A 71,365-nucleotide genomic window follows, 5' to 3' on the forward strand; every position below is an offset into this window, starting at 1 on the left:
AGCCCTGCCTTTCTCATGATGTGCTCTGCATATAAGTTAAATAGGCAAGGCGACAGTATGGACAGTACCACAACAGCTACCTGCCTCCAATATGACACCGCAATCTAGAGGTTTCTTAAAACTTGACAGCTTCAACTAGGGTCGACTTCAACTGCCAGAATTCCCCAGCCAGCATGGATTCGTGGCTGGCTGGTGGATTCTGGGAGTTGAAGTCCACCCCAGATGAAGTTGTCAACAGCTTTGAGAAACACAGATCTAGACCCAACAATTGGTACCCTTCATTCACTGTTTGGGGGGGGTGGGTGGGTGTAGAAAAAAGCAAAGCACAAGTCCCACGTTGCCAATTAAATAAGTTTATTGGGATTGGAATTACATTTTCACTTGTTCCTTATACAGTACTGATACTGGTAAAGTGCAGTGTTTGCTTCCCTTCCCTGTGCACATATTCAAAGAATCAAGAATGCCCTTGGGTTATGGTCTTCAGTCCTTCAAGTTTGAAGGTGGCCCACGGAGTGCCACGTGTGTCTTGGACCTTCAGTCCACCTCCTCAATGGTTGGTCCAGAGGATGCTCCTCCGGAGGGGGGTGCCCCACCCCCAGGGAAGCTGCCAGGCATGCCACCGGGCATCCCTCCAGCACTCTGGTATAGCTTGGTTATGATAGGATTGCAAACCTTCTCCAGTTCCTTCTGCTGGTGCTCAAATTCTTCCTTCTCGGCAGTCTAAAAATACAGGGGAGGGAAAGAAAAATGTGGTAAATTTATTGAAAAAGGTCAGTAAGGACTAGAATAACTGAATTTGCAACTTTTTCTGAAAGGCTTAAAAAAACATCTAGGAAAATACCAGCAACCAGCACACTAATTGACCACTTGATTAGTGATGCCCACATTGCTCAGAAAATGTTACAACTTTTTAAACTTTTCTTGAGGGAAGAGACGGGGTGTGTGTGTGTGTGTGTGTCCAGAAGTCAACCATTTTCAACAAGTGGAAATAATGGGATGTTAACTAGGAAAGGGTCGCTCAGACATCCAAGGAAGGTGATTTGGCCAACACAGGTCTTTCAACCTTCTGGTGGAAACTACGAATGGTTTTAGAACCTTCATCCTCGCGACCACAAATTGTTCCTCATTAAGAGATTCATTGACCAACAATTGCATCGTTGTGAGGCTGATGAACCTTTGCAAAGAAATGTCCCTGGTGGCTACAAACCTGATTTTTATCCAGCCAGTTGATGATTTCATTGCATTTGTCCAAGATCTTCTGCTTGTCATCATCATTGATCTTCCCTTGGAGCTTCTCATCTTCCACGGTTGCCTTCATGTTGAACGCATAGGACTCTAGCGAGTTCTTGGACGACACCTTGTCTCTCTGCTTCTCGTCTTCAGCCTTGTACTTCTCCGCTTCTTGGACCATACGCTCAATGTCTTCCTTGCTGAGACGACCTATCAAAAAGACAAGGATGCTTGTTCGTTAATTCCCTTCCACACCAAATGAGTCCAAATTGCGGTACTATTTTAAGCAAAAAAAAAAAAAAAAAAAAAGGTTCCTGAGTATTTGAATAGGAATGGGGGACAGGCCAAAAACCAACTTGTCAATCAAATAGCTTTATTCACACTGTCCAGTGTTGCTGGGTAAAGTTAAAGGATAATATCTTTTAAGGTCCACTGAATACATCAAGGTAACGATTTAGAAGCTAACCAGCTTGTATAATGTGAGATGAATGATGCAATGTTAGGAATGACTCGGCAGGGGCCTGTATCCCTTTAAGAGCTTGAGTATAAAAGGGAAGGCCTTGCTGGAATCTTTCCTGCTTTAACTGCTGTGTCTTTGCTGTTTTACCACATGCATGTATTTTATTTCTAGTGCATGTTTGTAGATAGTGTAATATAAATCACCACTTAAATACAAACTACTGTGTACTGTATTTACTCCTGGGTTACCTCAGCGCAGTAAGACTGTGCATGCTGTGACAGAGTATGTCAAGGCAAATAAAGTACAGGTAGCCCTTGACTTACAACAGTTCATTTAATGACACAGAAAAGTTGACTTACGATGACCAACTCTTCAATGGTGATTGGCCTTCCAAGCAACGCCTGGTTTCTCTATGGAGCTCACCTTTGTCATTGGTGATGGTGATCTTGTTCTCCTTGCCCGTGCTCTTATCAACAGCAGAAACGTTGAGGATGCCATTGGCATCAATATCAAAGGTGACTTCAATTTGTGGCACACCTCTTGGAGCTGGAGGAATGCCAGTCAGTTCAAACTTGCCCAGCAAGTTGTTGTCCTTGGTCATTGCTCTCTCCCCTTCGTATACCTGAGAAGGTAAGCAGAAAAATATGAGCTTTAGGCAGGCCATAGCTAAGTTAAGCTGAATTCCAGTTGTGGGTTATAACGGGAAATTTCCCCACTGGTGAGAAAGCCTTTCTCCCCATGTCTTTTTGAGGTCTAACCTGACCAGTGGAGGAGGATAGAAGTTGTAGTCCAGCTATTAGAAATATCTATTAATCAACTGACTCCAACTTCCTAGTCCCTACTGCTTAAAAGATGCAGCCCAGAAGGAAAAAAATTCAGGACCTTTTGACCCAGGTAGTTGGTCGCTCAGACATCCAAGGAAGGTAATTTAAGCCAACACTGGTTTTTCAACCTCTGGTGGAAACTACGAATGGTTTTGGAACCTTCATCATTGCAACCAAACCCTGGTCTGTGCACCCTGCTTTGTGATGCTCCCAAGAGGGAATGAATTACACTGCCTCTTAGCACATTTCAGCAATTGTTACAACAAATTCTCCCCTATGCAGACCCGTGTGCGTTTTGCATACCTGAATCAGCACCCCTGGCTGGTTATCGGAATATGTAGTGAAGGTCTGAGTCTGCTTGGTAGGGATTGTGGTGTTGCGTTTGATCAGGACTGTCATGACCCCACCAGCTGTCTCAATACCCAGGGAGAGAGGAGTTACATCCAGCAACAACAGATCTTGCACGTTTTCAGATTTGTCCCCGGAGAGAATTGCAGCTTGAACAGCTAAAGAAATAAAAAAAATATGACAAATGAGTCATCATATACCCAAAACTGTCCCTAATTATCCCGACACACAAAACTTTGCTTGCTCACATGGTTTTGGTCATTATTAAATTCTGATTGAAGTTATGGAGGATTTTAAGAATTCCTTTAGACAAGCTATCAGAAATTAAAACCCATAAATTTATCTACTGTTAAGGGAACAGTTTTAACGCAGCAGCAAAAGTCTAATAAAACTTTTTGATCATTCCCAGCTGGCAAGATGGAATTGAATTCCCAATTTACCTGCTCCGTAGGCTACGGCTTCATCGGGGTTGATGCTCTTGTTGAGTTCTTTGCCGTTGAAGAAATCCTGAAGGAGTTTCTGAATCTTGGGGATTCGGGTGGACCCACCAACCAGCACAATATCGTGCACCTGAGATTTATCCAGCTTGGCATCCCGCAGCGCTTTCTCCACGGGGTCCAGCGTGCCGCGGAACAAGTCAGCGTTCAGCTCTTCGAAGCGAGCTCGGGTGATTGAAGTGTAGAAATCGATGCCCTCATACAGGGAGTCAATTTCAATACTGGCTTGAGTGCTAGAGGATAGGGTGCGTTTCGCCCGCTCGCAGGCGGTGCGCAGGCGCCGGACGGCACGCTTGTTTTCGCTGATGTCCTTCTTGTGCTTCCGCTTGAACTCGGTGATGAAATGGTTGACCATCCGGTTGTCGAAGTCTTCGCCCCCCAAGTGGGTGTCTCCCGCAGTCGATTTCACTTCAAAGATGCCGTCTTCGATGGTGAGGATGGAGACATCAAAGGTTCCCCCTCCCAGATCGAAGATCAGCACGTTCCTCTCAGCACCAACCTGGGGATAAGAAAATGGAACACGTCAATGGGAAAACCCAAGCCAGATCTCAGGGGTTTAGGATTCCCCCCAAAAAAATATCATTATGTATTTAAGATGTTCCAAATCTTTTCAGGGTTCACCACTCACTTTTTTGTCTAAGCCGTAAGCAATCGCAGCTGCAGTTGGCTCGTTAATAATTCGAAGCACATTGAGACCAGCAATGGTTCCGGCATCTTTTGTAGCCTGACGCTGGGAGTCATTGAAATAAGCTGGGACTGTGACCACAGCATTTGTAACAGTCTGGACAGGGGAGAAAAAAGGTAAGAACAGGGAAAGTGCCTGGAATAGTGTATTCTCAACCTCAGCAGCTTTTTAAGAGGTGTAGACACCAACCTTCCTGGCTGAGGAATCCTGGGAGTTAGAAGTCCATACACCTTAAAATTGCCTGCCACAAGAGCTGACTTTGCATTTCTATCAATGCTTTCCCATCCCGTTTGAAAAGCTCACCTTTCCTAGATAGGCCTCTGCAATCTCCTTCATTTTAGTTAGCACCATAGAAGAAATTTCTTCAGGATAAAAGCTTTTGCATTCTGCTTTGTATTCCACTTGGACTTTGGGTCTGCCGGCATCGTTCACAACTGTGAAGGGCCAATGCTTCATGTCCGACTGAACTACAGAATCATCAAATCTTCGGCCGATCAGACGCTTGGCATCTATTCAAGATAGTGTAGATGTTATATACTCTGATAATTAAAACTGCTCCTTACTTAATACATACGTGTTTCACAAAAACTGCCTCCTCTTGAAATCAAGTCAAGGTTGCAGTTTTGCGATTTTACTTAAAGATTAAAAACAACCAAATTGTGAAAACAAATCCATTTTCAAAACCTAGGCCTTGAAGAATTATAAATTAAGTTCCCACTGCTTCAGTAAAGAGGAATCTGACTACCACTTTTGACAATAGCACCCAAATGTTAGAATGGTGTCATGGCCGTGAACGTTGGCTACTGCAATTGTTTATAGGTACGAAGGTACCCCTCTTAAATGCTATGCTTTCCCCACACATCAACCTTTTTGAGACATGTCCCCTTACCAAAGACTGTGTTTGTGGGATTCATTGCCACTTGGTTCTTTGCAGCATCACCAATCAGTCTCTCAGTATCTGTGAATGCCACATAGCTTGGCGTAGTCCTGTTACCCTGGTCATTGGCAATGATTTCCACCTTGCCATGTTGGAAGACACCAACGCAGGAATAGGTGGTGCCCAGATCAATCCCAACGGATGGTCCCTTAGACATGGTGAACTGCAAAGGTAGAAACAAAAATTAGTCATTGAGAACCATGCCTCTCGTTCATCACCTAAAGCAGCCATTGTTCATCCAGAGCATCTATAAGCGGTTGGGACTTCAACTCCCAGAATTCCCAGCCAGCAATTCAACCTGTGCACTTTTAAGTAGTCTGGACTTCCAATTCCTAGTATCCCCCCAAGTCCTCATGGTTGATCTGGATCCTCTAAAAGGTACACAAATCACTTTTAAGTAGTCTGGACCCCGCCCCCAAGTCCTCATGGTTGATCCGGATGCTCTAAAAGGTGCACAAATCACTTTTAAGTAGTCTGGACTTCAATTCCTAGTATCCCCCCCCCAAGTCCTCATGGTTGATCCGGATCCTCTAAAAGGTGCACAAATCACTTTTAAGTAGTCTGGACTTCAATTCCTAGTATCCCCCCCCAAGTCCTCATGGTTGATCCGGATCCTCTAAAAGGTGCACAAATCACTTTTAAGTAGTCTGGACTTCAATTCCTAGTATCCCCCCCCCCAAGTCCTCATGGTTGATCCGGATCCTCTAAAAGGTGCACAAATCACTTTTAAGTAGTCTGGACTTCAATTCCTAGTATCCCCCCCCAAGTCCTCATGGTTGATCCGGATCCTCTAAAAGGTGCACAAATCCTTTGGTTTTAAACCTTCTCGACTTGAGCTTTTAAAGTCACCAGGAGCCACTTCACGAACCAAATCGAAAAGACTGCTCCAACACACACACACAAAAGCTGAAAATTTAATTTATCCGAGTATCTTGGGCTCAAAAATTCATTCACATTCCTCTCCTTTCTCTCTTCCTCCCCCCCCCCCGCGGGGTTTCATTCATTCGGAAGGGACCACGTGGCGGGGCCCCTGGGGGAAGCCCCGTGGACCGGCAGGGGCGGGGCTTCGACAGAAACCACGTGCTTGCGCGGCCCGGAGACCGGAAGCTGGCAGAGCGCGCTGCTGAGCACGTGGCAGGCCAGCAGCGGCAGCAGCTGGCAGAGCGAGCGCTCTTTCGCCCCCGCGCTGGGCGGCAGAGGGAGGGGGGAAGAAGAAGGCCGGGCAGCGCCTCTCCCGGGCTTGGAAAGGCCGACGAGGACCCGGGGCTCAGCGGCCGGGAGCCAAGCCGGCCCAATTTCCTTTCTGGCTTTGTGTTAAAACATCTCCCGCTTTTCCCTAGAGCCGCATTGCCTGCCTAGTGAAGCATTGGAAGGGAGAAGAAAATGGAAGGCTCCTTCCCGCGTTTAGCGCTCGCCTAAGCTTCCCAATTGGCGGGTGACCAGCAGCTTTTACCCGTCAGGAGGATTTGGAGCCCGGGATTTAACGGGGGGGGGGGGGGGAGAAGAGAAGCAGCTTGGTGACTTTTCTTGCAGACGTTTCATTGCCCAACTTACCAGTGACATCATCAGTGCAAGAAGGGGGGGGGTGGAGTTTGCGGAGAGAAAAGGGGGGAGGGAATAAGGACTGGGAGGGGGGTTGTTGGTGCTCTCTGAAGTGAGGGGGGGGTTACTTACGCAACTAGGTAGCCTAAAGAGCAGGGGTCTTCAAACTTGGCCCTTTTATGACTTGTGGACTTCAACTCCCAGAATTCCTCAGCCAGCTTTGCTGGCTGAGGAATTCTGGGAGTTGAAGTCCACAAGTCATAAAAGGGCCAAGTTTGAAGACCCCTGCTACAGAGTGTATTATAGAGTGGATGTTTAATAGGGGGCAACCCCGCCGCCCCCTTCTAGCGCTCACGTTACCTAATTGGGTGCCGAAACGCCTGCGAGAAACCCCGCCACGTTCAGAGCGCACCAAGGACCCCCCCCCTCCCCGCAAAAGAAGCCTTCAGGCAGGCGGGGGAAGCTCGCCTCTTCCGCCCTTCCAAGCTTGAAACCCTCCCTCCCTCCCACCACCAATTCCAGGAGATTGATTGACGTTAATCGCCTTAAGCGCCAGAAGCTTCGATCCCTCCCGAGGTCGGTGGGCGGCCGGTTTGGGAGGGAGGGGGCGGAGGAAGGAAGCGGTGATTGCAACGCCTCGGAAAAACGCTTACGCGGAGGTAAGGCAGCCTTTTAAAAGAGGGGGGAGGGTGGCGGCGGCGCGGAAAAGCAGCCTTGCCCGTCCCTGCTGCAATGCAACGCAATCCCGGCTGCCTTTTGCAGGCGTCGCCCTCCCAGTAACCTCCTTTTTCTGCTTCCGCGGAGAGGTTTCAGACAAAGGCTTGGCGAAGGAAGGAGGGAAGGAAGGAAGAGGATCAAGGCCGGAAAAATGCAGGTCACCTTGAGAGGCAGCGCAGGAGAATTTGGAATTCGCCTTCCAAATTTTAACGCGTCTCTCCCTCTCTCTTTCTCTCTACATTGCCTCCCGTAGACACCCAACAGCCCAGGGCATTTCTTAGCAAAAGGAGGGAGAAAAATAACCGGGAAAAATTAAAAAGGGATTTTCTCCCCCCCCTTAAAAATCACAAGCAGCTTTCAAGCAATTGGTGCTTCCCTCCAAGTAACGGAAGAAGAAAAAGAGAAGAAAGGAAGAACAAAAAATTACCTGTTTCAACCGCGCAGACCAATAAATATAAACGACACCACGAGACCGGCCGGAGAGAAGCGGCTTTCCCGGGCTGGCCCCGGTCCTTATATACCTCTGGAGAACTTTCCAGAAGAGTCACGCCTCTTTCCGGCTAGGGAGCCAATCCCGTAGCCCCGCAGGCCGGCCTTCCACCAATGGCCGCCGCCGAAGGTCGTGACGCAACAAAGCCGGGGGAAGAGGGCGGATCAGGAGGCGCGTTACTCGAGGGGGAGCCGGCCGGCTTTTTCCTTCTTTCTTCCTCTTTCCTTTTTTCTAGAACGTTCATCCCTCCCAGAGCGAGAGGAGGGAGGCAGGATCGAACTCGATGACGTCTCCGGGAGCCAATGGCCTTCCCTCATGGCGCGCCTTATTTGCATGAACAAGGCGAGACAAAGGGATTGAGAGGGAGAGATAGGACGTTCGGCGCTTGGGGTTGCGACAGGCAGCCAATCGCTTCTCAGAGTGCCCTTCCATGATTTACATACTTTGCCCGAAGGGAGGGAGGGAGGGGGGTGGGTGGGTGAGTGGACAGTTAGCCTCGTTTAGAAGGGAAGGCGCGCGGGTGGGAGGCAAGAGAACGTGTTAAGACAAAAGGAGCCAATTGGATTGCAGCGTAGGTTGACCGAGGGGCCCGCTGGCCAATCAGGTGTCGATTTAACCCGCGCGCGCAGGCGGTGGGCGTGCCTGGTAAAGTCGACCGTTTGAAAGAGAGCTGAGGAAAAGCCGCTGACAAAATGGCGGCCGGGCGAGCTGGGTTGCGGCATGGCGTTGGCGAAGAGCCAGGGCTGTGGGTTAGCGGAGGACGCCAGCGGAGCGGCTCGATGAAAGAAACCCTCGGGGAGTGAAGCCACCAACGCTTCTCCCGCCCCAGCTTCCCAGTTCACGCCAGGCCCCCGTTTGAACCGCCCCCACCCCCATCCCGCCTTATATTGGACTACAACCCCCACTAGCAAAGTGTGTGTGTGTGTGTGGGGGGGGGAAGATGTGGGGAGCTGCTGCCGTGGGGCAGCGATCTTAAGCTCGCTGGGTTGTCGAAGCCCGGGTAGCTGTGAAGCAAGGAGAGCAGCACTCTGCGTGTGCTCAAGAACACTCTTGTCCTAAGGGGCGCTTCACGCAGGCCGCGAGCGCTGATGGCGGGGGAGAGTTGCTGCGCAGTCGATCTCGTTCAGTCAAATCTCCTGCCAAGATGACAGGCGCCACGTGGCCTTTCTTGGCCCTGAAAGGATTCTCCTCCGTAATCCCAATAGGAGGCGATTGGCCGTACTATTCCAAGAAGCAAAGGCAGATTATCTTTTAAAAAAGAGCCAAGGGTTTGCAGAGACAGAAAGATTGGGAAGGGGCCTCGCACCCCCCCCCAAAAAAATAAATAAATAAAGTGGGCAATGAAGCCTGGCTTTCAACCCAAAAAGTAGAGCAGATCGTAGTTCATGAAGAAATATTGTTTTGCCAGCCCGTCTGGATTTACCTAAGATGCTGATTCTTGCATCTTAATATTGTTACATTAAATATTGTTGAATGCATTCACCTCACCCTGAAATAAAAAAAACTGGTCGGAGGAGTTTATCTTTGGGTTTAGCTGAATTGCAATTTGGCAGCCTTTATTTAAAAACAATGAAGCCTTAAAATGGTGGAGTCAGGACAGTTTAAAATAAATATTTACTTCCTTTTGTTTGCTTATTCTGAGCAAAAAAAATCATTGATGAAGGCAGACGAAGGTGTTCTCAATTTTACCAGTTCAAGAGTAAAAACAAGAGTAGGAATTGATACAACAGTACTACATAGTAAATTGCATACAAGGTAACAATGTTTAAAGAATATTTTACAAAATAACAATTGGCTGTTCATAGTATAGTGTTTCCCCTGTGAGATACAATTTAAGGTCATGAATTTGAAGCCATTGTGCTTAAATATTCCCTTTTACAGTGAAATCCTAGTGATGTGACATACTGTACTTTCTTGCACCATAATTTCTTCCCTCGATATCTGAGAATTTCCCTTACATTAGATTTATCTTATAATCTCAATTCTCTTCAGTACTAGAATTCAGATTGTTTGCAGAGTTTGGCTGGTAAATATACACTGGAGGCTCAAAACATCTGTGTACATCTATAATAAATAACTTGATTATTATCTCTCTTGCCAAGTAGTGTCTAAGACAGCTCCTCCTTCAAGCCTCCCCTGGATTTCCCTTTTTTGATACAGAACATACAAACATTTTGAAGAGTTGTAAAACAAAATCAACACTTGAGCATTTGGGAGACCTAGCTGCTACTGTTCCCTTTTCTTTCAACATGCTTCTGTATCCCCATGAATAAAATACAGTTTCAGGAAGGAAAGGAAAGATTAGACAGATAGATGGCCATAAATTTATCAGGAAAAAGGAAACAGGTTGCTGCAGGGATAAGCTTTCAAAACTGAATGAGCTAAGAGGGAGCGGGGTAGGAAAGTAAATGAAACATGGAAAATTTAAAGTAGCTATAATAAGGGTAGAGTAGGTGGTTTTAGGAAAAAAGACAAACCAGGGAGTTGAAAAAAATAAATGTAAAGAACACTGAAGGGATGGAATGATGTGCTTAATTGGCAAAGGGTGCATTTTTGCTGATTTAAAGGGCAGAATCTTCAGGAATTTTTTTAAAGTGTTCTTGTGTGTATGTATTTATAGAATAGGATGTATGGGTTTTGTTACATTTTACTACTGTTGAGCACAGGCAGTTTTTGCACTAATGTTTGGGATGGTATTAGGAGTAATTCATTTTTTAATTTGGTATATATTTGCATGTGATTTAGGGAAACTGGTTTTTCACTTCCTATGCCCTGGATGTTTTGCTAGAGTTGGAAACGAATACCGGTACAGTGTGTATTGTCAATTTGTCTTTCAAAGAGCCTGTTGTTTCCATATAATAAATTTTGTGATTCCCCATTCTTTCCAATGAGGATTTTGTCATGGTGCCAGCCACCTTTTCAGAAATTACAGTATCTATAACCCCCCAACTCCCAAGAGTTAAGACAGGTCTGCTCTATTTTGTAACAAATCCTCATAACTTATTTGATTTCTATACCTCATTCACTAAGCATCAATTTTAAAATAAGACTTAAATAGCTTTTTAATTCAAAAGATGGTGGAAACAGCTTGGGATAACTCACCATGATTTGATAACCTGCATTATACCAAGCTTTGATATAAAGTGATAAAATAGTTCATCTGTCTTGGATTTTACTTTGTTCCTGTTGAGTTCTGCGTTATGGGACTTGATGATAGGTTGTAAGCTGAATTGGTTTTTTAAATATTCAGTTAAGGTCCATGAAGGGATAAACTAGCTTGGTTGAGAGGGGTGAAATAATCCTAACATTCTAAACAAGCAGACAGGAAGCCTGACATGTCTGGTTCTTAACTTCTGAGTGAGCATATATAAGACTCAGCTAAGGAATTCATGCAATGCTGACTTTAATCATAGTTGAATGTGCTTCAAGATACTCCAGAAATTTTGTTACAGAAACTTCTAAATTAAATGTATCTGTTGTATAGATAGAAACCTGGTTTTTATTTCTTGTGAAAATAGCTTTCTGCCACAGCCTTATAAGATCTGTAATACTGACTGCCCTATATTAGCAATGCACATCCTACTTTTGAATCCTAAGTCACCATTTATAAATTACTCTTATAATATATGAGTCTAGTGGTTCTTTTATTTCCTTCTTGCTGGCTGTGTTTAAGAATGTGATGGAAATAATCCCCCTGGAATAATATCAGTTTAAAACTCATCAGCATTGCAATCTAGTTGGCACTTGAAGTCAAACAACTTGCATTTTCTTATCGTTAAAGCTGGGTGATGCTAGTTGTGTCCATAGATGAGACTTTCCACTTTAGAGAGATGGAAGCATTCTTAACACCAATGCTGAAATTTTCAGCTCATTTCCATTCTTTATACCTCCTTTAAATTTTGCATTCAGTTTTACAAGTTTGAGTACGCTATATCCATCCAAATGGTCACATTTTCTAGATTATTGCCTCAATCATGACATTGTGTTCTGACTAAAAATGCTCCCCACCCCCAAAACCCTTTGGTACTACTCATCCTAAAAATAAATGTCACTATGTCCAGCATAGAGAACAGTATGTTAAAATTCTGAAACACTGTTTTTAAAAACTTGTAAATGGAATTCAGGATTTGATGCTGATCTCACATTCTAATGATCCATTAGGATATAATTCCCTTTCGTGGAATTGCTTATTATTTATGAATATATACATACATACAAATACATTAGCTTGGTCACAGTGGGCTAATGTCTATATTCTTTAGCCGTATTCAGTCATACGTACCTTCTTAAATTAATGCACTTCCATGTTCACAGAAAGTCCCTCCAGTAAAGAATTAAAGTCTAATATTGCTTCTTGCTTTTTTTTCAAAGTTACTGTTCTCTGCTTTGTGGGTGATGTGTCCAAATATTGATAATTCAAGAAAAAGACACATGCAAAAATCCTGTCAGTTTGCTTTTGAAGCTGAGCAGACTTAACATTAGCAGTGAAAAACCGAGGTCACAACTGAGAAGACAACTGTATATGTATGCATTTCATTTTCCCTTAAGTATTCTGCTGGAATATCTGCATTCCACCGTATACTTTGAAAAAGCAAATTGGTTCAAAACTGCAAAATGCTATTCTCGTCATGTCAGCATTCCCTTTTCTCCCTGCGAGTCTTAATCACAAAAATAAAAACAAAATCTTAAAAAAAATAGAAATAACTGTTTTTACAAGGTCAACATGAGTTCTGTTTTCCAAGTCTGCTTGTACCTCAAAACAGAAAGATAAAAAAATACCAAGGGTTTTTGTTCTTTGTGTGTATGTGCGTGAATATAGAAAACAAATGTTGCATTGGAAAATAAAATAATTGCATAATGCTGGTGGTGTACGTAATTCATGGATATAGCTGGAGCCCAAATAGATGGAACAGTGATCAAATGGTTTGAAAAGCTCAACTTTGGGCAAGCATCAGTGTAGGTGTTGCTTCTGTTTTGATCAAACTGGTGTAGTTACTTCTCTTTGGCTCAATTTTCCTGCCATTCATCTCAAGGTGGCTGTGTTGTGTTGGTGTTAGGTGTGGAGTAGCTTCTGTTGACAATGTTTGCTGGCTGCGAGAGGCACTGTTTTCTGTCGATCTTGTTGAGGAAGAACCAGAATGTGAACTTCTGGAGCCCAAAGAGGAAGAGCCAGGTTTGACCAGTCGGGCCTTGGGTGCCTCTGCATCTTCTCTGGGATTAAAAAAAAGTAAAAATGATTAAAAATCAAAAATAAGAAAGGACCAGTAACAGTCACACAACACAGATTCCCTAGTGTGCTTGAGATTTAACAAATCCTTTGGGTTACCTGCCAGCAGTCTAGCCATATTTATTTGTAGAGAGCTTTTATAAGTCAAGATTGGTGAAAAGTACTATATTTTCTCAACTGCTCCTGTTGACAAAATACATTTCACCAATCATTGTTAAAAGAAGCGTTTTTAAAAATATTTTTTAAAATAATTTTCTCTGCAGTGCTGTTACGTTATTTTTCTTGGTTGCACAAGCCAGATGTTTGGAGTAGAATTGGCGTTGTTATGCTGTTAAACAAAATTATTTGATGTATGATAAAAGCAACTTGTAGAAGTGGTAGTATTATTTTGAAAGCTTCAGGGAGACAAAGCATTTGAAGATCTTTTTCATTTGTGATGGAGGAACAAGAAAGAATACTCTAGAGCAGGAGTGTCAAACTGCCGGCCTGGGGGCCAGATGCGTCATGGTGAAACCGCACCCACCCCATTGCTGGCAATGGAATAAAAGTTGCAATACATCATGACACATCACATGACGTTGTGAGTTTGACACCCCTGCTCTAGAGGCACTGACTGTGAAAGTAAATCATTTTCTAGCAAGTGACCTAATTGTTGTTAATTTTGTGATGTTAATTATGCACACCACCCTTCAAAATCAAACACCAAAATGAACGGAAATGAACAATGAAAACAATACAATGAAACCTTGGAAAGGTGGATTCATTGTATAACAGTGTAACTAAAAGTTTATTCATTCCTCCCCTGGACTTTTTCTGCATCTGCCCAAGGGTGTCTACCTCACAGTTTGGGAAACCCTATTCTAGATAGTTTCTCTTTCTAACCACTCCCTCATGATACAAAAAACACTCCCACAGCTGAATCATAGTATTTTTTTTGTGTGTGTGTAAAACCATGATTAATAAGCTGGTAAAGACACATTAGACTGAGAAGTAGAAAATTTGCAAATAAATTATACTCAGAAATAAGCTTCTGCATTTGAATAGGAATGCTCCTGACTTTTAGTCAGAGCTATAAGCGTCTTAAAAGACATTTATTTTAATTTCCTGATTGTTTCCAGGAATGTTTTACTATCATTTCTTTTTCTGTAGTCATGGTTTTCCCCTCATGATTGATCACTTGATTTTCCTAGACATGCTAGGCTAAAATCATTTGACTAATTTATAGGCTAATGGGTTTTAGGAACCTAGACACTGAAGTTACTTTATGACTTGTTGCTTTGTGTGAATCTGGCAGTTGGGTTAATTCACCAAAACATAGTTTAGTTAATCCTGGGCCAATGTACAAATAGAACCTTTGACTCTCAGACTTTTAAGCCCTGCCTTTAGAAATGGATTCTCCCTCCATAGCTCTGTTTGAATTCTGGGGGTGAATTTCAGATGAACTGCTATATGTGACCTACATAATTGCCCTGTTTCTGACTCAACCGAGATTCACACCTACACAGAACATCATCTACCTTTTGTATAATATACTTCCTTCCAATATAATGGGTTGTTGGGTCAGACTAAAGATCCAAGTATTATTTAGAATTCTGTTTCCATAAAGAGCTGCAAGTTCACCTAAAATTGGCTTAAGCAGAGGTGTTCAGGCTGGCTGCTACTGAAAAATATGTCGATACTTTTATCTTCCATGGATTTGTCTAATTTTTAAAAGCTTGCCCAAGATCCATCTACTGCAGGATGTACTTTGAATCAGTTTTTAATCCAAATTCAGAATTCATTGCTTTCCCCTTGGTTCTTGGACTTTCCTCAAGTATTGTGTTTTCCTGTGTTAAACATGAAAAAATCATTTGTGCTTTTTGTGGCATTGTCTATTTCTTACGCCAATTAATTTATAACCCTTTTATGTGGCTTTCAGGAACTAGCAGTGCAATAAAAAGAAAAAAAAATCCAGATATTGAAGTTGTGCAAAAGATGAGCAAAAAAAGTAGGTGATGGTGGGGGGGGGGGGAAACAGGGAAGAGGAAAGTTCCTTGCAATTAAAAAACCCCCCAAACTTTGGAGATGTTGATTTTAGGAAAATCAGTTTAGGTACGGTAAATCAAGGATTTAGTGAGGATCTTTAATGATTGCTCAAAAGCTGCAGAGGTCAGTGTGATTAGATTGCAACAAGTAAAGGAATATAAAAGAGGGAAATGTTATTCCAACAGAATTAAATTGCAGGATTCCTTTGAGTCATAAGGGTGTTGTCAGTTGAGTCATACTTTTGAAACGCCCCACAAAGAAAGTTCAAGAAACATCTAGTAAGAAGTGATGTGCTATAGATTCAACCCAGAATATTGTCATATTTCAGAAAACAAGTTACGAAAAGTGTGCGCACCCTCCCATGTATGCTGATGACTAAATACCAGTAGTTCAAAATGTTACAGAGAGACCTCATTCCATTCTTTGCAAATGTAAATTTGCTTTATGGATCAAGACCTGTATCAGAGAGAGAAGAAAATAGCCTTATCTTCTCCAGAGGACATTGCAGTTGTAATCCAGGAAAAGAAATGGTATAGTAAGTGCGTTCAATCTTTAAAAATAGAACAAAACACACATTTTTGACAGACTATTAGTTCATAGAGCACACTAATATTCCTCACAACTCAGATTTGCTTCATGTAGTTTCAGAAGGAGATGTTTTGGAACCCTACTGCGGGATCTCCTTTAAGACTGAATGTTGGTGATTGATTTTTGGATTGCACATAAAACATTCCCTTTATCACTGACTTATATTCTCCCCTCCAGTTCTGAGGCTGTTCTGTAATAAAATTAAGAGACTGCAGCTTCTGAATGCTTAAAGAGTGCTTTTTGCAAGCAGTTACCTGATTTCATTTGGAGCCTCCTCTTCATATTTATTTTTTTCTTTCCTTTTGATAGTTAGCCACACAGCCAAGACAACTAGCAAGGATACTCCCATCAGTCCACAGATTGCTCCAGCAATGATGCCAACATTTGGAGGATCTGTTGATTTAGAAACAAATGCTACATTTTATTTGTTCTACCGCCAAATACTGTTCTTGTAATTCTGACATCTGTTGCGTGGACATTTTCAATGAGTCTCTTTTCTTTTGTCTCAAAACGGATAGTATATTCCCATTGTTTTATGCCACAGGAGGTAGCAGCCCTGGGCAACCTTGGCTGACCTTGCCAAAGATAAACCAATTGGAGCTGATTTGTGATTTGAGTCAGAGATCAACAGGAAGTCCCAGGGTTTGTTTCTACACTGCTTTGGAAAGTTGCAACATTCCTCTGAAAGAAGTTGAGAACACGCTACTTCTGTAGAATTAGCAAGAAAAGAAAAAGCATAGACGTATTTGTGTTGTCCCAGGGAGAAGAGCTTGATTCAAGGGAGACTTCATTTTCCATGGCTAAACTGTGAATAAGACTATAACACAGGTTAAATTGAATTAACTCTACCCTGGAGCAATGGGCTGGTTGTTTTCTTAGTATTTCTCAGCCAACGCATCTCAGATGATGCAAATGATAGTAGCTTATCACTTCAGATTTTCAACAGTGGTGTAATCCACCCTGTTGCACACAGACCATTTAATTGCCCTGAATGCAGTAAGTGTTGCTTTAGCTTTCTTTTGCATTGCATATTTCACATACCTGACTCCCAAGCTTAGATTTAAAATGTTAAATGTTTTGGTGTTGGCATATTTTGCACGTTAGACTTTTCGTTTGTTAAAATTAAATTCCAGTGTTGAATACAAGTAGAGGCTGACCCAGGTGAAGGAAGCACACCCTTCCTAGTCCATAGAAATACCTGACAAATATGGTATCCTTCTGGAATGCCTGTTGGGATTTGAAGTCAGAGGCTATTTTTAAGGTTGTGCCACTTTTTTTTTAAAAAAAATGAGCACTTCCAGTTGATAGTGGTGGGAAAAATCTCTCAAGTCCCACAGGGCCAGCTGCCATCTCTGTGTTACTTAACATCTACGTGTAATTTTCTGGAGAGGTTTTGTAAAAGATGGGGTGGTAAACTTCATGTTAATATTCTGATGATGACATATCCCTACTTTGAACACAGCCAGAGTTGCTTCACAGATCTCAGTCTACTCTAGCATTTTAAGTACTGGATGGGATGAAAAAAGCTCAAATTGAATCCTTGCGAGGCGGTATTATTGATTGCCCAGAACTGTTTTGCTGCACTTTAATTGTAATAATTGCTTTCCATGAGGTCACTGTCGCTTCAAAATAACATCTCCCTCATTCAAGAGTTCTATTCAGCTCACAGCTCTGATGAATGCCGTGGCTGGGCGTGTCTTTTCCCAGCTTAAACTGGTGTACCAGTTGCTGCTGCCCTTTCTAGAACAAGGAGCCCTGGTGACAGTGACTTATGTTATATCACTACCCATTTCGATTATTCGGTCATGTTCTGCCAAGAACTGGGATAGACCTACAAGGTAAATAAGGAAACCAATTCCCTTGGAAGACTAGAACTATACTTTACAGGTAGTCCTTGACTTACAACAATTCATCTAGTGACCGTTCAGAGTTACAACAGCATTGAAAAATGTGCCTTATGACCCTTTTTCACAGTTACGACTATGATCACGTGATCAAAATTCAGACGCTTGGCAGCTGGTTCATATTTATGACCATTGCTGTGTCCTGGAGGGTCACAGGATCCCCTTTTGCGACCTTCTGACAAGCAAAGTCAATGGGGAAGCCAGATTCACTTAACAACCGGGTTACTAATTTGTCAACTGCAGTGATTCGCTTAATAACTCTGGGAAGAAAAATGGTAAAACAGGGCAAAACTCACTTAACAAATGTCTCACTTAACAGAAATTTTGGGCTCAGTTGTGGTTGTAAGTCAGGGACTATAGTAACTATAGTAACAGAATCTTACAAGTCTGGTTGTGCCTTTCCCTCCCTTCTTCTTATACCTCGGGGAATCTTTTCTGAATACTTTCCCGGGCCTTAAGGAATGCATCTGTCCTTTTGATTTCTATAATGGTTCCTGAGCATTTGCTTCAAGGCCACTTCCTTGCCTCTCTGCAAGTTGCTGCAGAAGCCAGACATCTACAGGGGGTGGGGAGGCTATCCTTGTAGCCAAATAGATATATTCTTATTCCTGCATTGGTTATCAGTAGTTTTCCAAGCGCAGTTCAAATGCTTCCAGAGATCTTTCCTACTTACGTTGTACTGTCACCTGTATAGCACAGTTGTCCTCTCCTGCTTCATTGGAGGCAGTGCACTGGTAAGATCCCGTGAACATCCATGTGAGATTCTTCATAATAATTTGGGCAGGATTAGACAGATCTAAAATAAATTAAGGGACAAGAATAAATGACATTTAGAGCCTAAGGATATCATTTAACGGTAGAATTAATTTGCTGGCATAATACGCAGTGATATTAGCATTTAAGTAAGAAATAGGATAATTCATGGGGGAGTTGCGGGATGATTTAAACTTACTGAGGTGTGTCAAGGGTGGCAGAGGCTCAGATTTTCCCTTTGCATCTACACGCTGCCATGTGTACATAATAGGGGCTGTGCCAGAGAGGGAGTTACATTGCAAAGTGATTTCTTTTCCTTCAGACGCTTCACCTTCTTTCCAGCATTTGGGTTTCGAAGGTTTTTCTGGAAAGGAAGAAAAAAAACATCAGTGGGATTCTCCCTGTGAATCAGAAAAAAAACAACCCAGAATATTCAACAGAAAAGCTAAGTATTTGTTTTGAAAATGTTGTGACCATCTTACCCAGAACCTTCAGAGTGATGTGTGTCCATTCATACTGTCCGGCATTTTTAACTTTGCACGTATATTGCCCAGAGTCACTTGGCTGCAGAAGAGAAATCTCCAAAGAGGCATCTCCAGTCAGGAAATTAGAGGCGAATGAAACACGACCCTTTTGTTCTTCGATCATATCATGATAGATGTTGCCTCCTGCATAAGTAATTACCTGGGAGGCAAAAGTTGCACATCAGCTTAGCTTTGCAAAGCCTTTTGCAAACTTAGTTATTTAGTGATATTAAACTTATGGGCAGCATTTATCTTTTCGCCAGATAATCTCCCCAGGTAACTCACTTCACACAACCAGTAACAAGGCCTTCCAGTGGCGGGCTTCCCAAGTGACTGATAACAGCCTGCACTGATTCAGTTTCCTAATTACTGTATGCATTAATGGTTCTGTTGGCAACACACTCTACATAGGTTTGACTGTAAATCCAGATTTTTAACATACTTCCAGTTTAAAGAAGGAAAACATGCATTTTGCAAAGGGGATGAAATAGGGAGTTCTCTTCAATCTCTAAGAACCAGACTAATCATCTGTAAATGACTGTTTGTAACTGGCAGAAGGGTTCATTTTGAAAAATCTGCTGCTTTATTTCACTATTTAAATAAAAAAATAACCTGTGAAGGTTTTTGGAGAGTAGGGAATTATATTCTTAGTCCCTGTTTTTAGCATTCAATCACTTGGACAGTTTCCCATAGAAATCGTATATCTCTCTGTGTTTACTGAATAGCACTTTAAGCCTTCAAGTTGAAGTCTGGAATTGATCATAACCTGATAGTGGTTTTTGTTTGTTTGTTTGTTTAAAGGATTATCTCACACTTCATTTTTATCCACATAGCTGAATGTTTGGGGGAAGTTAAGTTGACTGCTTTAGTAATTCAGAATGAGAAACCACTTGGCTGATCTTTTTTTAATTCCTTTGAAAAGCTCAGCAGACAACCATGTGTCTTCTACTATCTTTGCACTGTATGGAAAAAAAGATACCCAATCCACTTAACTGAGATGATTGGAAAAGAGGTGATCCTCAAGATGGCTGTTGCCTACTAGAATTCCTGTTAGAGCCACTAATTTATACATTTGATGGCTTGTCATGACTCAGAATTTTGACTGTCTATCAGCCATTCTTGAGTCCAGTTGAAAAAATTAATATGTTTCCAACCCTCAGATAATTGCTATGAAAACTTTGGTGAGCCTTGTAGGAAAACCAGTGTGTGTTTCACATTTTTATAAGCTGATTATTTGCTTTTGAGTTAAAATCACAATGAAGGCAAATCACAATTATCTAGGGCTGTGCAAAAGGGAGATTTGTAGTAAGTGGGGGCATAACAAGACTTACTTGGTTTAAAGAGTTAAAGAGAGGCAGGCACAACGTTTAAACACCTTTTTGCCTTTTGCTTGGTTCTGTGTTAATTACTTCAGATACCTCAGCGTGTATAAAGATGCTATTTGCAGCCTGCATCAGCAAGAAAGCCTAATTCGCAGTCCTATAAACCCATATGCTTTCTCATGCCTAAATTCATTCTATAAATATTGTCAATCTTAGAAAATAAGTCTTACAGTGATGATCTAGAGGCAATGTATTTTAGCAGTTGGACCAGTGCTCCTCAAACGTGGCCACTTTTAAGATGTGTGGACTTCAACTCCCAGAATGCCTCAGCCAGCATGGCTGGCTGGGGAATCCAGGAGTGTTGAAGTCCACTTGTCTTAAAATTGCCAAGATGGAGGAAAGCTAGATGAGACATACCACTTTGGGTTTAGCTTCAGAATTCTTTAGCAGCCACTCTATATCCAGACTCGCTGGCTCCAGAAGGTGAAGGCGATGATGGCAGGGCAAAGTTACGTTGGCTTCGGCCACTCTTTTAAATTCTGTCTGAGCTTGTGACATCCAAGTAGAACAGGAGGCTGAAAGAGAACAATTAAGACAGTTGGCTGATTTCCAATCTCGTAAATATGTTTTTTTTTCTATTTTCCTTTCTTGTTGCAATATGGGCCAATATATCAAGGACCTTGCTTTGGCAGTGTGTGTGGTGTGGGGGAGGGCAGTCATTTTTTAAACAAGACAACTTTAAGAATTACAGTTGATTCATTGTTGACTTATTTTATTTTATTTTTTATTTGACTTATTTTGATGGTAGCTAGGATTGTGGAGAAGGAGGAAAGAACCAGAAATTAATCAGCCCTCTTTCGTTTTGTTGTGTGGAGTTGGTGTGATTGGGGCCTAATTGTTTGTACTTGTATTTTTTTTTTAATGGATGGTTTCACTCCTGGATTTTTTCTTTTGAAAACATGAAGTGGGAAACAGGGATGTAAATCCTAGCTTAAAAGGCATGTTGAAAATCTCTATTTTGGGAGGATCGTAAACAAAAACAACAATGTATACTTCTTTACCTGATGCTGAATGATTAATGATATACATATGTATTTTGTTTACCCAAATAAATAGTACAACTTCTGAGTGCATTAATGTAATTACGTGTTGGTGGCTTAGTATTCAGATATACAATGGTTAGAGGGTGCAGCTCTGTCTCAAATTTGTTTGCATTTCCAAAGACATAAAAGGATAGCTTTTTTAAGGGGAAAAAAAGCAAATACACATTAGATTACATCAATGGGGAATAATAATAAATAATAAACCTTTATTGTCAAAGTACAACATGTGTACATTGAGATTAGCTGAGCCTCCCCCCCTGCTCTCACCCCCCAACACACAGTGACAACAAACCCTCCATCCTACCACACCATGTGAACCAACTTCTTATCATTTTAGTCTTTAGAGTCAAATATTCTGGAAGAATGAAGGAAAAAAACAACACACACCTGGACTTGGAATTAACTTGAATATTGAGTTACTTTTGAACATTTTTCTCTTGATTTCCACAGCATTTATCTCCCTCTCCTTCCTTTCCTCTACAACAGGGGTTCCCAACACCTGGTCCATGGACTGGCACCAGGCCGCCCTATGCCAGAAACTGGGCCACACAAACAAGCGAAGTGGAGCCCCATCCACGGGATGCAGGCAGCATGCGAAACCCCCTCTGGTCCATGGAAAAATCTCTCTCCAGGGAACTGGTCCCTGGTGCCCAAAAGGTTGGGGGCCTCTGCTCTACAACACTCCCTCCCTGAGAAGGGCTGAATAAACTTCTCAAGTCTTGGATAGATCATCAAAAGAAACTGCTTTAAGGTAACATGGCTGCTTTTAATCCTTATTCACCAAAAGAGAAGCTTCTCCAAAAATGAATGAATATTATCAAAGAAGTAGTCCTTACCCAATGAACACACACACACACACACACACACACACACACACACACACACACACATATTTTTCCCCCCCATTTGCTGTTGGTAGCTTAGCAATGCAGTCCATATTCTCCACTGATTTGAGCCTTACTTTCCCACTGGGATTTCTTGCCTTTGAAAACAAAGCACTGTTTACATAGTTGCCTCCCTCTTATGAAAAATGGACATCAATAACAACGTATTTTTTTAAAGAAATGAACACAATTTGTGAGTTGCACCACAAGAGGGCAGAATTTACTCAAAGAACAACGTGAAGCCAAGCATTTGAACAGATAACTTTTAAAATTATTTTTATTTTGGAGTTAGTGTACTTGGCTGGAAATTCTTAAAACTAAGATGCAGACAAAAGTGCGACTTCTCCCCTTTTTAAGAATTCCCCCCCATGTCTATGGAAACTAAAAGTTTAAAACTCAGAAATGAACAAAAGCTTAACTTTTATTGGGTTTAACTATAGAACTGCATGTCATTATTAAGAAAGAAGAACAGAGAAGAGAACCATTGGAATTAATATTTGGAGCAGGTCTTCCCTCACTGCAGCATTTTACTACGTTCCATAAAAAACTAAGCAAAAACTACTTTACTACAGTAGCTCAGCCGACTATTAGACTATTATTTCCATTTACAAAAGTGCATTAGAGTTAATGGTTTGTTTGTTTTTTTGGTCAAACCTGCGTCCTACTAATTACATCTACTTACTTCATCCTTTTTATGGTATGGCAGATTGAGTTTCAACGTTTGTGCTATGTATGCAAAATCCTTTCATAGCCAGAAATTGGAAGAACATCTCAGAAAGTTTTTGTTGTGAAGAGAACTGCCATCCCATTGGTTTCTGGCTTGCTCAATGCAGGTCAAATGCTTCTCAATAGTCAGATCATAGACTCGGGATAGCTATCAATTAAGGTGGAGAATGTCAACCTCAGGCTGTATGGAGAGATGGAAGTTGGGTCAAAGTCTTTCCTTTCTGACCTAGATTCACATGAAGATGAATTGGTAAAAAGAATCATCTTTATCACCAATAGATAACGCCCTTATACAGTAGGAAAAAATGAGGGAGGTGGGCAGTTAAGAAATATGAAGTATAAATAAAATGCCTCAAAGAATGTGCTTTGCCTGGTTTTGTTTCCTTTCTCCCCTTTTGGGGTTCAAACTTAGAGTAACAGAATAATAAAGTTGGAAGGGACCTTGGAAGTCTTCTAGTCCAACCCCCTGCTCAGGCAGGAAACCCTCTACCATTCCAGACAAATGGCTGTCCAGTCTCTTCTTAAAAACCTCCAGCGTCGGAGCACCCACAACTTCTGGAGGCCAGTCGTTCCACTGATTAATTCTTCCAGCTCTCCTCAGCAGCTTCATAAACAGAAACAATAGAATTTGCACTTTCTATGTTAGCACAGAAAGAATTGGCTAGGCTGTTCTGTCATCTCATCTATCCATCCTGCCCGATTCTGCACATCTGCTTTGTGTATTCTTTGGCTCGGAGTAGAAGTGAGGCTATAGGTCACCTCGTCTCAAGGGTGCGAATGTTTTGAACCAGGCAGGCTCGGTCCCACAAGCGTGATGCCTGCAGCGAGTCGCTCCTAAGCTGCTCTTCTGTTTCAGGAATTTAGTGGAGAGGCAGAAGTGTCTGGCCTTAAAAGTAGTTCATGGCTGTCAGCTCCCAGTGGGACCAGCTAACAGGGCGCGTAGCAAAGAGCTCTAGAAATTTAGTGCTTTGGAGACCCAGCTTAATTTGGATCTTATGTGTTTGGGATAAAGGTTTTAAGAGGCTCTCTTAGATTTGAGTGTGGGGAGGAAAGGTGGTGGGTTGTTTTTCCCCCTCTTTGTTTTGCTCTTTTAGAGGATAAGAAGCAGCTGGAATCTGTATGATGAAAGAATGAATAAAAGTCCAGTCAAACTGCAGAAGGCAAAAATAAAGCGGAATGAAGGATTAGACAGAAATGCCACATCATCAGAACACAGAATCAGCCCTTTAACAATCTGATAAATGCTGAGCTGTGCCTGAAATGTAGACGACCATCAGAAGGTGTGTAGGTGGAAAAATTGTGAATTATATCCTGGATACTTGCTGCAGAAACCCCACAAAATACAAGAAGATGTGCGTGTTGCTTTTTTTTTTTTTACTTTGGTATCATCATCCCATACATATGATATCATTGTATCCTGACATCTGGCGGCTGAATTTTTGTGGCAAATTTGCATTTTCTTTTTAAATTAAAGGTGGCCATGAATGCTGAAGGGCTCTGGAAGATAAAGTACTTGAATTGCTACCCTTACCTCCCTGTGAAAAGCTTCCTGAAATTGTGTTACTAAAATGCAGCCATGTTAACAGCGAGAAATTGGCTGCAGAAGTTTACATATGTGTTTAATCATTTCTGAAGGGCTTTTTTACAATTGGAACGGAAACGGCTTTCTTCCCTGATATTTCCTACAAACTCTTCCAAAAGTTTGAAAAGTGAAAGTGGGTCTCTTCAGATGAAGAAAAAAAAAAGATCATAACCTCCTATAATCCTCTGGGAACCAAAGAGACAATTATGATCCACAAGCATTCACACAATGCTATCCCCCTCCTGCAGATGGAAATGAATGCTTGGGATAGGTGGTGTCTTAGAGAAGGGCCCCCTATCTCCAAATTCCATCAATAAGCATCATAATTCAAGCCCTTTTTGGACTAAAACGGTGGAGAATATTCTAAAAAAACAGGAAGGAAAATTGAAGATTTTTCATAGAGACGATGGCTGCAAAATGGGTTCACAGTGTCTTATCAGTTATGTCAAGATGTATTGCTAGTGAAAGATGGCAGATGGAAGGAATCTGGAGACTAAAAGCAAGATGATAAGTTCTCATCCTACTCTGTCTTCTCCTTTCAATGGTTGACTGAATGTTCATCTTTCAAATGTTGTCATGTCCTCTTTCCTGTGTCGCCTAGCAGGAAAATCTCTCCGGTGTTGTTGTAACATGCTGAATAATTCAGGTGGCAATTAAGGCCTCCGCTCTTCACATCGGAATTTGGTACTGCAAGAAAAACTAAGGAAAAAAACCTAAAACCAAACCCCAACAACCACTAAACAAAAAAACCCCCTCAGCTCTACTATTCTGAGAACTTTGGTGGAACAAGAGCTGTCCAAGGATGTTTGTCTGTGTGGATGGCACATCTTCCCCAGAATGCCTGTATCTGAATGTCATCTAATAGCTCTTTGAGCTATCTGGTCTGGACTGAGGGGTTTAATGTTTTTAAATTGTGATTTAATTTTTGTGGCTAGACTTAATTTAATTTATTTTAATTTATTTTAATTTTATATTGGATTGTTTTTAAATTTTGCCTTGTAAACCGCCCTGAGTCCTTTGGGAATAGGGTGGTATATAAACCGAATAAATAAAAATAATAAAAATAAAGAGAATGTAAGATGTTTGTTCACTAAATCTGACTATGGGACCAATTGAAGCTTCCAGTAGAGATAGAAGAGAAAGGATGGACCAGTGGAAGCTTTCAGTGGGAGTAGAAGACCACAAGAAGAGAGTTAAGCCCAAAAACAGACTGAGTGGAGCACAAGTACAGATTGCTTCAGACAAAACTAGAGGCAAAAATCTCTTACGTAATTTAGAGATAACGAGTTTCTATCCTTCAAGGGTTTCTATATGACATTTATCTACATGTCCATAAGCACGGGTTTGTGCAACAAATGTTGCCAGTCATATTTATTTATTTATTTTATTTATATTTAAATTTATATAAATTTATATTTATATTTTTATTACATATCCAGCATCATTTGGACTTCTCAATAACTTGAGAAGAGCTGTACCAAAGTCCATGTTTAAACCCCATGTGTGTGTTATATAGGGCAAACCTTTAGACTAATTCCAGTGTTTCTAGGATTCTTCTAACTGAATCTGCTCCTGGCAAGGCTCAACCAAGAAGAGCCAAATACCTCTATCCCATTTTTAAAAATTATTTATATTCTGGATGAACAACAGCTGCTTTTAGGGATAGATACTGTAAACCGATGTCTTAATTTAGAGGAATGTTTTGAAACAAAGGACAGGACCAGATATTTCTTTAAATCTGTTTGGGATATGAATTGCATCTCCGGACCGTGGGGGTCAACAAAATCTTAGGATGGGGATTTTTGTGCCTGTGGTTTTGTGGCAAAGAGATGCTGCTGGAAGAAGGCAGGCTTTGGCCAAACAGCACTCAGCAACACTTGGAAGCTGGCAGCTATGGGATCTTGAGGAGATCTTAAGACACATCTCAGGAGATCTTTTCCCAAGGAAATCTAGAACCACATCTGGAAACGACCCAGGTCATTATATGTTTCTTTCACTCAAATAATTTGCTGATTGCACAAGACCTCTTGCTTCCCTGGAAAGTAGAACTTCTCCTGTTCCATATCTATGGTGGGAAGTCAAGGAATTGTAGGGTCTTTTCCTGCACATCAGAGGGTGCTTGGATTCCCATTTACCATGACTTAAATCTAGAGACCTTTGAGCGTCACGCCATCTTGAGATCAATAAACAACCTGAACAAAAAGATGCTGTGACTGAGATCTGTGAAGAAATCTGGTAAATGAGTGCAATGTTTCCAACATGCTAAGCCAAAATGAGCATTATTGCATGTGGCCTAATAAATATCATCAACTGCTAATTAGATGTGAAAAGGCCAGCTATTTTATAGTAGAGGAGCAGTGACCATAAAGACTGGAGGGAATATGCAAGAGACTTAGCCTAGGAGGAAGTTTTTATTGTGCCTTAAAAAAAATTGTCTGAATTGCTCCTTGTGTGTCTTGGTAACTGAAAATTTGGATTAGAAGTCATCGCCATCATAACTTTGTTATTAATGGCTTTGGGTCCAGTTAAGAAGCTTTTTGTGTGTGTGTCCAACAGATGAAATCTATATGCGTTTCAACAACATAACTCAGTGCGACGACTGCGGCTCTGAATTGTTTCCAAGATAAACCTATACTACCCAAGAAAGAAATTGGTTGAAATCTTGACAGTATAATTTGTTAAATTGACGAGGGCAAAGGGAAGGATGTTTTTGCCATTCAAAAACTTTTGTGACAGGTCTACCAACCCTAGATAGTTCATGCAGAAGTAGTCAATCTTTTTTTTGTTTTGTTTTCTGGGATGTTTTACTAGTGAACAAAATGGAGGAAAGAGGGCACGCCTGTTCAATCTGAATTTATGTTATCTGACAAAATTACAGAGTTGGGGTGATATCATTTGCAGTAAAACCTAGATTTAATGAACAACCCGGCTTAATGAAAAGCCCCTTAAGTTAGCAGCAAGGCCAATTAAATGGGAGTGGAAGGCAAAAGAAAAAGTTGTTCCTTTGTGTCCAAGTCCTTTAAACCAATGTCTGCTAAACATAGGGTTTACTATTTTGTAAACCGATGATCTGCATAGCAATTATGTGTAAGCATTTCTCATCATGCTGCTCAGTTAACCTGACATAAATCTAGGGGTGTTTGAAATTTCTGAAAAGCCTATTTGGTGCCCGATTAACACTTGTGAAGGGTGTGTTATGCATTTCCGCTCTTTTCTTTCTTGGCAGATTTTTTTTTCTCCTTTTACTGCCTGCATGTCCATTTGTACTCTTTCTGGTTGTTATTTTACTTACGTTGTTCATTTGTCTTCACTTCTTTTGAATACTTTTAATCTGACTGTTGAGTAAACTTTGGGCTAAAAAGACAATTTTTTTGTGAATTGTTTATCTTTGCTGTAAAAAGACCTTAGTTTTGACTAATGACTTTTGACAAATTTTTGTCTCCACCAGGTTTTCCTGATGAACTATCTTTCTTTTTTTTTCTTCCTCTCTCTTTCTCCCTGTGTGTGCCTTTGAGTCAGTTTTGCCTTCCGGTGAGTGCCTGGCCTGCAGTTTTCTTGGCAAAGTTTTCAGAAGTGGTTTGTTCTTGCCTTCCTGTTCCTAGGGTTGAGAGAGAGAGAGTGAGAGAGAGACTGGCTGGCTTTGTGCCCAAAGCAGGATAAGAACTAGAACTCACCATCTCCTGGTGATTGACTGAAAGTCACCCGGACAGCTTTACTGCCTAAGGTGGAACTAGAACTCACAGTCTCCTGGTGATTGAGCCAAAGTCTCCCAGCTGACTTTTAGGCCTAAGACAGGACTAGAACTCACAGACTCCCAGTTTCTAGCCTGGTGCTCTCACTGCTACATCAAGCTGGCTTTCTCGTGAGCGTAGCTGCTTAGAAAACTCCATATGTGGCGTATCTTGGATTTGGTTACTGCATACATTAAATCTATCTTGATTGTATTTTCTTTTCATTATGAGAACAAATGGAAGTTTGGGGCAGGCTTCCTTGCAAAGACATGGCTAGGATGCATGAAAGAGAGGAGTCCTTGGTGCTCTCTGAGGTTAATAAGTCCACTGATGATGTTTCCCAGTTTGGGTAATGAAATGTCTGCAAGAAAACAGCCAAGCTCAGAAAGCATGAAGGACCCCTTATTTCAACCCTGAGTTACAAATATTCTTCGTTATCTGGACGAAAGAATACTGCAGAACATAATTAGTTGTTGGTTTAAGTATATTTGGGGAAAAAGGGTTCTTGAGGTTTTAGGATTTTTTTTTAAAAAAAATTGCGGCATTAAAACTATCTAAAAAGTCGAACCACTTCAGACCGAAGTGTGTAGGTGGCCTTACATTTTTATCAAATGTATCATTTCCCTTCACCAAATCCACACATCCCTCAGACAGTCAAAACAGCCCAGAATAAACTAAGAGTTGGCTGAGTCAGGTATATTTGCTCACCATGTACGGACAGTTTTGCACTTAGAATTGCTAAATATTTGTCAAATGGCGTGTCTCTGCTTCGGTTAATTCATCTTGGTTTTCACCAACGTCTAGTTAAATTTCTCCACCTTCCTCACTGCTCTTCATGCATCTGTTCCCTTGGTCCACAATTTGACCTGGCAAATTGTTAACTGGCAGACTCAAGAGGGAAAACAACTTGTATTGTGGGCAAAAATAAGGAAAGTGCTCATTCTTGAACAGGGATTGGCAGCTATAGCAACCATACGATCTGTGGACTTCAACTCCCAGAATTCCTGAGCAGCCATGCTGGTTTAGGAATCCTAGGAGTTGAAGTCCACAGATTATAAAGTTGCCTTAGCTGCTCATCCGTGCTCTTGAATCTGGTGCCTTTTAGCTTCCTCTCAGAAATACTGATTTTAAAGTCGAGGTCATCTTAATGTCAATTATTTTTAATAACGCTCTCTGATGGTTTCTTGGGCTTTGCGCTTAATTGAGTTTCCAGGGATGTTGGCAATTAGGGCCAGGATCAGAAACCAATTGGCTTCAGCTGAAAATGTAAAATGATTCTCTGATACATGATCATCCTGGCTGCACTAGAAAAGAATTCACACTTCATGTGCCCACTTGTTCCACCGCTCTCTTCTTGTACTGTCCTGGTGTCTAACTTGCATCTCCTTCCCATTGATTCTGATTCTGCTTTGTGGAGCAATGGAGGATATGTCCCCTGGGACAATCCTGCACAACAGACAAAATTCACAACTTCTGTCAATTTCTTTAAGCAGACCTTTGGGGTGTCACTGCTGCTGGCAAGTCCTATCCAGATCTTGGGCTCCTGTAGAAGGCAGCAGGCCATACCTCATGCTAAACCTCTCCTTTTGACAGCCTTCAGGATCGCAAGGGCTCATTCAAGATTGTGAGCATTAGAAGCCCCCTTTTCTGCTTACGGTAATTAGCTTGTCTGATGCTCTGTGGAGTCAGAATCCTGTCCAACCACTTCCAATAACAGCTCTGTTCTTGCCAAAACAGCTACACAAGTTCAAACTCATCGGCGCTCATACTAAACACACTTGGTGTCAATGGTATATGGGTAAAAATACACATAACCGCTGAAGGAAACAAAAAGGTATCTCTTTCTGATATTGCCTATGTATTTTAACCTAGGGCAGGGGTAGGCAACCTTGGCTCTTTTGTGACTCGTGGACTTCAACTCCCAGAATTCCTGAGCCTGCATGGCTCAGCCTAGAAACTCTCCATTTCCCCTCAGCATGGTTGGGTCAGGAATTCTGGGAGTTGAAGTCCATGAGTCATAAAAGAGCCAAGGTTTCCTACCCCTGACCTAGGGAAACCCACCCACCTCTCCAAGCTAAACTTCACAGCAGGGTTGTTCAAACAAATTGAAAAAGAAACCCAGTTCAGGATTTTAACTTGGGAATCTGTGTGCAATCCTAGCAGAAGTCTTCCCAGCTGAGTGCAACTCGCCAAACTCTGCTTGTTTATGCATTTTTCTATTATGAGACATGCAGAAGAATAAATCAACTGTATTTCAGCAGAACCGGTGTGCAGTCTAGAGATCATATGAAAAGGAAACAGGCCAAGAGCCTCCATGTCCTTCACATTCCACTTACCCTACAGCGATAAAAAATTTATATATAAAAACATTCCATCTACCCTGTGGATGTGTGCAGGCAGCTTGTTTAATGTTTGGAGTGGGGGAATCTGTTCTGAACACTAGGTATAAGCATAATGTTTTTTATGCATTTAATTAGATCGAGTATAGGATGAAAAAAAATCTGGTTTTGGCAGCCACGGGCAGGAAAGAATCTGGGTGACCCCAAGAGCAATGAGCTAGCAATGTGATGCATCTGTGAAAATGGCAAACTCAGCCTTAGGGTGCATTAAAAGAAGTAAAGAGTTACCTCACGGGAAATAATTCTACTTTACTCTGCCCTGGTGAGACTCTATTTGAAAAAGTCTGTCTGGTTTTGGGCACCACAGTTTAAAAAAAAGACAAAGACAATTTAGAGTATGCTCAGAAGATGGGTGCCTAAACCCGATGAGGAAGAGTTGATGGACCTGGGTATGTTTAACTTCAGAACGGCTGGAAGGAAGATATGATAGCAGTTTTGAAATCAATCAGAATAGAGTTGGAAGGGACCTGGGAGGTCTTCTAGTCCAACCCCTTGCTCAAGCAGCAGACCCTATACTATTTCAGATAAATGGCTGTCCAGTCTTTTCTTAAAAACCTCCACTGATGAAGCACCTACAACTTCTGGTGGCAAGCTGTTCCACTGGTTAATTGTCCTCACTGTTAGGAAGTTTCTCCTTAATTCTGGGTTGTTTCTCTCCTTCATTAGTTTCCATCCATTTTTTCTTGGTTTGCCTTCTGGTGCTTTGGAAAATACGTTGACCCCACCCTCTTCTTTGTGGCAGCCCCTCAAATACTGGAAGACTGCTATCATGTCACCCACTAGTCCTTCTTTTCTCTAGTCTAGCCATACCCATTTCCTGCAACAATGGAACATATTTATTCCAGACTGAAACATCTGGATTCTGTTTCTCGAGGATTTGAAAACACATCATGAAAGAGGAAGGGATGGATAATTATCTCCAGTGAAGCAAATAAAAATATTATTTAGGCAAGAATGGAGGGATAATTTATTTGGTGAAAAGTGTTTTGCTACTTGAAATGGAGGTTTTTGAAAATGTTTTTTTCATAGAGTTATTGATTGACTTATATATTTTCTCATTCACATAATCACTAAAAAGAATGAAAGGCAGTGGTGCACTGTAGAGTAGACAATACTTAATTTGTATAGTCATCAAGAGATATCTAATAAAGTATTAAAAATAACATTGATTCTCATATAACTAGGCCCTTAGCTTTTCAATGCAACAAACATGAAAATTATTAATAGACAAGGGATATTAAGCATGTTCAATTATAACACGTGACTGGATTGAAATTACAGTATTATTCCCTGGCTACATTTTGGAAACAGAAGTGGTTTTAGGATTTAATTGTACTTTTTTAAAAATACAGTACTTCTCTTCTCTAAATAGGAGTTTATACCAACTAAAGTCACCAATATGTTTTGGTGGGTTTCAAGATTTGAAGACTTTCAGAACTCTTTAGAAACCCGTAGGTGGGTTAAGCTGTTTGAAATATGGAATATTATTGAATATTATTATTGATTTGGCATGTTTAGATTGTTTTCTTTGGTACAATTAGTCCCACGATACAAGATTTACAAGCCTGGCCCAATAATTAACCATCTTCTCCTCTTGTTATTATTACACCTACTGTATGTTCTATTTCTATTTTCTCCTCATGACAATCCTACTGAGTGAGAATATTTCTCGCACTGGAACCTAAACAGCTGCATGGTGGGAAACTGAGGTTGCATCTGTGTGGCAGATGTGCTAACCACTGTCTCTCTGTGTGCATCTTATTTTCAGATTCTCTTCTCATCTTCCATATTCCCCCCCCCCTTCAGTTTAATATGTGATCTGGGTTTACAGATTGCAGTAAGCTTGATTTGTTGAGTAAGCAACTGCCTGCTTTGCAGCTCACATTAAAGTGGGTATCAGCAACCTTTTACGGTCCAATATATACATCTCTGTATATTTTCAAGTTCATGTAACAGTTGCAGGTACCCATAGCTTGTAGAACAATGTGACCTCTGGGTTGATGCTTATTGTTGCTGGCAGTGACAGCAGAGAAAAATAAAAGGACAATTTAAAGCAACAAGGACAATTTTTCATGCAATTCGGTTCATCTTCAAAACAGATGTGTTGCTTCTACAAATGGCCAAAACGAGGCATAAGAAAATAGGACAAATAGGAATACAGGAAAATTTTAAAGAATGAACTGCAACTCCCAACCTCCTCAACAATTTCCATTAAGAGCACTTATTAGCGATGTATCTTTATTATAGATACTTTTTATACTTCTCAAAAATAATCCTGTCATCTGAATTTCTCTGTATGACACCACCAAAACAATGTCGAGCTGTGTGGTTGAGTGTTAATTTCTTTACCTTCAAAGCTCATCTGCATAAAAGGTGTTAATTTCTGGAGATAATTTAGCAGCCCTTTGGAATTGTAACCTCGTTGCACTGTGTTAATTCATTATATGTCCCTTATATGATTTATAACGAATATGGAGCAATATAAGTGGAATATTATGCAAAAGAAATTAGGTAGTGCGCTGGTGTTTTTTTTTTACAAATATACGTAGGAATATTAAATAGATAAAACCTTTCACAGCTTTGTCCTGGGCAGCAATACTTAAAACAGTATTTTATAGTTTGGTTATTTATTTAGCGAACTTGCATAGCTGCCCATCTTTTCTGCCCTAACTCTGGGTTGTTCATAGCAGCCACAACAAAATATAAAAAAGCCAGCATAGAAAGCCCAACATCCAAACCAACCAACAGCACCCTGTGCCCTAAAGCCACACTTTCCAAAACAACAAACATTGCTGGGTTGAAGCCCTGCCCGATTCCAATGTCTGGGGGAAGAGTTCGCTTTTAAAGCCCTCTCCAGAGGCTAGAAGGGTGAAGGTCTGTTATATTTTTCTCCTTTTTGCATTTTCAAGCTTACCTTTTGGCTATATATGCAAATATCTGGGAAACGAGACTTGCTAATTTGCAAAGCACCCTATAGCGATTTTGCAACATCCCAGTGACAGTACAGTAATACTCCAGAGAAATGACATGTTCCCAAAATAGAGAAGGTCTCTTCTCTTAGGGCCAGGATGCCACCAGAGTCTAAAAATATTTTGCCCATAACATCTGCTGAGGCTGAAGGCCAGAAGAGAAGAAAAGATGTATCCAAGGAACAAAGGTCATGATCCATTCTTCTCATCAATGTGGAATATCCTAGGAGTGGGGCAGATGGAAATACTGTATGTGTATATGAATTATTTCCTCCTAATAAGATGCAAATTACACCAAGCTAGACTGAAAAAGAAGAATATAGCTTATTTTCTTTGGAAAGAACTAGGACACCATTGTTGACTGAAACTGTGCTATAAGCACCGTTGACTTAACCTGGAAGTAAAAAGGATTCTTAGTCATGTTGCTTTGGGGTCAAATAAATCCCAAATATATAACTGGATGTTGTCTTCAATTAGGAGCAGTCAAAGTGCCCTAAAAGAGTGGCTAGAGTTTTAACAGAATAACCTTGGAGGTTTTCTAGTCCAACCTCCTGCTCAGACAGGAAACCCCATACCATTTCAGACAAATGGTTGTCCAATCTCTTCTTAAAAGCCTCCAGTGATGAAGCACTCACAACTTCTGGAGGCAAGTTGTTCCACTATATGATTGTTCTAACTGTCAGGAAATTTCTCCTTAGTTATCGGTTGCTTCTCTCCTTGATTAAAGGTAAAGGTAAAGGTTCCCCCGCACATGCATGCTAGTCGTTTCCAACTCATCCAGCTCATCTCCGTTTCAAAGTTGAAGAGCCAGCGCTTGTCCGAGGACGTCTCCGTGGTCATGTGGCCGGCATGACTAGACGCCAAAGGCGCACGGAAGGCTGTTACCTTCCCACTGTAGTGGTCCCTATTTTTCTACTTGCATTTTTACATGCTTTCGAACTGCTAGGTTGGCAGAAGCTGGGACAAGTAACAGGCGCTCACTCTGTTACGCGGCACTCGGGATTCGACCCGCCAAACTGCCGACCTTCTGATCGACAAGCTCAGCGTCCTAACCCACTGAGCCACCACGTCCCTTCTCTCCTTGATTAGTTTCCATCCATTGCTTCTTGTCCTGCCTTCAGGGGCTTTGGAGAACAGCTTGACTCCCTCTTCTTTGGGGCAGCCCCTGGGATATTGGAAGACTGCTATCATGTCACCCCTTATCCTTCTCTTCATTAAACTGGACATACCCAATTCCAGCAACCGTTCCTTATATGTTTTAGCCTCCAGTCCCCTAAGCATCTCTGTTGCTCTTCTCTGTACTCTTTCTAGAGTCTCAACATCTTTTTTTACCTTGTGGTGATCAAAACTGGATGCAGTATTCCAAATGTGGTCTTACCAAGGCATTACAGAGTGGTATTAACTCTTAACTAGGTGATCTTGATTCTTTTTTGAGTTTTGAGTTCTTCTAAACTCTTATACTGAAACTGAGCTTGTGAGTTTCATCTTGGCAAATCTGTGTTCATACATTCTTCCAGTTGTTCCCTTCATGGGTGTTATGTTGAAAGTGTTGAAGGAAGATGTTGCTGAATCATGATGCTTATTGATACTTTTGGTGCAAATCAATATTTCTTAGCTTAAATTTCACTGGACTGTTAGAAAAACAAATGGGTTGTGGAAAAAAAAACTTATATGTCACATTGAACTTGAGGTCTGGGATCTAAAAAAAATGATAAAGGTAGGAAATGGGCAAGGGGGCATCTGCTAATTTTCCTATCTCCAGTTTTGACTTGGACATCCAGTGTTCTAATATTTATCTCAAATTTGATGTGTTAAACATGCCTGCAATATTTCTTCTTAAAAGGACCCCTCTGTTTATAACAGACAAGTTGAATAGTTTTGACAAATTGCGGCATTTCTTAGTTCCTTTGCACTAGAGAATTTTATTTGTCTTCTTGCAGAGCTTTTTCATTGGAAAGCTTCTCCAGAGAGGGAGGATGCAGCTTCAGTTAACATAATAATCATAATTTGGAAGAAAAAAATATATCTTTGCAAATGCAAACCCAAGAGAGGGAAGTGGCTCCAGGAAATTGGAAGAATGAATAAATCAAAAATGGTTTTGCCTTGGCAAATTTGTACTTACACAAGAATCAGAGATATTTGTGCAATGTCATGCCAAATCTCCAAAGAGTCCAGAGTTCACACAGTGTAGGCTAGGTTTTTTTCTTGAGTGTTTTCATGATTCTCTGTTGATTATTGTCTCTTTAGTCTCAAGGGCACCACTGCGTTCCTGACTAACAATTCATATAGCTTCCAAAGAGACTTTTCTTTCCCTGATTTCACTATATTCCATTTGAATCTGTTCTCCATAGATGATCAAAAGCCCTTGTAAAAAACTGGGAAAAACCTCCAACTGGAAAAGGATGTGTTCTGTTTATTCTAGTGATTAATTTATAAATAGACATGCCTTTACTTCAATATCAGCTATATCAGGGTATTTCTACTTGAAGGATGAGTCCAAGCAATTAATGGCAGACTTAATGTACATTATAGGATCATTTGCTTCCAAGCTAATGATGCTGAAGTCCTTCAATTTTCCCCTTACTAGTTCACTGAGTTTCTGCAGTGGTTCTTGGTCTCTGCATCATCTCCCTTGCTAGTTGTTATTTTCTGCACCAAATAGTGACAAATAGCTCTTTACTCCTTGGTAGCTTGTGGCAGAATAAACAGATCAAGAATCACAAAATTCTTTGTTCAATACTTTGGTCTTGCTGTTGCCATCCTAAGTTCACTGCAGTTTAGGTCACTAGTGGGGAAAATATGGATTTGCCAGGCTGAAAAGTATTCCCTTTATCTAAAACCATACTGTACTTATGCTAAATGCAAAAAGTATGTTGATGTTGGACAGAGTTCTTGACATATTTCCACCAACTGCTGTAAAATGAACATCTAATAAGGTTGGGAATAATCAGATGAAAGTCATTTTATCTGAATGACTGAAGTGAATTTGCAATCTGAATTTAAAAAAAATCAGTTCTAATTATTGATTCAGCAGAAGAGTCCATTCAGTCCAGTCTGGGCCTGCAGCTAAATCATGGTGCCATGTTGATTAAGATTAGATTTCAGATTTCAGATGTGCATATCCAAAGGACTCTGACCTTTGGAATCAACTGAAAAGCTTCTGTCTTGACTGATGCATCAAATCGACTCAGCAAGTCTATTCAAAAGAGTGATTTGATTACACTAACCCTCTGCACAGCTCAGATATTCAAGACTGTAGTAATGGAAACATTTTTTTAAAAAAAGTTTCTATTTGCTTTCCATATTTCATTAACAGCATCAGAGGTGATGTATAATAGGTGAAAATGTTATTCTGTCACTTTTGAAAGGACCTGTCTGTATTTAGATGAGCGTTCCTTCCCTTGGGCTGTCTGGAAAGACAGTGGAAAGTCACAAGATTGTGGCCTTAAGTGGACTTTGTGTTGCTTATTTTACACAGTTAATAGAATCCTAAAATTAGGAAGAACCCCAAGGATGTATCTAAAGCTTGACAGCTTGGAGATGTATGGACTTCAACTCCCAGAATTCCCCAGCCATCAGTAAACCATAGACAAGATGTGGTTCTCCAGCCTCTTCTTAAAAATCTCCAGAATCTCCTGCTCCAGAATAAAAGAGTTGGAAGGGACCTTGGAGGTCTTCTAGTCCAACCCCGCCCCCTGCCCAAGCAGGAGATCCCATGCTATTCTGGACAAATGGCTGCCCAATCTTTTCTTAAAAACCTCCAGGGATGGAGCACCCACAACCTCTGGTGGCAAGCTGTTCCACTGGTTAATTGTTCTCACAGTCAAGGAATTTCTCCTTAGTTCTAGGTTGCATCTCTTCTTGATAAGTTTCCATAAGTAGACTGTGCTGCTATTGTACGGATCTTACAGTACAGTGGCTTCAAAATGACCCTTTGGGGACCAAATGGCTAAGTTTGGTAGTTCTGCTTGTGGGATTTGTGGCATATAGGTTTATGAAGCAGGCAGCAATGGCAGACAACAGGGAAAGTAAATAGAAAATTTTCTGAGCCAAAACCAAGAATGAACTTTACTTAAACCTGTCAGCCACCGTCCATCATCGGCCTTTGTGGGCTTGTTTGCTCAAAGCAAAAGGACTTTCTTTGTGTCTTGATCGAAATACCACAGGATGCAGAATGAGGCTTAAAATGCTGGGAAGGGTATGACGAGAAACATTTAGACTTTTTCTGTCTTTGTTATCCCAAACCTCTGTAGCTGTGCTGGACTTGTTCCCAGGAAAGGCAATTACATACATGCTAAGACGTGTCCATTGAAATACACCTCTTTCCTGCTTTTTTCCCCCAATAACTGTTCTTTCTGGGAATCTCAGCATTGTTTCTCTCTTCTTCGTCATAACCCGATCTCAAAATGTGAGGTTCCTGCTTTGATTTGGCAATAAAAACACTTGAGAAAGATCCTTTGTCCCTTATTTCTAGCAAGGCCAACTTTATGCTCTTTCTAGTATCCTACTTATCAGCAAATTGAGGGGGATAGGTGGATGATAGTATCTAAGCAGGATGCTCCAAAGTAGTTTGTGAATCTAGGCTTAGAGAAACAAGGAATAAGGGCGTCTGAAGAAATGTCAAAACTAAGTTCTTCCATTCAGCTTGGATTTCCCTACTCTAATCCTTCCCAATTCTGGCAGAGTTTAGCTTGTTTTGAAAAAAAAAACCTGAGATAGCATCCCAGAGTTTTAGGAGCCAAGCTAGTGTCACATTTCTCTTTACAATTTGACCAGATTCAAGACGTTGTGTAAGCAGAAGTTGTGATCTATTAGTCAAGTTAGTTTTGCTGAAAGAGTTATGTGGTTTAGAATTGCAACAAATGACCCCAAAATTGCTATGTGCAAGTTTTGGGAAACAGCAGTTGTGTAAAGAAGAACATATGGGGGAAAAAAACTTTCATCTTTAAAAACCTGCTTGTGCTCATTTTCTCTAGAGTTTTATGTATGTTCTTAAGGATTTGGCTCATCCAAGGAAGAGAGGGCTGCCTTTGGCCTGTTCACAAGTATAAACTGTACTTTGTTTCTGCATATTAATTATCTTCCTGGGTTACGGTAGTTTTAATTAATGTAAGATATTGAAGTCGTAAACCCATGATTAAAGTAACAGGGCTACAATGCTGGTTCTTACAATCTAAATTGCAAGATTTATAAACGTATAAATAAACTTATACGTTTATAGTGTTATAAATGTATAATCTGAATTGCAAAACTGAAGGTCGCCAGCTAAAGAGGATTGACTTCACACAAAGAGAGTCCACGCCCTGGTCATTATATCCTTCTAGTTTACTCTTCCTTGATTGTCCTTGCTTGGAGTCATCCCAGATATGCTCAGTGACAAGATTTACTTCTGATTATCTCCCTTTATTTTTGCTCCAGGGAGAAAATGCTCCAACGACTACAGCCTGACGCTAGAGAAGTTGAGCCTCTTTCCTTCTTGTCTTTGGAATTGTGGTAGGAAATAATTGGAAAGGCCCTGGAAGACACTCACAATGACAGTCCCTGGGCTTTGCAGCTTTCGTTTGCAGCTTAATTAACATCCCCACCCACCCACCCACCCACCCACCCCAAGCCCCCATTGCCCACCCTCGATTTAAACGAGTCAGAAAGTGATTTGCCTTCAAGGCTGAAAACATATATTTTAAAAGCGTTTGGGTCAGACGGGTGGGGAGGAAAGAAGGAATATTTGATTATACATTTCAACTCAACTACCAATATTTTCTTTGGGGTAGGACAAAGGCCACCTCAGTGCTCTGCTTCCTTGCTGTAATGTAGAATTTTGTTCTGTGTGAATCCTTTCTAGAGCCATTAATATTCTTTCAAGGCTGCTTTTTTTAAAAAAACCACATGTCCTTGGCTGGGTGGGTTATATTATAGCAGAAGAGTATGGGTCATACATCTGGCTAGAATGAAAGAATGCATCTCCACCCATGTAGTTCATCCCTACGAAGAAGAAACAGCCAAGGAATGAAATCTCTGTTTATTTTCTCAAGTTGAGCTTTGTATGCATGCCAGCTGAAATCCAATTGTCATACCTTCCCTCAGACCATTAGTATTGCAATATACCGTGTCCGGGATATGATAAACTACTAGTTTACATAATTCTGAAGGAAAGCTGGAAATGAGAGACACTTTTATAAGTAGGGGTTTTTAACGTCATTTGATTTAGTCAGTGCTTTTTTTGTAAAAGAAAAAGGTGCCGGAACTCACACATGTCATACAACCCGCCTTGCCTACCCTACAAAGTTCCATCCAAAAAAGGTGCCGGAACTCCGTTCTGAGCGTTCTGTGAGGAAAAAAAGCCCTGGATTTAGTTTAGTTTCAGCTTTGTTATGAATGGTCCTAATAAAAATGCAAGATAATTGTTAAAAAGAATCAGAAATACTTGTTTGTGAATGCACTGTTTTCAGGCAGTTGACAGAATTGAGAAATAATAATGATAAAACAATCCTGAAAAGATTATAATAACCTTTTGAAGTAAGTTCTGACTGAGATCTTTGGGATACCATACATTTCCCCCCACTCACTCTCTCTCTCTCTCTCTCTCTCTCTCTCTCTCTCTCTCTCTCTCTCTCTCTCTCTCTCTCTCTCTCTCTCTCTCTCTCTCTCTAAGTAAGGTGGCTAAACTGGCCTTTTTGATTTGACATCCCAAGATTATTATTTAAAAGTACAGCTTACTGATTTCCTTCCAAAATGTCAGGACTAATATTTATATTTATATTTATATAAATATAAATATATTTATATAAATAGGGACACGGTGGCTTAGTGGGTTAGGACGCTGAGCTTGTCGATCAGAAGGTCGGCAGTTTGGCGGGTCAAATCTGAGTGCCATGTAGCAGAGTGAGAGCCTGTTACTCGTCCCAGCTTCTGCCAACCTAGCAGTTCGAAAGCACATAAAAATGCAAGTAGAAAAATAGGGACCACTATGGTGGGAAGGTAACAGCGTTCCGTGCGCCTTTGGTGTCTAGTCATGCCGGCCACATGACCACGGAGATGTCCTCGGACAAGCGCTGGCTCTTCGGCTTTGAAACGGAGATGAGCACCGGCCCCTAGAGTCGGAAACGACTAGCACGCATGTGCGGGGGAACCTTTACCTTTACCTTTATTTATATAAATATTTATATTTATGGAAACATCCAGGCTGCCATAGTTTATTATACAGCTGGGTTTATTCCCCCCCTCTTTTTTCATCAATTGGGAACATTTCATTAGGAAACAGTCAGTGATGATTTTTAAAGGGGCCTTTTAAAATGCATACATACTACAATATTGCATGTGGAGTATTAAGAATCAACTTCATTCCTCTTCTCAACCAGTTTTCTATCTCCTCCAAAGTTTGTCAATGTTTTCTGACCTCTGGGCATGTTCAATCTGCTATGGATTTTTTTTTTCTTAAAACCCTTTTGTATTCTTTTGCAAAGGTGAGGTTTTTCTAAGCCTCAAAGAAGAGAACATTTGCCTACTTTAAGATGGTGCCATACCATTCTGGCTATATAAGTCTCTGGTATTGAGATGGCTGCTAGTGTTTCTGATGATACATAACCATTGAAGTACTCTACTAATTAAAAACTACGGGAGAGATAAAATATGCTCAATTGTCATATCAGATCATCGCTTATATGCCTTTATATTAATACATTTGATTTGTATTCCCAGATGTGTTAATGGATTGACTTCCTGCTCTCTCAGAAGATTCTTTGGGCATTGCTTAGTTTCTCAGTTCCTTGATTCTTGTTTGGGGGAACAAGATGACTACAGATTGCTTGATCTTGTCTGAAAGAAGAAGATCAATACCCTTGATTGAAATTATCACAAGATGCGGAAGCTATTTTGGAAGAATTCTATATGCAAGATAAACCTCAAAAATCAGATTCTTCTAGTTCTGGTTAGCCTGGCAGCTTCTTTCCTTTAGTGGCCAACCAAACCCTTCCTCAAATCCTAAGAACAGGACTTCGGTGCCTCATAAAGACATTTGGATCCTTTTCCTAAATCTGTCTACTTCATCTACCTGCCTTACCTTTTCTGCAAGAAGAGCTGTGGCTGGTTTATTTGTGGTGCCATGTTTAGTTTTGCTGTAAGGAGCAACTTTTTACTTGCATTCCCACCCTAGATTTGTTCCAGTATCATCTTCTTGCCTTTGAGATTCTTTCCTTATAGCGGAGACCCCAAACAGGGAACTGGCAGAGACGAAAGACTTATGTCGATTGGAGGAACTAGGAAAGGCTAATGAATTAGATCAGACATGTCAAACACAAGGCCCGGGGGCCAGATGTGGCCCGCGAAGTGGTTTCATGCGGCCCGTGAAGCCATCCTGGAAACAGTGAGGGAACGGCCCCCACTGCCTTGGCCTGGCCCAGAGACCCTCCTTCTGCCAGAGACCCTCGGATCTGTCCCACTCCTGCCCAGGCCCCCATAGGCACCCTTGATGCGAACGATGTGGAGCTGGCCACGCCCACCCAGTAGGCCATACGCACTCTAGCCATGCCCACCCAGTAGGCCACGCCCACCCAGGCCACACCCACCCGGCCCCCTGAGGGCAACCGCAATGCTGATGTGGCCCTCCATGAAATTGAGTTTGACACCCCTGAATTAGATTGTCCTGCATGCTTAACAGAATTACAGAGTTGGAAGGGACCTTCAAGGTCTTCTAGTCCAGCCCCCTGCTCAAGCAGGAGACCCTTTACCAGTTCAGACAAATGGTTGTCCAGTCTCTTCTTAAAAAATTGCAGTGTTGGAACATTCACAACTTCTGGGGGCAAATTGTTAATTGTTCTGCCTGTCAAGAAATTTCTCCTTAGTTCTAGGTTGCTTCTCTCCTTGATTAGTTTCCATCTGTTGCTTCTTGTCCTGCCTTCAGGTGCTTTGGAGAAGAGCTGGACTCCCTTTTTTTGTAACAACCCCTTAAATATTGGAACACAGCTATCATGCCACCCTTCTTTTCATTAAGCAGTAGTCACACCGGACAGCTCATATATTTTATGTAAATTACTAACAAAGAGTTAAGGGAGACTGAAATGCATTTCAAACTTATTAGTTTTCATCAGTCAGCCATACCCTTCTGAGATTCGAACCTGGGCTGATTGCACATTAGGCAAGAGGTAAAAACAACTGCCTAATGTGCAATCAGCCCAGGTTCGAATCTCAGAAGGGTATGGCTGACTGATGAAAACTAATAAGTTTGAAATGCATTTCAGTCTCCCTTAATTCTTTGTTAGTAATTTACATAAAATATCTATCTATCTATCTATCTATCTATCTATCTATCTATCTATCTATCTATCATCTATCTATCATCTATCTATCTATCTATCTACACACACACACACACACACACACACACACTCACACTCACACTCCAAGGACTTTTATTTTACATGCTCTTTCCTTGGCTTTCCCAAGGGAGATGGCGAGTCTGATGTTGAGTCAATTCTAAAATTTCTGAGGTGGAGAGAGCAGGATTTGGCAACCCTCGTGAGGCCCTAATACATGGTTTTAATTTTTTGGTGGAGCTGCCTGCTTGTCAGCCCAATGTAGTAAGAAGAACTGAAGGAGAAACTCATTATTCCACATAGCATACCACAGGAAAATGTATCTAAGGAAAGAAGCCGAAAGAGACAACAGCTAATTGTCTCACACAAGTGATGAGCAGTTGACTTTTACTCCAGTCTACCTTCCTTAATAATTATCTCCATCTTTTTTCCCCCTCTCCTCCATTTTGTAGAACCTTCTTTAAGGCAAAAGCCATGGATAATTGGTAGATGTAATTCTTTTTGTCAGGAGGAACTGCTTTATTTATTGCTGGCTGTGGCAAATGATCAGTCTTGCATTATTTGACATAAGGTGCTGCCTGCAATGCATCTGTTTTGTCTTAACCTAGTTTATCACACAGTTTGATAAATTCCATTTGGTTGCCCGTATCTAGGCATTCTCTCTTTCACTTCTTTATGAGCCATCGTGGCCATATATAGCTAAACTGGAACCCTTCAAAGCCCCATTAATTTAAGCATGGGGGTAATATTCCATGAAAGAAGTAATGCTTCAGGGTGATTAAGGGTGGACTAGATGACCCCACTGTGCCTACAAATGGAAAATGTGAACGCAGCAGCCACACTTTCATAACCGAATATATTTTACAGATCAGGAAGCCATTTTTCCCTCCGGATTTTAACGCAACCTTTGTTTTCCTCTCCATGAAACCATTGTGTGTTGTTTTTTTTTTTTAAATATCACTCTCTTTATCTTTAATCTCTCCTCGGCACCTTCCTCTCTTTCTCTCTGGTTGACTTTTTGGTTCTTCACTTTCTCTCTTTTGCCTCTCCGACCCCTTCTTTCAATCATTCTTCCCCCCCCCCACCCTCCACCTCTTTCCAACTGGTACGTTGACACATCTGTTTCTAATTTAGACTTTTTTTTTAACAGTATCAGTTGGAAACAATGCACTCCTTTAAAACAGGAGAAATGAACTCCTGCGCAAAATGACTCTTCTCCAAAAGTTAAATAAATTGGATCCGAGCCTTTTGTTCAGGTTTGGGAAAAGACAAATGAATTTGATTTTTTTTTTGACCACCCCCTCAAAAAAACCCCAAACCCCACGGTCTCCATGTTATATGTGCGTTTGACAGAGGCAAAGAAAGAGTCCTTACGAAATAATTAACCTGGTTAACAGATTATGGTGTTAAAAAAAACAAACAACCCCTCAGAACCTCTTCAAACCTTCAGAAGAATGGAGCTTTACGTGGGGGATGTGTGGGGGAAAGAAAAGTGGGCTTTAACTTTTTAATGCTCGCATTAACGTTGAGAATTGTAAAAAAGCACAAGCAATTGCAAGCAGATGGTCTTCTTGCTCAGCAAACTTTAATGCCAGCAGTTTTCCTTCCCAGAGCCCTTGCCGCTTAATGTTGCATTTTGGTAACTTTAGGCTGCCTTTTGCCAATTAAATTAAGGACAAAGCAGAATTCTTCAACTTACCTAGGAAAAGGATGGAAAGCACCGACATTCCGCCTCTGGGAGAAAGACCTTTCTTCCCCTCCTTTCTTTTTTTTTTCTTTCTTTTTCCCCCCTTCACTTCTTCCCACTCAGGAATGACAAGCAGACCTGCTCAAAATTCAAAGCAGCGCCTCTGGAATGTGCTCTGGGTAATTGCCTCCATGTGCCAGAAAAATATCCAGCATGGTTTTTTCTGCCCTTCCGCCGTTCATCCCCCATTCAGTTTCCATGCAGGTCGGAAAAGAGACCTTCCAAAGCTCCAGCCACCGATTCAGTTTGGAGCCTGTCAACATCTGGAAGGGGAAAGTCAGAGGCGGCGGCAGCAGCAGCGCAGCCGAGAGACGCATGCAGGGCTGCCAGAGTAATTTTGCATGTCTGGAAAGAAGAGGAGGGAAGAGAAGGGGGTGGGGGGAGTGGGGTGGGGGAGAGAAATCTCAGCGTGCAAGTTTCACCACATGGCTGTGTGAGCGAGGACAGCCCCTCCCTACCAACCACCAGGATTAGCCAGGAAGGTTGGGCGTGCAGTGAGCTGTTCCTTACTTCTGGCTATTCGACAGCCCCAACCTTCTGGGGGTGCGGGGGTGGGGAAGTGAATAGGCTTTCCTCGTGTCAGAAATGGTTAAAGAGATTAAACATGGAGAACCATCCTCATTCCGCCGTGCAAAGAAGAAATGAAGCTTCCCTTTGAAAAAATAAAAGCAAGAAACGTGGCCTTAAAGATGAAATGTTGACTGCACGGATGACTCACGATAGCAAATACAAGCTCCCTGCAAACCCCCCCCTTTCCACTCTCCCCTCTCTCTCTCTCCCCACAGCCCCTGGAGCAGTCATATTGAACTGTTGAATTGTGATGGCACAGTTGCCAAAAAGATGGGCGGTGTGGTTTCCCCGTCATTTGGAAGGACACAAAGGAACCAAAGTATGTCCTAGGCCAGGGGTAGGCAACCTCGGCTCTTGTATGACTCATGGACTTCCAGAATTCCTGAGCCAGCTTAGCTGGCTCAAGAATTCTGGGAGTTGAAGTCCATGAGTCATAAAAGAGCCGAGGTTGCCTACCCCTGGCCTAGGCGGTTTTCTTGGTAGCAATACAGAAGATTTACGCTCGTCTCCTCCTATGACATTTTTTTTCAGCTTCCCACTCTAGCCCACAGCCTGGTGGTCTCCCATCCTCGTGATCGCCAAGTCACAACCTCCTTAGGTTTTAAGGTCAGCCGAGCTGCTCAGTGCTGCCGTCTAGCAGGGCCAAATATACTGATATAACTAAGAAAAGGATGCCACCGATTGCCTCTATGGATGGAGCTGTCTCTCGTATTATTTTATTTTTATTTTATTTTTTATTTATTTTTTATTCCATTTATATCCCGCCCTTCTCCGAAGACTCAGGGCGGCTTACAAGCTTAGCAGTAGCCTTCATTCTATGTATATGCCTGCTTATTAGGGCTTTCACACACACCCCCAAGCGGCATTATTACAAAGTCAGCTTAATTGCCCCCAACAATCTGGGTCCTCATTTTACCTACCTCGGAAGGATGGAAGGCTGAGTCAACCTTGAGCCTGGTGGGACTCGAACCTGCACTAATTGCAGGCAGCTGGTGTTGCTTAAGGAGGCATTAGCCCACTGCTTATTGGGTTTATAACTCTGAAATAGGCTACCGCTACAGCCTTCAGTAATACAGGCAGTCCTTCACTTACAAGAGTTCATTCAGTGACTGTTCAAAGTTATAACGGAACTGAAAAAAGCGACATGACTGTTTTCCCACAGTTGCAACCTGTGAAGCATCCCCGCAATCCCCAGGTTGCTGCAGCCCCAGGGTCACGTGATCAAAATCCAGACGCTTAGCAACTGACTCACATTTATGACAGTTGCAGCGTCCTGGGGTTATGTGGTCCCCTTCTGCAACCTTCTGACAAGCAAAGTCAATGGGGAAGTCAGATTCCCTTAACAAATGGGTTACTAACTTATCAACTGCAGGGGTTCGCTTAACCACTGGGTCAAGAAAAGTCGTAAATTGGGATAAAACTCCCTTAATCAATGTCTCACTGAACAACAGAACATTTGGGCTCAATTGCGGCCGTAAGTCAAGGACTCCCTGTATTCCAGCAGGACAATTTTAAAAGGTTTCTGTAGCTGGAGGCATTAATTCAAGGGAATCAGTGAGGTTTTGCTACGATCACCGCAGCAGGATACCCAAAGTGGGTTTAACTCTGGATGCCCTCTGTGCCAATCTGTGCCAGGGCATGTGACTGACCTTCAAAATCAGCCATGCTGACTCTGCACCTAGAATTGATGACCAACCTCTTTTGTGTCCCTATTGATGAATTTCCTGATTGTCGATAAGAACTGCCAAATTCGATCAACGAGAAGAAAAAAGATCAGGAGACGAGAATGCTTTGAGTGAAGAAAAGCACAGTTAATCTAATTCCTATTCCTTTGTTCTTGTGTTGGAAAAAAAAGGGAATGCCAATGACACGAGGTGACAGAACTCATGGGAAATTGCATGTATTTCATTCTGTTTTCAAAAAGGCTCCTCTGGTTTATTTATTTTATTTTATTTTTATTTTAATCCCATTTATATCCCGCCCTTCTCCGAAGACTCAGGGCGGCTTACAATTTAAGCACAAACCAATGTGCTTAGCAATGTGTTTAGCCTTCTTCTCAGAACTATTGTACTTCAGATCTCCAAAGCACCCTTGGTTTCTATAAATAGAGAGCAGAAGATGAGATTTTTTAAATATATATATATATATTTAAGTACATTCTACAAAAGGAGATGAAAAATGTGCATCGTTTTACTTTCAGCTTTGATTAATGGATGCTTTCTATCTTGGAAATATCAGCATTTTTATAGCTAATAAACTTGGGATAGTAAGTCTACTTTAACTTCACATGTTTCAAAAGCAATTCCCTTTCCCTTTCCAAAATCTCTGTGTAATATGTCACACAGCCATACTCACTTTGTAGTACTGTATTTCCCTACCATCCATCCATCCATCCATCCATCCATCCATCCATCCATCCATCCATCCATCAGTTGGTCAGTCAATCAATTCATTTATATGGCTACCCACTTGCCAAACAACTCTGGCACCTAACAAGGCAAAAATCAATTTTATTTTCTTAAATGCTAACTAAAACCCCTGTTGCCAAAGGGTTACAGGGTATTCCTTTTGTATGGGATAGTCCTGAAAAAAACCCTATTGGGAAAACATCCTAGCAGAAGAGTTTTTTTTTTTTTTGCTTGATCGTATGCAGCGTTTAATGTTGCTCTGAGGTTGGGGGTGGGGAGGGTTGGTGCCCCATAAATAAATCAATAGGAATGGGTTCTTATTGGATGAACTCATTCGACTGGGAGTCAAAATGGTCTTTTAAGGCAAAAAGAAGCCTGCTTTTATCTCTCTTCTGCCCAACCTGTTTTGGAAGAAAGAATGTTGGTTTCCAGAGCTGTCAGGCTATCAGTTAGCCCCACTGGAAATGGAAGGACAAAGAATGCAACCTTAATCCACCAGACTTTAAAGAATAGTTGCAATCCAATTTTCAACTCTCTTGTTACCCTTAATATTCCCTTTAAGGCAGGAGGACGCTTATACCTTCCTGGATTAACCCAGCCCTTTGTATGGTTGTAGCTTTGTTTTAATTATCTCTTTGGATAAACAGAAGAAAAAATGGACTGGGACAAAAACAACAACAACACACAAGTAGAAGCCAGTATATTATATGAATCAGCTTTAAGTGTTAAGCAGGTCACGGTAAGTTAATGGTAAGTATTTCCTTAGCAAATGTCATACCTCAGCATTTCCTTTAGGTTTACCTTTGGCATAAGTAGATGTGAACCAGAATTAACAGATTAACAGAGCTGGAAGGGACCTTGGAGGTCTTCTAGTCCAACCCCCTGCTCAAGCAGGAGACTCGAAACCATTCCAGACAAGTGGTTGTCCCGTCTCTTCTGAAAAACCTCCAGTGATGGAGCACCCACAACTTCTGCAGGCAAGTCATCCCACTGGTTTATTGTTCTTGCTGTTAGGAAATTTCTCCTTAGTTCTAGATTGCTTCTTTTCTTAGTTAGTTTACATCCCATTGCTTCTTGTCCTGCCTTGAAATGCTTTAGAGAATAAGTTGAGCCCCTCTTCTTTGCAGCATCCCCTCAAATATTGGAACACTGCTATCGTGACACCTCATTTGGGGTTAAGGGGGGTTAAACCGGGAACTCTTTATAAGGGTTTACTTCATGGGATAATATTAAGTCCTGTCTCGTTTCCTACAACCAAGCATGTCATAGTAAAGATTCTTTTTGGAATAGATTTGACTCCAAGAATTTTGTCTTCCTAAGACGTGGTTTGGGGTGGGTTCTGACACCTACTTTTAATTAAACTAGACCCTACATGAGTCATTGAAAGGAGATGTTTTTGAAGGTTCTAGAAAAGGAGGATTTTAAATATTAATAAATAAACCTTTATTGTCAAAGTACAATATGTGTACATTGGGATTAGCTGAGCCTCCCCCCCCGTGCTCTCTCCCCCCAACACACAATGACAACAAACCCTCCATCCTACCACACTATCTTGGATAAATAGTTTATTAAAAAGGAATCCATCCAAAGTCAGCAGAGTCTAGTAGGAAACCTTAACTCTTGCTAAAAAAAATAAAAGACCACCAGCTTCTTGGCATTCTGATCTAGCAAATGAGCTTTGCTTTAATTTCAAACTTTTACTCCCACTTAGTTTATTTATTTATTTATTTATTTATTTATTTATTTATTATTTATTTATTTATTTATTTTATTACATTTATATACCGCCCTTTCCCGGAGGACTCAGGGCGGTTTACAGGGAATTAAAAACCAAAAATACAAAAGTTAAAACCAGTTTAAAAAAGATTAAATTTATCCCTGTACAAATAAAACCCCAATTAAAATAAATTAATCCTCAGCCTGGGCCAGAGAGCTCGAAGAGCCAGGTCTTCAGGCCCCGGCGGAATGAACGGAGGTCGGGGGCAGTCCTCAACTCCACTGGCAGCTGGTTCCAGAGGGCAGGCGCCCCCACTGAGAAGGCCCTATCCCTGGGTGTTACCCGCCGGCAATCTCTTACCGGTGGGACCCTGAGAAGACCCTCCCTGTGGGAGCGCACTGGACGAAGGGAACTTGATGCTGGCAGCAGGTGTTCCCTCAAATACCCCGGACCCAAGCCATGTAGGGCTTTATAGGTAATGACCAGCACCTTGAATTTCACCTGGAGGGCAACCGGAAGCCAATGCAGCTCGCGGAGTAGAGGTGTTACATGGGAGTATCGGGGGACCCCCATTACAACTCGCGCGGCCGCATTCTGCACCAGTTGAAGCCTCCGAGTGGTCCTCAAGGGCAGCCCCATGTAGAGAGCGTTGCAGTAGTCCAAACAGGAGGTCACGAGCGCATGAGTAACTGTGCGTAGGGCATCTCGGTCCAGATAGGGACGCAACTGGCGCACCAGGCGAACCTGGGCAAAAGCCCCCCTGGTCACGGCTCCTATGTGGTCTTCAAAATTGAGTCGTGAATCCAGGAGGACGCCCAAGTTGCGAGCCCTATCAACGGTTGAACAGTTCAGTTGAACAGTTCAAACATACAAAAGGACTTTGGCTGGATTTTCCAGGTATGCAGCGAATCAATGGAGAGAAAAAAAAATGTGTTGCGTTTCATCCCTCCCCCACCCTCAGATTCCAGAAACACCAAGCGTGTCACACGGCATTAAGGCTTCGACAGATGAAGTCTCGAGCTCTGTCATCAATGCTCCCCAAATGCTTCATGGCTTTAATAGAATCAATGTGTCAGGAGCCAAGGGAAGCTTTGTCCCCTCCAGTGTCCCTTGAAATCTTTAGAGGTTCATGTAAGGCAGAGAATCAACTCTCTGCTTATTTGCCTGAGCTCGCTTTAGCCTTGCTGAATTTAATGCAGCTTATTTTTCCGTGGATGCAGATGGAAGTCAGAGCTATGTAACTGCTCCGCATTCACCCTGGAGTTCGATCCCGATGGGACTCAAGGTTGACTCAGCCTTCCATCCTTCTGAGGTTGGTAAAAAAAGAGGACCTAGATTGTTGGGGACAATATGCAAAACATTGTAAACCTCCCAGAGACTGCTGTCAAGTTCTAGGGGGTGGTATATAAATCTTAGTACTATTACTATTACCAGTGCTTTTTTTGTAAAAGAAAAAGGTGCCAGAACTCACACATGTCATACAACCCGCCTTGCCTACACTACAAGGCTCCATCAAAAAAGGTGCCGGAACTCCGTTCTGAGCGTTCTATGACAAAAAATGCCCTGACTATTACTATTCCTGAGAAAGTTGAATGAATTAATGCATCGGAAAGAATTATGGGAAGCGATTGATTAAATCACTTATTTTATTTATATTACCAGCCATCTTACCAAAGCAACTCTGGATGGTGAAAGAGTTAAAACATCAGTATAAGAATAAATAACGCAAGGTATACATAATAAGGAGAAGGGGGGGAGGAATGAACACTGAATTAATAAAACCTCACCAGCTTGCTTGACTTCCTCAGCCCCACGCCTGGGAGATGGGACAGAGCTTAAGGGCCTTGTGAATGGCTGGCCGGGTCTGGCCAATGTAATCGGAGTTAGGATGGTGTTCCAAAGAGCAGGCACATCAACCAGAAAGGCAATTTTCTTGGGTCATGCTAGATGACCCTCTTTAATAGCTGAGATTTCAAATTCTGCATTCAAAGCAGAACCATGTTGTGTGTTTGCGTACCTTTCTGTTAGTCCCAAGATTTAAATCCAGGGCTTATTCCTTGCACCTTTTTGAGTCAAGGGCCATTTGACTCCTGTTCCCCCAGCCTTGAAGATTTCTCTCTCTCTCTCTCTCTGCCATATTAAAACGTATGTTATTGTTTAGAAAGAGCTCGCTCGGTGCGTTTGTGGTGGGGTTTCTTTTGTCTTCCCTTCAAATTTGTTTTAAGCAGGACTACAGTCTGAGACAAATGTTTAAAGAAAAATACCGTGTTTCCCTGAAAATAAGACCCGGTCTTATACATTTTTTGCCTCCAAAAGAGACAATAGGTCTTATTTTTGCGGTAGGCCTTACCCGCTTACCTCAGGACCGCTGCAGCCAGACCTGGCAGGCCCAAGACATCCTTCATACTGCTGGCCCACTTCTTCTGCAGCCACTCAGTGAAATGGAGGCTGGGGGGTGTGTGACGTGCGTGAGTGGCAGTGGGCGACCGCAGATGAAGTGGGGCAGCAACAAGACTCCTTGATGGGGCTGTTAGAGCCGCTGCCATGAGGTGTGACAAGTGTCAGGGCGTGGGTGGCCTGGCTGTGGGGGCCCTGCGGTGAGGTAAGCGGGTGTGGGGCACATGGGACAGCTCCCCCCCCATCTTACCTCACCTTGTGTGTAGCAACCAGACGGAATGGGCAGGCAGTGGCCGCACAGGCTCTTAAGTAGGGCTTATTTTCGGGGTAGGTCCTATTTTTGGGGAAACACCATAGTGACCTCACCTTGTGTGTAGCAACCAGACGGAATGGGCAGGCAGTGGCCGCACAGGCTCTTAAGTAGGGCTTATTTTCGGGGTAGGTCCTATTTTTGGGGAAACACCATAGTGACCTGGAAGAGAACGAAGAAAGCCTGGGGAGGTCATTGGAATTGATGCAGACCATGTGCTAAGAAGGTTGGAGGGCTTCTTCCCATCTCTTCCTAGATGGGGGAGAGAGAAAGCAAAACCGTAGCCAAGCTTCCTCTTTCCTTGCAAGAGTTTTAACAAATCTCTCCCTAACTGAATTTACCAATCATTGGGATTTAAAGAGAAAATGACCTGGCGTCTGCATCAGCAAGTTTCATTCAGTTAATTTCAAACGGCATTTAAATGGCATTTAAATGTTTGTTTTTGATGTACTCTTGATATTTTTCTTCTATTAAGAATTTTGTTATTCAGGCCTTGCATGAGTAGAGCTAAAACTGGACGTATCCTCCCAAGTCACACCAATTGCTTCCATGTACCATTTTTTCCTTTTCAACTTTTGCCCTGGACATTTTTTTTTGGAGTGCTTGCAGTGACTTACAAAATCCAAACAGTTTCATTGCGTGCCTAATATTGCTTAAGAAAGTGAGTAAAAGGCTTTTGGGGGAAAAATCCTAATTTTCCCCAATGTTATGTAGAAAATAATGTCCTTCATGAGGTACAAGGAAAGAAATACTTGCAAAGAACTTATTTTGTGCTTACGCAACATTTTCTCATCCATTAGTTATAGAAGGAATTCATCCCTAAAATTTCTTCTTGCTCAGTTGGCTCATTGCTTGATCCATTATTCTTGGTCTAGTAGACTATGTGTACTTGTAGGTAACAGCACCAGTTTCAATTTATTGTGGTCAAAGACCAGTACATTAATAACCTTCTCTTTAAATATTTGTAGAGTATTTGTACAGTAGTGACAAACTTACAAACCCATTGCTTGTATTATTCATAGTAACAAAAAGTCAAAGTTTTGGAATTGAACTCAACTCCACATTCCTACATGAACATGTCCTTGTAGTTTTCCTGGCAACAGTATGTAATTTGCCTTGGATCAGGATGTTTTCTTCAATTCTCAGTCTAGTCTACAACTCCGCTACTTCTTGGAGACCTCAGTAAAAAAAAAAAGGCATTTAAGAAATATGGGTGATCTAATACAGGGTGAGGCACATTTCATTCTAATAATTCAAACATGATGAAGCACATCTAACTCTGTAATGGATTGGATCCTATACTATTTTTATGACGGGCCACTGATATAATTTTGCAACATCCTCTTTTTATTGAACAGAATCTTTTGAAGCAATGTAACACAAAATGAAGAGTTGACATTTTAAAAGCAGGGATTAAGCAGTTTGTCCAATATATGTCCCATCCTAACATTTTTGAATTTAATAGCATCTGTATTTTTTAGTTAAAAATAAATTTTGAATGTTTTTTCCTTAGTTTCCAGTAGAGGTCATCTATAACAATTAATCATTAATCTTTAACCCCGCAGTTTCTGATTCAGTTTCTGTATCCAATCTTTACCAACTAATATCTTCACCATTTTGTCTTGTGGAAAACGAGTGTTTTGTGATGATCCATTCATGGAAGCCATTTTGTGCAGATGTGATGATACATTTCTAACGTGAGAACCAAGTGAAAAAGCTGCCCATGCAACTTTTGAAGAAATAAATACGTTATTATGGTTGTTCACATAGCCAGATGTTTAGCCAAGATTTGGCATTTTTATCTACTTATTAGGGCCTTCCTAATGATGTGGATGGACAGATGTTATTGTTTGATGGTGTCAAAGCTATTGTAGTAGGATATAAGCTTGTTCAAGTAAAGCTACCCTTTGCAACTGACAGGTGGTGATTTTGTCAATGCCAGTGATGTTCAAATACTGCTCCAGATGTTTTGGGTTGCACACAATACCTTTAAAATGCCGAATCCAGTCTAAACATCTGACTGACTGTGTGACAAACCATAATAATAATGAAACTGAAGGTTTGATTTTGGCTGCGCAAGAGCAAGTTGTTTGAACTAATGCAATCAAGGCCAGAACTGGGAAAAAAAATTCAACACACAATTCCAAGTGCAGATTGTGCAAAGAAGTAGAACAAGCAGTAGATCATAGCTCATGCAGGAAGGTTGCGCAAACTGATTATAAACAACTTGACACCGTCGCCAAAATGATTCACTGAAACATCTGCAAAAATTATCATGTGCCACTAATGAAAAATTGGTGGGAACACAGAGTTGAAAAGTAGTCAAAAATGAGCATGTTAAAATATTGTGGGATTTCCAAACCCAAACAAGATTACTCTAAAGTCTTGGCTCCTAGTAGCAAAGAAGGAAAAGAACTGGAGAAGATCATAAACTTATCAAGATCTGAAATTTGAAATTGCATGATTGTAGCATAAACTGGCCGGGTTCCATACCAAACCTTTGCAAATCTGTGCATTGACAAAATTTCCCTCTGTCAAATTGCAAGAAGCCACATTTGCTTGGATCCACACAAACGCTAAGGCGATACATCACATCATCCATTTTTCTTGGGAAGAACCCAGTGGGTCTGACGGGTAACACCGGCTGTGGAACTTTACACTGTTGCGAACAGACAACAATTGTAACGCACCATCGTACATATCCTTGAGCAGCATGGTGAACCTTCTGTTCCAAATCTACCCATCTCTTGTCTCTTACTTGTTTCTTCCAAAAGGCATTAACATTAACGTCTTGTCAACGTTATCTGGGAAGAGTTTGATTCTGTGACCCCTGATGAAGTGGACAGGATTATGGGGAGGCTGAGCTCCTCCACATGTTTGTTGGACCCGTGCCCTTCCTGGCTGGTTTATGCAGCTAGGGAGAGGACACGAGGCTGGCTCCAGGCGGTTATATCTGCTTCTTTGAGTGAGGGTTATTTCCCCACCGTCTTGAAGGAGGCGGTGGTGAGACCTCTCCTCAAGAAGCCTGCCTTGGACCCAGCTGTGTTGAACAACTTTCGTCCAGTCTCCAACCTTCGCTTTCTCGCGAAGGTTGTTGAGAGTGTGGTGGCGCATCAGCTCCCTCTGGTCCTGGATGAAGCGGATTATCTGGACCCCTACCAATCGGGTTTCAGGCCCGGGTACAGCACGGAGACGGCATTGGTCGCTCTGGTGAATGATCTCTGGAGGGCTCGGGACAGGGGATATTCCTCTGTCCTAGTCCTATTAGACCTCTCGGCGGCTTTCGATACCATCGACCATGGTATCTTGCTGCGGCGTCTCAGGGGATTGGGAGTGGGAGGCACGGTTCTTAGGTGGTTCTCCTCCTATCTCCTGGGACGTTCGCAGTCGGTGTTGGCAGGGGGGCAGAGATCGGCCCCGAGGTCTCTCGTTTGTGGAGTTCCTCAGGGGTCGGTTCTCTCGCCTCTCCTGTTCAACATCTACATGAAACCGCTGGGTGAGATCATTCGTGGTTTTGGAGTTGGGTATCATCAATATGCCGATGATACCCAACTTTTCTTTTCGACCCCAAACCACCCCAGTGATGCCCTCGCTGTGATGTCCCGTTGCCTGGAGGCGGTTCGGGTCTGGATGGGGAGGAACAGACTTCAGCTCAACCCTGACAAGACTGAGTGGCTGTGCATTCCGGCATCCCGGGACATTCAAGATGTTCCATCTCTTTCTATGGGGGGTGAGCTCTTACCCCCCGTGGATAGGGCTCGCAACTTGGGAGTCCTCCTAGATTCACGGCTTACCCTAGAAGATCATGTAGTGGCCGTGACTAGGGGGGTTTTTGCCCAGGTTCGCCTGGTGCGCCAGTTGCGGCCCTATCTGGACCGGGATGCCCTGTGCACGGTCACTCATGCGCTCGTGACCTCTCGCCTTGACTACTGTAATGCTCTCTACATGGGGCTTCCCTTGAAGACCACTCGGAGGCTCCAACTGGTACAGAATGCGGCCGCGAGAGTTGTCTTGGGAGTTTCCCGGTACTCCCATGTTACACCTTTGCTCCGCGAGCTGCATTGGTTACCAGTTGTCTTCCGGGTGAGGTTCAAGGTCTTAGTTATGATCTTTAAGTCCCTACATGGCATGGGTCCGGGGTACCTCGGGGACCACCTGCTGCCGGCTTCAACTCCCCTCCGCCCTGTGCGTTCCCACAGAGAGGGCCTCCTCAGGGTGCCTCCGGTCAGGGAATGTCGACTGGCGGCCCCCAGGGGGAGAGCCTTCTCTGTGGGTGCCCCGGCTTTGTGGAACCAACTGCCGGTGGAGCTCCGGACGGCATCGGACCTCCGAACTTTCCGTCGTGGTCTGAAGACCCATTTGTTTGAATTGGCCGGTCTGGCCTGATGGGGGAGCTGTGTTTTAAATTGTCATTTTAGATTGCATTATTGTTTTTTTAATTGGGCACTGATTTAATCTTTGTTTTAACTTTTGTATAGTATTGTATTTTATTTATATGCCCTGTGAACCGCCCTGAGTCCCTAGGGAGAAGGGCGGTATATAAATTAAATAAAACATAAACATAAACATAACATAATCAAACACCCAGAAATGTCAGATTCAGCTGTCTACCACTGTCCTCGTTTCTCCTGCTTTTTCAGAAGACCCAGTTGTAGGCAATTTATGGTCAGTGATGGCAGAGGAAAAAAATTGCAGTAACCCCAAAGGAAGGGAGCTTCCAATCTGATGAAATTAACACTGGCAGCCTTATCCCTTCCCCTGTGCCAAATGACTGAAGAAATGAGTAGATCTGGTATTTTAAAAGGTTGTGCCTCAGTTTCAGCTAAGTGTAGCTTTGGGAAGCATTAAAGGACCCCCCAAGAAGGGAGATGTGGGGGTGGGAGGGATGGGGAATTCCTTTAAATATGCATTCACCAAGGACTTTACGGCTGAAGATGAAATATGTATAAATGCTTGAAAGCTGCAGAGGCATTGCGGTTCATGAAAGACCTTCCATCAATTAAGTGTGGGGGTGTCTACATGAGCGTGAGATTGAAGTCTGTTGAGGCCCTTTCCCCCATTTTTGAGTTATAGCGCTCCGTAATGAAACTCTACTAGCACGGAATTTGCTATGCCCATTGATCCTATCTCGCTTCTGTTCTGCTTTCGATCACTGTACTTGCCTAATTCCAAAGTAATGTATGAGGAACACATTTTTACCCATTTGCAGCTGTCCTGATGTGGTGTTTGAGTAGGGGGAAGATGTACTTCAGCCTCAATATTGCTATTGTATATGTCTTGAACCTCCCTCCTCCTTTGCTGGTCATAAACCATATGTGATGTCACGAGAAGACTGCAAGGGGGAAAAAATGATATTGATGAGGTCTACGTGTGTCAGGATTAGGTGCAAGTAGTGAACAGGGCCAAATAAGAGGTCAAAATATGAAGGTTGCTTGAGGAGACCACCCAGGATGCAGAGAACAACATTCAGAGAGCAAAATGCTAGGCAGAACCTCTGGAAGTAGCAGAACTGGCTGTTCTCAGCAGCAGGGTTAATGTGCAATTAGCGTCTTGTTAATTTTGTACGTTTCGATTCAGTAAATTAGGTTTCAGAATGTGGTTATTTCCCCCGAGGCCTCCTCAGACAGACAGAATTAACAGGTCTGGGGTGGTGTGAAAGTTAAACCTGCGTGGTTTGCTTGGTGAAGTTTCTGCACACGTATGCACTGCTGCAAAATGCTGCAGCCATTAAGTGAAGAATACGATGGGGTGGGTGAGTGGTCAAGTGAGAAATTTATCTCACAGGGTTGGGTTGGTGAGTCCTTTCGGATGGCACAAAGTAAATACACATAAAGGTAGCTCTCCTAATTCCAGATAGGTTGCAATACAATGCCCCTAACTTTAGTCAAGATAACTAAGGGCCATCTTGGCTGAACATGATGGAAACATGTCTCCAATTCCTTGGAAGACAAGAGGTTGGAGAAGATGGTGTGTGTGTGTGTGTGTGTGTGTGTGGGAAAGGAGGACACAGATTATATAAAGAGCTTCAAAGAAAGAAACACAAACAAAAGTTCTTAGAATTGGGTGTCCTGCTCTGAAAATGTATTGCTTTGACAAGTTTCTCTTTTTTCTTCCTTTTAAGCTGGTCACTTTAAGAAAGAAGGGAACGAAAGTAGAAAGAAGAGGCTTGGGTGAGTTTCATTTCAGCAACCATCTTTACACCTCATGTTAATTCCTTCATTCTCAACAGCATCTTCTATTCTTAGCTTGTGCAAAACCATCCCTTTCCTCCAATTTACAGAAAAACTCCTTCAAAAAACCCCAACAACCTGTGTAGGAAAAGGGTTTTTAAAGGAAATCTTGTTGGAGACAGTCTTCATTTTCAAGAGGTAACTATAATGTTAGTTGCATGCAAGAAATAGTCGTTACTTCTTTGTCCTCCTTGCAGTCAAGTACAAATGGGAGGGCCCATCCTTGTAGGTAAATACCTAGGACAGGGGTCTTCAAACCTGGCCCTTTTATGACTTGTGGACTTCAGCTCCCAGGCACACTGGCTGAGGAATTCTGGGAGCTGAAGTCCACAAATCATAGAAGGGCCAAGTTTGAAGACCCCTGACCTAGGATGTCAATACCTGGGGTCTGGAGTGCAAAGTAACTCAAGTACAATATTGTTTTTGTAGGGGTGTATGGTTTGCTCTTAGGACAGTCATTGCCTGCAGCTAGGCTAGTAGAAATGAGGTACGTATAATCCAAATATTGGGTTTGCTAATGTAGATTTTATCTCTGGTTCTGGTCCTGGGAACACCTGGAAAGCACTGCTTGTATATTGTAGAGCAGGGATATCCAACTTTAAGAACTTAAAGATTTGTGGACTTCAGTTTCTAGAATTCTCCAGCCAACATGACTGGCTGGGAAGTTCTGTGAGTTGAAGTCCACAAGTCTGGAAATTGAGGTCCTACAGGACTTAAAATTGCCAAGGTTGGACACCACTGTTGTAAGGTGCAATAAGAATCCCACCTACTGAGAGTCCATACTAGGCATTAAAAGCTGCCCAGGAAGAATTAGATTTTCCATCAAATGGACCCTTTAGTTAGCACAATTGAAACTCAAATCCTTTGGCCACCTAATGAGAAGGAAGGACTCACTGGAGAAGAACCTAATGCTGGGAAAGATTGAGGGCAAGAGAAGAAGGGGACGACAGAGAATGAGGTGGCTGGATGGAGTCACCGAAGGAGTAGGCGTGAGCTTAAATGGACTCCAGAAGATGGTAGAGGACAGGAAGGCCTGGAGGAACGTTGTCCATGGGGTCGTGATGGGTCAGACATGACTTCGCAACTAACAACAACAACAAGTTAGCACAAACATTGAAGTTGGAAATATATTCTTGGTCTTCCAAAATAATGCAAGCTGCTCCGGCACTGCGGTAGGATTTACGTATTTCCATGTTCAAATACAAATTGTCACGGCTGAATAATGGTTCTTGCAAGAGGCCAAAAAAAATTAATGAAAGGATTTGAGAAGCAAGAATATTTTGTGGTGAGGTAGGAAAGAAGCTTCTATTGAGTTTTAGCTCCGGGCCATGACACAGATAGCCTTTTATTCTTTAAAAGAGGTAAGTGCTGCCGTGGGAAGACAGATTAGTTTGAAGCACTGCCTTTGTGACAGCAGCCAAATGCAAAGGTTCTCCATTAACGAGGTGTCTCAATTAGATCACTCATGCTGCAACTTGCCGAACAAGAAGAAAAAGAAGAAAGGACTTTGAAGCATGGTAAAATGGAGTTCTTTCTCAGAATGCTGAGCGTCTTCCTTCAACATTGGTCAGGCTGCCTGAAGCAGATGGCAGTTGTAACTGAGCAACAGCTGGAGGCTTACAAGTTTTCCATGACAGCTTGGAAACTTTCCCTCCTGATATTTTGAATAAATCTCATGTTTTAAGAGAGGAATGAGATTTTTCACTGTCTCTTTTGTATACGGAATGTTAGTTGAGACCAGGAAGAAGGAGCAACTGGGGGAAATCCTGTTTCTCTTTATTATGATTACTTTCCCTGACCTTCTCGATCGTGTGATGTGATATAGTCTCATTTATTTTCTTTGAAATAGGCCCGTACTGTATATGTATCTACGTGTGTGTGTGTGTGTGTGTGTGTGTGTAAAAAAAATATCTGTGTGTAACCCTGAAAGACAATGAAAAAAGGAAATTAAAAATAAAGGCACGGTTGCGCGTTTGTTACATAAAATCTGTTTTACATATAATTATTTAGTTATTAAGTTTTAACTCCATCTTATTTGCCAGATGTTATGGGGAGTGCCATATGATGTCAAGAACATGAAGATCTATTGAGGATGCATCCTGCAAGTTGAGAGGATACGGTTGCTAGTTGTAGTAAATATATCTAGACTTCATATTAGTTGGTGCATAGGGTCCAAAGAACCTTGGCCAACAAGGGTTGAAACTAATATTTGGCATATCAGGAACAGAACGTCAGGCCTAAACTCAAAGATAACGCAGTGAGATCCAACCAAATTCAGTCCTTTACTTGTTTACGCCTAACAGACAGAATCTTGCCAGACTAAAGCTATAAACTTCGAACCTAAGAGATATATCCTTAGAGATCTCCAACCTTGGCCACTTTTAAGACCAGCTCGACTGGCTGGGGGAGTTGAAATCCATCAGTCCTAAAGTGGCCAAGGTTGGACACCTCTGCTCTAGGGTGCGGCTACCCTGAACCTTGTCCTCCCTCCTTTATCTACTTCAGGACTGCACCGTCCCTTGTCTTGGGGGTCATCTCTGGAATGTGCTGCCTCTTCATTGGGAAGCTATGGTGATCCTGCCAACATTGTCCCCACTCCTTCAGCTCTGTATTCCATCCCCCAGTGCAATCAGAAGGTCCATTTGTCTGTTGGAAGGATCATCTTTTGTTTTAGCCCAGCAGGAGAGACCGAGCATTTTTGAGTTCTAGTTCCAAATGACTTGACTTGAAGCTGTTCTCTTCCACTAGGTTGACTTTGATGTTAAAAATGGAAGACACTGGGGATGTTCTGCATCCCAAGCAGAATACAAGCGGCGAGTGTCAGACTTTTGCATCTTTCCTAAATGCTTCTATAAACTTCGGTTGACAGGGACAGGAAGTCTTCTACTCGAAAGGAAGCCAACCCACACCGCCACCACTGAGAAAGCCACATTATTCCAAAACTGCAGGTCAGTCCGATGTGATAGACAAGGAAAACTTCATTCTGAATCTGTCAGACAAAGAGCTGTGATTTATTATGTTTTTCCAACGTTGCCATTGTTACATCTTAAGTTTAATTCCTCTTTTCAAAACAAATATTTATTAGCCTTTTACATTGCTTGACACGAGGTAGGAGTAGAGATATTAGAAATACTTGTTGATGGAAAAACATCAGAGGATTCACTTTCTACTCCTGTAGAAAACAACATTCTTAGAGTGGAGTAACTTCTACATCTCCTATCTTACTGCATCAAAGAAGGAGGGAGGATTGCCTAAATCCAGGAAAATAATACTGAGGAGGAGAAATTGCATATATTTTAAAGGAGAAGGTTCTTAGTTTTTGAACAATTCTATGCTGGACCTGGAAGATGTAAACAGTCACCCATCAAATGGTATAGAATGGAATGGAATGGAATAGAATAGAATAGAATAGAATAGAATAGAGAAAAATTAGAATAGAATAGAATAGAATAGAATAGAATAGAATAGAGAAAATTTAGAATAGAACAGAACAGAATAGAATAGAGAAAATTTAGAATAGAATAGAACAGAACAGAACAGAACAGAATAGAAAAAACATAGAATAGAATAGAATAGAATAAGAATAAGAATAAGAATAAAATAGAATAGAATAGAATAGAATAGAATAGAATAGAATAGAATAGAATAGAATAGAATAGGAGAAGATTTAGAATAGAATAGAATAGAATAGAATAGAATAGAATAGAATAGAATAGAATAGAATAGAATAGAATAGAATAGAATAGAATAGGAGTAGAATAGAATAGAATAGAATAGAATAGAATAGAATAGAATAGAATAGAATAGAATAGAATAGAATAGAATAGAATAGAGGAATGGAATGGGAATAGAATAGAATAGAAGAATGGAATGGGAATAGAATAGAATAGAATAGAATAGAATAGAATAGAATAGAATAGAATAGAATAGAATAGAATAGAGGAATGGAATGGGAATAGAATAGAATAGAAGAATGGAATGGGAATAGAATAGAATAGAATAGAATAGAATAGAATAGAATAGAATAGAATAGAATAGAATAGAATAGAATAGAATAGAATAGAATAGAGGAATGGAATGGGAATAGAATAGAATAGAAGAATGGAATGGGAATAGAATAGAATAGAATAGAATAGAATAGAATAGAATAGAATAGAATAGAATAGAATAGACCTTGGAGATCTTCTAGTCCAACCCCCTGCTCAGGCAGGAAGCCCTATACCATTTCAGGCAAATGGCTGTCCAGTCTCCTCTTAAAAACTTCCAGTGTTGGAGCATTCACCACTGCTGGAGGCGGGTTGTTCCACTGGTTAATTGTTCTAACCGTCAGGAAATTTCTCCTTAGTCCTCGTTTAGTGACTACTTCGTACATCAACCATTTGCAGTTATGGTGGGAATGAAAAAGTAACTTTTTCAATAGCCCTCACATTTATGACCATTGCAGATCTGTAAAGCAAAGGAAAACTGAAGTCAAATTGTAAGCACGGTAGCGGTTTCTCCTAGCTACCACTTACGCTTAACAACCAAGTTGCCAGTCCCAATCGGGATGGCTAAATGAGAACAGCTTGTATTTTGTTCTTGCAATAAATGCTCAGTGATAGTTCTTCAACTATAAACATTCTAGATTGAAATTAGTTTTGCACTAGTTTTCAAGGAAGTATTATAAATAATAACAACAAACAATACTTTATATTTTGGAATTAATATTGCTGAGGTATGTGGAATATCACAGTGGTTCTGCCTTGGATTGTACCTGGAGAGGAACTTGGAGCTTTATGCATCTACTCAGAGCAAATTAATATATTTAAAATAAATTACGGCTCACAGCTTCAAGTTCTTTTCCTTTCTTTTCCTTTTCCTTTTTTTTTTTAAAAAAAAAGCACATTGAAAAGAAACATTCTGAATCAGTTCACTTTTGTTCACCTAGATATATCTGAATGAATGTTCATGAGTTTTTAATAAACCTCATTCAGTTTGAATGCCTTTAATTAGATCAGCCTGCTGAAAAGTCAGGAATGATCTGGAGGATTTCATCAGATAATCAGGCTAAAGAAGACAAAGCATCTGCACTTCTCTTATAAAAAGAGAGAATCAGTAGTTTCTCTTGAGGGAAACGTGGAGGCAATTTATTATGCTGGAGACCCCTGAATGCCTGCCTGGGGGCTAAGAATAATCTAGACGTATGGACTGTACTTTCCTTTCACTTGCATAAAATATAAAGGCCAGGAATGGAAGATCTGTTGGTACCCTGATGTTCAGAACCAATGAGCGGGCAGAAAGATTTTAACTGAGATGAAATAGCAATATCTGAACAAATATTTGAATATTTGCTTATTCCCAGGTCTTTTCCATGTTTGGTCTTGAAAATGTAGATTCCTAGATCTTCCTTCCTCCCTCCCTCCCTCCCTCCCTCCCTCCCTCCCTTCCTTCCTCCCTCCCTCCCTCCCTTCCTTCCTTCCTTCCTTCCTTCCTTCCTTCCTTCCTTCCTTCCTTCCTTCCTTCCTTCCTTCCTCCCCACCTCCTCCTCCTCCTCCTCCCTCCCTCCCTCCCTCCCTCCCTCCCTTCCTCCCTTCCTTCCTTCCCCCCTCCTCCTCCTCCTCCTCCTCCTCCTCCCTCCCTCCCTCCCTCCCTCCCTCCCTCCCTTCCTTCCTTCCTTCCTTCCTTCCTTCCTTCCTTCCTTCCTTCCTTCCTTCCTTCCCCTTTTGCTCCAGTCTACCCCCATCCCTGCCTAGTTAAATGTCCCCCTCCCTCTTTTGGTTTTAAATCTTTTGGTGATCTTTAAGCAGGTCGTCACAAAGTGTTACTGTGAGAATTCACAAGACTCACCAGGAACAGACTGTATAGTGATAACCACGTGAGTCCTGTCTGCTACGCTTGTAACATCTCAGCATAAAAGGACTTTTTAATTAGACTCGCCTTGGGCCATGGTTGAAGGGCTCAGCTGCCGGCATTGCTTTTAGAAAGGTGGTCTCTAGGGGTACCCTTTTAAAGAATATTTTACGAAAAGAAATTAGAAGCTGGATCAAGCCAAAAGCTACGTGGTTCACCACGCTCTTTCCACTGAGGCCAAACAGAAGCTGAAATGAAGTTTATACATGAGCATAAGAAGATCATTTCCTTTGTGTTCCCTCAAACAAGAAAGACAACCTTCCTCTGATGCTGTTGAGGCAAGATAGCAACAGCACTTAGACTTATATACCGCTTCACAGTGCTTTACAGTCCCTCTCTAAGCAGTTTACAGAATCAGCCTATTGCCCCCAACAATCTGGGTCCTCATTTTACCGATCTTGGAAGGATGGAACACTAAGTCAACCTTGAGCCGGTCAGGATCGAACTGCCAAACTGCAGGCAACCGGTAGTCAGCAGAAATAGCCTGCAGTACTACTTTCTAACCACTGCACCATCACAGCTTCATCTATAGATGTATTCTGGAGGGAAACTACCAATAATGTGCCTTTTTAAAAGGCTTCTGTGGGAATGTCCATTACATTAGCCTTCTAAAGTGGCCTTCTAACTTCCACTCTTCTGTCTCTTTAAAGCAGGGGTCTTCAAACTTGGCCCTTTTATGACTTGTGGACTTCAACTCCCAGAATTCCTCAGCCAGGCACACTGGCTGAGGTATTATGGGAGTTGAAGTCCACAAGTCATAAAAGGGCCAAGTTTGAAGACCCCTGCTTTAAAGCAATGTCCATGGTGGCGCAGTGGTTGGAATGCAGTACTGCAGGCTACGTCTGCTGACTGCCAGTTGCCTGCAGTTTGGCAGTTCGATTCCCGCAGGCTCCAGGTTGATTCAGGCTTCCATCCTTCCGAGGTCAGTAAAATGAGGACCCAGATTGTTGGGGGCCATAGGCTGGCTCTGTAAAGAGAGAGAGAGCTGTAAAGCACTGTGAAGCGGTATATAAGTCTAAGTGCTCTTGCTCTTGCCGTTAAAGGTTAAGCTTGGTTCTGTCTTCCATCTGCCAGATTTTTTTTTCCTAACCCTGCTTATTTTATGGACTAGCATCTCATAGGTGCTTCAGGCTGCCAAATTCTACCCCCGACTATGGAAGTGGGGCAGGCCTCTCGTTCCTTCTCAGCCCAGTGTACCACATAGGGTTGTGCCTGGGGAGAGGGAGATTGGAAAAGGGGGTGTTGCGTACACAAGAATGAGCTCATAGAGGAAAGGTAGCCTATAAGTCAATCCAATGAGGGCTTGATGTGTTTTCGATTTTTGTTTGCTTAACTTTGACTTTTTCTACTCAAATAGGAGATTACCTTATGCAGAGAGACCGAGAAAAATGCGTTTTTTTTTCATACTTTCCCAGATCAAGGATGCTACATCATTTGGAGCAAAGTTCCATGAGAAGAGTCATGTCTGAATGTAATCTTTAGCATGCAGACAGTGGCTGTTGTTAAGACCTTGAACCACACTATATCCAGAATAAATATGGGACTAAAAAGTTTCACTTAGCATTTGAATAAGTATTGATGTGATATTTATATCACTTGTAGTTATTTTATAAGAGTTAAAGTGCGATAGATTTAATAGTTTATTGTTGTTTGCATATGGTAGACTGTTTGTACTTTTATACCTTGTATTTAGCTCTGGGAAGTCGGGGAGGGGGGAGGGGAGGGAGGGAGGTGTTGGGGAGGGTTGGGAAGAGGGGAGGGGGTTGGGAGGGGTTTTGTTTTGTTTTGTTAAAAATAAAATGTACTGTAAAACTTTTCAATAAAAAAAACCCTTGAACCACAGCACAAGTCACATGTCAAATGTGAAGAACACACATTTTCTTCACTTTCATGGTGGAGATCTCTTTCAGAATTTTCACTCACATTTTTGAAGCCTGGCAACTTATCAATTCATACCAACCCCGTCACATGGTTGATAAACCAAGATTTGTTGAAGCCAGCCAGTTCTACGGGAATAGTATTTGACAGGCAAGAAGGATCACATTTTGTTGTTGGAATACAGCTTTTGCAATAAACCCTTTTCCAAAAGAGGCCGATGCATCTAGGGCTGTGCACCAAGATGGCTCTGTTTATTTGTGCTGGTGTGCAACTCTTGCTGTTTCTCCTTCGGTGAATAATATCGCCACTTCTTTTGAATTATTCACTGCTGACCTTTATGGGGGCAGAGAAAAAAAAAGAAGCAAAACAACCCAGATTCTTTGGGGGAAAAAATGCAAATATGCTTCTTTGGCCCACGGCACAGTTGTGTTTGGGGTTAAAATTAAACAACTTGCCTGAAAAATGTGAGAGCAAAGTCTTCCGTTCTCCAACAAGCCTCAAGCAAATATGGTCCACCGATTCTGCACAAGGGAAGAGTATTCACTGCTTTATTAATGTTCAGAAAAATCGCTTTATCTTTTTTTAATTAGTTTTATTCATTTATAACATAAAATGCGAAAATACAAAAGCAAATAGTAGGGGACAACAGTAGGAAAAGGGAAAACAAAAAAGGTGTGAAGAAGTGGGGGGGGGAAACAAAAGGCGCTGACTTCTGACTCTCTGTCGCAGTAAAATCAGACATTAAAATCAAATCTCAACTTTTTACATTTCTATAGAAGTATGCACTAGCCGGTTCTGTATCGGCAAATCAGTCTAATCGGTAAAACCCAAAATCGTAATATCATTTTTCCCCCCACCTCAAGCACAAAGTCCAGAAGCGGTTTCCAAGCAGAAACAATATTATGTTCTTCTATCAGCACAGTCTGTTTGGTCATCACTGCTAATTCCATCAGCTTTTGTAGCCATTTGGCGTCCGTGGTGGGAATTGAGGCCTCCTTCTGCTTTCATGCGTAGAGCAATCTTGCTGCCGTCACCATATATAAAATCAGAGTTCCAATTTATTATTTTTTCCCCCAGTTCCCTTTCCGTTAGACCCAGAAGGAAAGTTTCTGGTTTCATCTTTATATTCGCTTTAAGAATTTTCTGCATAAATAACCGCTTTATAGAGTGGAAACCAATGGCCGTATTTCATTTTGCATTGGCTTATACTGCTCCTTTCCCCACCAGTTCTTCCATTAAGGCAATATTATCCAAATTGACGAGAGCATCTGAAATATTTGGAATGAACTTAAGAAGAACTGATGTTCTTTGCTGCAAGAGTTCGTCTTTAGTTAGATGCTTCGGTTGTCATTATGGTTCAGAGTAGATGGGGCTTTGCTTGTCGGTGTGGACCAGTTGCTGGGATGTTGCAGCTCGGTGTCGGTCCACGGACCGGGGGTTGGGGACCCCCGGTTTAGAGAAGGGCAGTCTTTCTCCTTTAAAATCACTTGATTTTTCCTTGATATTCTGGCCCTGAATCAGAGAAATAGGTGTTAAGAGGCCACTGGTCAAGGCCCTATCTTTTTCACTTAAAAAAGGGTGGTGTGTGTGTGTGTGTTGATTGGCATGAAGCCCTCTTTGTTTTTAGGACTCCACCCTCCATGGATGTCCCTACCCACGATTCACTAAAACTCTTCCACTACCTGGTTATTGTAGTTGCTTGACTCATGGCTTGTTCAAACAGAGCCAGGATTTTGACTCAACTGTTCCTTCATTCATTCCCTCTTCTCGTAAAGAACCTCAGTGAAACTTCCTATTGGGAACTGCATAGCACGTGGTACTTTAAACGGGCCATGCTATGGTTGTGCACAGGCAAAACCCTGCATGCCATCACAGAGATTTTAGCTTGCCCCAAATTCCTTCAGGTTCCTTGCAGCTAACGAACTTCAGGCTTGCAGCCAATTGTGATTTTTTCCAGAGTCAGCCATAAAAGGAGAGAGAGAGAGAGAGAGAGAGAGAGAGAGAGAGAGAGAGAGAGAGAGAGAGAGAGAGAGAGAGGGAGGGAGGGAGAATGCTAGCCTATGAATAATTTACATCTCCTTTCTCCTCCCACGCCTCAACGTTGGACCTCTCTAGGTGTTGGAAGTTCATAATTCCCATACATTATGCGTGTGAAGGAGGGTGTGTTTTTGTGAAGATGTGACTCTCACTCGGGGAGGGGGGGGAGGAGGAGGGTTGGTGCAAAATTAGGGCTGTCTCTCACCTGCCTTGCAAAATCTTGAGGTGTAGGCATTGGGGATGACGCAGCCGCTGAGATTTTTGTGAGAACTGGCTGAGCTTCTCAACGGGGCGACTTGATTGTGTGGGGCAGGCAGAGGGCGATAAGAGAAGTGTCTTGGCTTTTCCGACTAAGCTGTTAATTCCCATTGTGCATCAGCTTCACTTTTATCAAACATTCTGGGTATTATAGTTTGCGACTGCTTAAACTCTGCTCAGCGTTCTTAGTTTCCCTCTTGCAATATACTCCCCTTTTCTCGGGGAGAGACAATCACAATTAAGTTCGACTAAGACGGTACTAGGTAGACTTGCCCCAAAGTTACAGATAACGGCACCACGTGGAATTATTCTGAAGTACATCCATTCAGATAATTTCGGAGAAAACTGGCTGAAACTGATGATAGTAGCCTAGAAGTGGTATTCATTTAGTCACCAGAATCGGGACCAGCCACTTGGTCATTAAGCGAAGCACCCTCCAAACGAAAGATCACAGTTTTACGATCTGACTACAGCTTTCCCTTGGCTTGACAGATCTGCCAAGGCTGGTTGCCAAGCTACTTTTTCGTCACCAGCAGAGGGTCACTAAACAAGGCAGTCGCTAAACGAGGACGGCCCGTATGCTTTCTGCTCCTCCATCACCTGCCCTTGCAACCTATTGACATCCAGAAAACTTCTGTTTACTATGCCATTCCGAGCCGTGCAGGTAACTAGAATCTACCCAGATCAAGACACCCATATTTAAAATGAGGAGTCCTTCCTTCCTCGTTGAATACCGCAGTGGGAACAGGAACATCTCCAGCAGAGGATAAGGGCGCTTTTATTTCAACACTTTCTGGGCCAACGGTGGCTGACCTTCTTTGCGCATTTGCCTTTAATGACCGCAACAATTTTCTCCCTCTCCCCCCCCCACCCGCATTTTGAAACGTACGAGTGAAACAGACTGGAATGACTTCTCTGGATCAATAAGCTGCAAAGCTTTTCAGGGCAGGCGACTTTACAGGCCACCCGGTGGCTGAAAGATTCACATGCATGAGAGCGCCCCCTGGTGGTTCTTAAGAACGAGAGGCCGCTAAGATGTTCAGAGAGACTTTATGGGTACTGAAAGCGTTGGCTTTTCAGGCGTGCAAGTATTTTTTTGTAAGCGCAAGTGCATATTTTCCAAAGCACCTGAAGGCCAGACAAGGAATAACGGATGGAAACTGATCAAGGAGAGATTCAGCCTGGAAATAAGGAGAAATTTCCTGACAGTGAGAACAATCAATCAATGGAACAGATTGTCTTCGGACATTGTGGGAGCTTCATCACTGCAGGCTTTGAACAAGGGACTGGACTGCCATCTGTCAGAAATGGTGTAGGGTCTCCTGCTTGGGCAGGGGGTTGGACTAGATGACTTACAAGGTCCCTTCCAACTCTGTTATTCTATTCTATTCTATTCTATTCTATTCTATTCTATTCTATTCTATTCTATTCTATTCTATTCTATTCTATTCTATTCTATTCTATTCTATTTTCTATTTTCTATTTTCTATTTTCTATTTTCTATTTTCTATTTTCTATTTTCTATTTTCTATTTTCTATTTTCTATTCTATTCTTCTATTCATTATTCCATTCCGTTCTGTTCCATTCCGTTCTGTTCTATTCTATTTTCTATTATTTTCTATTTTCTATTTTCTATTTTCTATTTTCTATTTTCTATTATTTTCTATTTTCTATTTTCTATTTTCTATTTTCTATTTTCTATTTTCTATTTTCTATTTTCTATTTTCTATTTTCTATTTTCTATTTTCTATTTTCTATTTTCTATTTTCTATTTTCTATTTTATTCTTCTATTCATTCTTCTATTCTATTCATTATTCCATTCCATTCGATTCCATTCCATTCGATTCCATTCCATTCGATTCGATTCCATTATTCTATTCTATTCTATTCTATTCTATTCTATTCTATTCTATTCTATTCTATTCTATTCTATTCTATTCTATTCTATTCTATTCTATTCTATTCTTTATTGTTTTATTTTATTATTTTATTTATTTGTATCCCACCTTTATTATTTTTACAAATAACTCCAGGCAGCGAACATGTCCAACAAATCTTCCTCCTCTTCCTCCTTCGACACCACAGCAACGACAGTCCTGGAAACGATATGAAATATGGGAGAAAAGAAGGGAGTTCTCCTTCTGTGTCAGAGTACAGGCGTGGCTTTGGAGCCGAGAGGAGATTTATGGACCAGAGATCTGTACCATGAGATTACACTGGTTCAGCTTTGAATCACGCGATTAAACTGGTGGGCACGAGATTCAGAGCGGATGCAGGTAAAGGCTTTCTCAGAGATTGTATAGCTCAGCTATGGATTTTCTCTTTAAAAAAAGCAGTTGGACTGATTTGAGGAGAATAAAACAGTCACAGCTAATTGCCGTGTTTTACATTATCTAGTGGGTTGTTACAGGACCACCCATTTCTGTGATTTCGTGATTTTTCGGCTTGACTGGGGGCCGTCTAGGAAGGCTTTTCATTGAATTCTGTCGGTTGTTTATACTACCATATGGTTATCCGTAGATGTATTGCCCCATTTCCCATTGTACTTCTAAGACAGAGGGACTTGTCGGAAATTTTAGGGAAAACAACACCGATGAGGATCCTGAGCAGGCAACTGCAGAAACTGGAAAAGCTCTCCGAATCGTAGTAATCAGTCATGGCCTAAAGATCAGAAGGGATCAGAGGAGATTTGCCAGCCACTGCCAGATTGCTGGCATTGTGTTTTTCTTGTTCACAAAAAAGGATAAATACAGAAAGTGCATATACCGAAGAAAACTATTGGCTCTCCTTGGCCTGCACTGCTTCTTAAGATGAGTCAAATTGACAGTTGAACCTGAATTTGATGTAGCATCTGTACGAACCATGGTGCTGGTGCTGTCCAAGGTCCTGGAATGCAGGAAGTCCTCGACTTACAAACATTCCTTTGGGGATTGTTCAGACTTACAACAGCCCTGAAAAAAGTGACTTATGTCTAGTTTTCACACTGTGACAGGATCCCCATGGTCATGGGATCAGATACTTGGCAGCTGGCATGCATTTATGACATTCCCGGGATCACGTGATCCCCTTTTGTGACCGTCTGACAAGCAAAGTCAGTGGGGAAGCCAGATTCACTTAACAACTGTGTTCCTAATTTAACAACTG

At 41.8% G+C, this 71,365-nt stretch overlaps 2 protein-coding genes and 1 long non-coding RNA gene across 4 annotated transcripts; 1 reads left to right on the top strand and 2 right to left on the bottom strand.

The window, feature by feature from the left end:
* Window positions 1-337: 337 nt before the first annotated feature.
* Window positions 338-7,722, bottom strand: HSPA8 (heat shock protein family A (Hsp70) member 8). Its single transcript, XM_081333540.1, has 9 exons — window positions 7,668-7,722; window positions 4,934-5,144; window positions 4,348-4,553; window positions 3,988-4,140; window positions 3,303-3,858; window positions 2,818-3,020; window positions 2,114-2,312; window positions 1,208-1,440; window positions 338-720 (listed from the first exon to the last, which is right to left on the bottom strand). Exons 2-9 carry the CDS (start codon window positions 5,136-5,138, stop codon window positions 535-537), a joined length of 1,941 nt encoding a protein of 646 aa, XP_081189666.1. The 5' UTR covers window positions 5,139-5,144; window positions 7,668-7,722; the 3' UTR covers window positions 338-534.
* A 1,414-nt stretch (window positions 7,723-9,136) lies between these two features.
* Window positions 9,137-44,859, bottom strand: CLMP (CXADR like cell adhesion molecule). 2 transcript variants are annotated; one of them, XM_081333621.1, is made up of 7 exons: window positions 44,478-44,859; window positions 20,491-20,648; window positions 18,710-18,911; window positions 18,427-18,591; window positions 18,148-18,270; window positions 15,825-15,963; window positions 9,137-12,941 (listed from the first exon to the last, which is right to left on the bottom strand). In XM_081333621.1, the coding sequence occupies exons 1-7, from the start codon at window positions 44,503-44,505 to the stop codon at window positions 12,665-12,667; spliced, it is 1,092 nt and encodes a 363-aa protein (XP_081189747.1). In that variant the 5' UTR covers window positions 44,506-44,859; the 3' UTR covers window positions 9,137-12,664. The 2 variants fall into 2 exon arrangements, with proteins under 2 accessions (XP_081189747.1, XP_081189746.1); XM_081333620.1 differs by lacking the exon at window positions 44,478-44,859 and having other exon boundaries at window positions 20,491-21,197.
* Window positions 44,860-58,268: 13,409 nt separating this feature from the next.
* On the top strand, window positions 58,269-61,092 carry LOC308671278. The gene is made up of 3 exons (XR_014027173.1): window positions 58,269-58,295; window positions 58,587-58,644; window positions 61,027-61,092. It is a non-coding gene; the product is annotated as an uncharacterized lncRNA (long non-coding RNA).
* The last annotated feature ends 10,273 nt before the right edge of the window (window positions 61,093-71,365 follow it).

Source organism: Vipera berus (genome assembly GCF_964194415.1).
Source record: "Vipera berus genome assembly, chromosome: 8".
NCBI classification, from domain to species: domain Eukaryota; kingdom Metazoa; phylum Chordata; class Lepidosauria; order Squamata; family Viperidae; genus Vipera; species Vipera berus.

Excerpts from the sequence above, each read along its gene's own strand:
- HSPA8 (XM_081333540.1), bottom strand. The coding sequence starts at position 5,138 with ATGTCTAAGGGACCATCCGTTGGGATTGATCTGGGCACCACCTATTCC. Across the intron at positions 3,021-3,302 it reads AGCCGTAGCCTACGGAGCAG|CTGTTCAAGCTGCAATTCTC; the intron begins GTAAATTGGGAA and ends TTATTTCTTTAG. Across the intron at positions 721-1,207 it reads ACTGGCTGGATAAAAATCAG|ACTGCCGAGAAGGAAGAATT; the intron begins GTTTGTAGCCAC and ends CTGTATTTTTAG.
- CLMP (XM_081333620.1), bottom strand. The coding sequence starts at position 20,793 with ATGACTGCCCTCCCCCACACCACACACACTGCCAAAGCAAGGTCCTTG. Across the intron at positions 18,592-18,709 it reads CATCACTCTGAAGGTTCTGG|AAAAACCTTCGAAACCCAAA; the intron begins GTAAGATGGTCA and ends CTTCCTTTCCAG. Across the intron at positions 18,271-18,426 it reads GCCACCCTTGACACACCTCA|ATCTGTCTAATCCTGCCCAA; the intron begins GTAAGTTTAAAT and ends AATTTATTTTAG.